We start from the raw sequence: 72,089 nt of genomic DNA, 5'->3' as shown, positions 1-72,089 counted from the left end.
GTACATAAAACATATACATGGTACATTGTTGCACGAGAGCAAAAATCGCAATTACTTATTTCGATTACCTCAACTACGTGTACCCTTTACTGTTTCGGAATAATAAAACGACAACATACAGACGATCAGGACTTAATTTTTTTTTACATTTTCTTTATGCAGTGATTGTTTGAGACGTATAGATATCGAAGCAAGTGTGACTGGTATGCCATCAGATCTGATAGTTATAGGAGAAAAAGTTAACCACTAAGTTGTGTCATAGTGTACAGCGTATGTGTTTCGAATTCAATTACTAGGTTTTCATACTTTAATTACTGTTTACGCCCAGCTAAATGATAGTGACACTTTGCACACTAAAGTGTTTTCACGCCGTTATGGAAGGTGTGAAAATTTAGAGGTATAGGTACGATACAGGTATTCGTAAAATTGCAACTAAAACAAGTTGAAAACAGGCTTTAAGGGCATAACAATACATTCGCAGGAGCGCATTTTTCGTAAAATTGCATTTTCGTAAAACCGCGACGTTGTTTCATTGAAATAAGAAGGAAAGCAGCCAGGGCCACAACACCTTTTCGTAGTATACAGGTGTTTCGTTAAATTGCGACTCGTAGCATCGCGAATTCACTGTATCGTATGTTTGTACCGCGCCCCAGACATACCAGTTACTAAATCGCCCTTGTGGGGTTTCGGCATGCGTTCTCGACATTTTAACTTGCTAATTCTCGTGTTTTCGCTCGACGGGCCCGCGGGCTGAAAATACAATTGGCAGAATTTAGCATCCTTAAAAAATGGATGTGCATAAATGTGTCTACGTCCCTGCAACGGGATAGACAGGAATGGAAGATAGATAGACGGACAGAAAGACAAATAAATAGGTAGATAGGTAGGTACCATCCAATCCATCGGTCCATCGGTCCGTCCCTCCGTCGATCCATCCATCTATCTACTTTTTATTCCTGTTTAACATTTGCTTGTACGTAGACACTTTTGTGCGCTCCTATTTTGCACTCCTATACAGCAGCGAAGAAAAAACATATTCGTTTCGATTGGCTAATTCTGTCATTCCGCGTTTTAGCCCTATTAAATTATATTTTCGTCTCGCGGCCACGTCGAGAGAAAACACGAGAATTAACAAGTTCAAATGTCGAGAAAGTAGGTCGAAACCCCGCCAAAGAGATTTAGTAACTGGTATGTCTGGGGCGCGGGGCGAAAACACGATAATTAGCGCAGATAACGCAAAATGGAAGAAATCAGCAACCATACGAAATGGACGCACACAAATGTCTACATCACTGCAAAGTGTGATACAGGAAAGGAAGATAGACGGACGGAAGTACAGACAAATAAATTAGTAGCTAAGTACGTAGGTACCATCCAATCTATTCATCTGTCCTTCCGTCTATCCATCTATTTATCGTTTCGATTGGCTAATAAGTCGTGGTCACTAAATTGTGACCACCAGTTACTAAATTGTGGCCACGATTTACTAAGTTGAGGCCACGATTTACTAAGTTGTGGCCAAAATTTACTAACTTGTGGCCACAATTTACTAAGTTGTGGCCGCAATATAAATAAAGTGTTGCGGATGTCACCTCTGTGCTACCGTACTTTTCTGTAGCTTTTGCCGTTCAAGTTATTGATATATATGATTATAGAATGTGAATAGAATAATTGAAATATATCATCAACTATTATCAGTAATTGATTTTATGCAGTTAGACACACATGTTTGCGACAAATTATCTTCAAATGAATTCCTTAAGCTTATTGTTGTATAAAATGTGTTTATTTATTAAATAATATATAGGTGAAGAATACATGGAGGGGTGATTTATGTGCATGTTTATAATTATACGTAATAAATTACGTTAATCAATCTAACTTCTTTCGTGTGTTAGGTATCTCTTAAACTTCACTTTAATGCATAAATACTTCAAAATTACAACTGCAGTTTAATATGGCGTACGCCGAGAGTTGGTTTAATAATTATAGGTTATTAGCTTTGTATCGGGAAATATGCACGAGTTCTCAGCGGAAATATTGCGCAATATTCTTCCGCTGAAGAACGAGTGCATATTTCCCGATGCAAAGATAATAACCTTTTTATTACATACACATCTACACGTATAAATATAATGTAAATATCATAAATTTGTTCAATAGCCTGAATAGGATTGACAATACTGCACTAAATAGAAAAAAATAGTGCAAGAACAAAAACTGAATTACGTCACGCACCCGATATGAAATTCAGGCGTCAGTGTATAGAAAAATATTGACATTTCCGGTACCAGTGCAACTTAACGGGAAATAGAAAGGTGTATGTACTAATACTCCACATGAACCGCGTCAGTTTTACTGGTACTATTTTAGCTCCCACTTATTATGTCATCATGTGACTAGAAATATGGTAAAAATATGATTGAATACTCAATTTGATGATAAAGAAATACGGTAAGTTAATGTTAAATCATATTTTAGATTTAAAATATGTACTTTTTACGCCGAGCGCTGTTCTGCCCACTATTGAATGACCCTAATTGCTCAAGAGTTACATGTAAATATATCACTTGCCGTGGTTAGACCGGATAAAAGTTGTTTCCTCCATTCCTCCATTTGAGATTACTGGTAGGTACTTCCGTCGCCTTACCATGCTAAACAAGTATCTTTTATTAGTGCAGTTGTATAACTGATACGTCCCTGTTCTGCTTTATCTTACCCTTAGTAGCGTTCTCTTGTTACTCTGACTTCTGCAATGTCATTGCATACATCTCATTACAGTTCCATTCGTTGTGACTTATAAAGCTTTACATGAGCCTAGATATGTTTAAAGATAAAAAGAATATCCCGTTCTCCTATTGACCAGTTTCAAAACATTCTTTAATGAAATTACTTATAACAGACCAGAGATTCCAGTATCTCGGTTTGGTTACTGTCTATAATATCTTCAGAACTTTCATTACATTATCCATGTATATGTTCATGCATGGTGCTGAATATTTATACATTTTATTTACAACTGCGTTTATGTCTTAGGTCCCCGTACTTGCATTACATGTTGCAATGTTAACTGGTCCGTTAAGATCATGAAGTCATGCATCTATTATCTGGTTGCAAGTCCTTCTTATCCTGTGCAAGCGAGCATGATTGAAACTTAAATTTTGCGAAAGAACTCTTTACTTTTCAGGATTGTGCATATATGTAGTTTAAAACATCTTGTTTTACAATATACACACATACGTTTCTTTTTCGATTCTACCAACGATAACAGTATTAAAGTACCGTAAAAGCAGCATTATTTATGGTGTTTTTAAACCACGTGACGCCTTTAATAGCGGCAAATTGCAAATTTTGGTTCATTTCTTTGCTCTACGGGTGGGAAAGCTTAGACGGCTACATATAGAGTTATTTACATGCTGTGGAAAACCTTTTTATCTGGCTTAATTTGGAAAAGATGTATAAAAGTCCGGGACCGGTAAAATCCACCTTTGTTTAAAATTTAAAAAAAAGTTCAAACATGAATATTACACTCATTAATATTCAAGTAGTTATCTATCATAACAATAGAAGAAAAGAGAGCTAAAAAGAATAAGAAAATGTACGACAATGAATCCAACGAGTGGGCGTGCGTCAAAGAAGAAACGTGGGTGCCACGAGGCGGCCGTTGTAGACAGGATGGACGCCCACCACGCCTAGGTGGTGGCCGTCCTGGGAAGAGTCTGGTTTCCGAGCAAGGGTTGACTGGTGTGTTTGGTTAAGAAAGTTTGAAAACGCTTTTTGCCTCCAGCAGTAGATTGCCTGGTCGTCCTTGGAATAGTCTGGTTTCCTCTAAAGCTGGTTTCAAATTTGTGGATGCAAAATGTTTGCAGATGAGATTTGAAATCGAAAAGTTTATACTAGAATGATTTCCATGTACTAGTAAAATTGGTTTTAATAAGAGTTTTTTTTTCGAGACGGTTATTTACTGATAAATTGTAATTATGTCCCGACATGAATTACTGAAAATGCAATGAAACAAGAGCTATTAACTAAAAGATTACTTTTTCATGCATACGGGTAATTTGAAAATTCAAAATGAAATTGAGACTGAAAAAGGAATCTTTGAAAAATTAAAATCTACTCAGACGAGGTAAAGGTTGATTTGGTAGAAAATAACGGTTGCAACTGCACTGAAAACATGCAATGAAACTCAAAAATAGCATCTTTTCACTCTTCAAGAGTACCTGTATTTTATCTATTGTTTTTTTCTTCTTCATAAAGTGTATATTTACAGCATCTAGCCTTCAAATGTGATATTATATGCATTCACACGTAGCAGTGAAAGTAATGTAATTTGAATACAGGTCAAAATGAACAATAAAAACCTGCAGCAAAATATCAAACTCCATTTAAGAAAACTGGCCGGAAAATATGTCGCTGCAGCTGTTGTGTTGTTTTTTTTTACGAAATTATATTCTTTGAAACGTATTACTGATAACCTTGTTTTAGTATATCCCAACAACACGAGTCGGTTACACGCTGCGTGTACAATTCACTCGGACTACACTCGGGTAGTTCTTCTGGCGGTGTATATACTCTGCATATTGTTTGGATATGTTAAAATATGGTTATCGTGTATAATATTTCTAACATGAGCAATCCAGATATATATGGACCTATGCATCTTCGAACTCTCCTTAACGTTGCCAATTACAGTAGTAACATGGATTCTTCTGTAAATACGATTGTTAGTGTTTGTTGTTGCGAAAGTAATAAAAGTAATAATGTTGATACTGATATTATAACCAAACAGAAATAGCAGCCAGACAGCTGTTACTACTCCAATGCACACTTCACACTGGCCCGTAGCTATTACTTGAACTGTGTGTAGATGTCACAGTTCTACAAACGGCTTTAATATTTTTATGATTTGATATTCCTAGTGACATTTCATACATTCGCAATGTTTAACTGCTGTAAATGCTGACAGTTAATTGCTGCAAAAACTGGCAGCTGTGACAGTTAACTTCTGTAACTGCTGCAACTGCTGCATCTACTAACTGCCGACTTTCTACCGTTTTATTTATGGTGTTTGTAGAACTAAAGATTCATACGGACGAATAATCGTTGTGTAAAATGCTTGAATCCATTTTCCTGATGAAGTGCTAATAATATGCAATACATTCGCTGTACTCATCCCCAACCTTTCTCAAAATTGTATTTTTAACATTATTTTGTTTTTGCATTGGTATCAACAAAAATGTATGGAATTTTTAAATTCTCTGCCTTCTGTTCCCATAAAGTTAGAATGAATTTTTATGCAGATCAAAGAACCATTTTATAATTACTTTCGCAAATTAAATCAGAAAAGTAGCATAAGCATTCAAGTAGTCATAAGTATATAGCAAGATTCGTATAGACTGGAGGTAGTCCTTTTCCTCTGTTTGACATCATTGCCTATAATTAACTATAATGTAGATATAAAATGAAGATGACTGACAATATTAGAGCGGAGATTAGTATGCTGTCACAAGTATTAAAACTTAGACAATGACCGCCACAGTTAAATTTTGGTTCATACTATGTATTAAAGGTTTTGTTTGTTTCTTACTGTTTGGACACGACTAACGGCATATATGCATGCACACGTTTATGAAAATGAATAATGAAACACGCTGTTTTAAATAGTGTAATCTTTGATCAGTCTCTTTGTCAATATTAAAATTTTACTTCAGTTGAACTTGAGAATAAATTCTGATAGCCATTAAAAACACTTCAAATTAAAAGGGATAATTATATTAAACACATGCAGTATTAACCTGTAAGTAAAAACCAATAGGCTTAAATAACAGGACTAAATATAAAGGGTGTGTAGTAAATTCGTTCCTATTTAATTTGTTACCCTAATTAACTAAACAGTGTCAAATGGATTTTGTTGCACGTATTGCATTGTTACTGTAAAACCTGTTTATTATACAAGAATGTCATCAAATGCAATTTGGCATGTAGACCGTCAAGTTTGGATAATGCCATTTCGGATAAAATCAAGTTGTTGAATATTTTACAGACTAGCTTTTCCATTTCGTAACTAATATTAATTGAACGTTTTCATTTTCTGTTGAACATACCTATAAGCTACTTTAGTCAGAACCATGGATTTATAAAAGTGACCAGTACAGTCATGTAAACTGTATAATCAAGTGGATGGGAGCAGTGAAAATATTTGTCTTTTCGAAATTGAGTGATTTCAAAATATATATGTTTTATAGACAAAGAATCTAGTTTGTCGGGAAATTGTACTATTTTTATTCAATTTTCTAAAACTGATATGCGTTCTTGTTTGAATGTTTAAATTACAGCGGCACTTGCCTGCTCATTTGAAAATGAAGCCTGTGGTGAAAATAGGAACGAACATTTTACACACCCTTTAAGTATACATACTGTGACAAAATTCGCGGAACTGCAGTTTGAATTGTAAGAACAATTAAATTGAATTGAAAAAAGTGGAGCCATTGCAGTGACATAGATTTAAGCAAAATTTATTTATATGTATCTGATTTTATATAAACAATGGGAGCCGACCCATTTCTCCAAAAACGAAATTGTTCTGACTGCAAACTTTGACCCCTAACAATCATTTATAAAACGTTAAATGTATTCTTTTATATGGTAGGTGATTAATGCCATTGTTTCGTTCTGTCGCAGCGACAGAACGACAAACGTCGTTATGGCACCCCGTTATGGCACCCCGACGAATGTCTTTATGGCGCCCCGCTAAACGTCGTTATGGCGCTAAAGGAATAATAGTTATATTTGTTAGTCCCTTATGAACAGTAGAAATTGCTCACGCTCACGTTTACCCTCATGTGATACTTTTAAATTGCAGGATTTTTTTTAACACATAGAAAGAAAAAGGGCAATATGCGTGTGTGCGCCCGTCCGCCCATCTAATATTTGTTGTCGTACATTTGCATATTGTCGTACTATATGCTTACCTAAGTTAGATGTATTCTCGGAGCATGACCCTTGCTCAAACCCCTCAGCCAAGTATGACATTGGCCTTTCACATAGGGATCTTATGCTTGCTCGTTTTGATCAATCTCACAGGCAAGCATAAATTGTTTTCCAATGTATCTGACGAACAGACGGACTGAAGGACCTACGGACGCACGCATATTGCCCTGTATCCATATGTCATGAAATAGCTTCTTATTTTAAAGTTACACCTCGTGACACATCCTTTCACTGATAGACTCACTGATGGATTGAAGGTTGGGAGTGTGTAGGGGTCAGGGTTTGGATGTGCGGGTAAGCGTGAGCAATCACCTCTAGACTAATAATATTTGGTTGGGACTGACAAATATATAATAACTATTCATAACTATTACCATCTTTTATCACCAACCTTATTAATACAATCATGTCTTTCCGGAAGGCGAAACGACAACGTTTGTCGGGGCAACATTAGGCGGGGCGACGTTCGGCGTGGTGACGTTCGGTGGGGCAACGTTCGGCTTGGCAGCATTCGGCGGGGCGACATTAGACGGTGTGACGTTCTCAGACGAGTAGTTTAATATAGGCAGAATTTACTTGTCAAAGAGCTCAAGCATATGTCTTGGAGGGATAGTCGTGAATTTATACAGATACTTATATATTTGAGAAATTCCCTTTAGGAAATGTCCATATAAAGTTTTGCAGTTTCATTGAACGCCCGACCAGACGTAAAACATACACCAAGGTATTTAAATTTGTTTACTATTTCAAAGTGGGACCATTATATTAGACACTTTGACAAGTGGGATTTTTCCCGTTTCTATTTACAGTAAGTTTCCATCTATTACACTATTCTGCTAAAACATCTATAGCTAAAGGTTACAAGGAAAAATGTCCCCTTTTGTGAGAAAGCACGAAACTTTGTATAAAAATGTTTTGAAGAGTGCTGAATCCAAATAAAGACGGAAACACGCGGTTCGATAATCTAAATTAGCCTAAAATAAGGCATCAAAAGGATACTTATATTTCATTTATTTTAATAAAATATTTCTGAAAATGGTTTCCAAATAGTTAATTTATGAATTTATGACCGTAATCAATAATTCTTCTTGTCTTCTTGTCTCATTTTATCCACAATTGATATATAAGACACAGATAAATGAAGTAGGTAAGATTCTAAAAGGAGGAAAATTGTGAAAGAAATCTCATTTATAGGATGAATTTATTTTCAAGTATGAATATCGTATCACTTAAGTAAACAAAATTTAACATAATGCATTCTAGTATTCAAAAATATAAAGAAAAACAAATTACATATTGAGAGTATTTCATAAAACAAGTTAAAATATACATACATATTTGAGTTTCAAATGGTAGTCTGCATTTCTGTTCCGTACTACTCTCATTCTCACATAAATTTTACAGTGCTATTACTGTACTTTGGGTGCAGATAGTTAGATTATAGTTATGGATATATTTAGGCAGATTTATTCACATTTAAAAAGAGAGGGTCCCTAGGGTTTTTTAAAGGTTGATTCAGACGGAAGTTTTCAGATTTCAATTTTTAGAATATATCTTTTGCCACTTTCTTGAAAAGAGCACTGAGGTCGTATGATAGGTTGACCTATTGTACGGCTTGAACCGATGACCTTCGTATTGAACTGGCAACACCGGTACCTTCATACAAATAATTACATATAAAAAATGCTAAAGATGAATAAACTACAGACAAAATAGAACATTTGGAAAACGTGGCAAATGGATTTAGATAAAAAATAATCAAAGCCAATATTAATCGATTAGTTTACAAATTAAGTCTTCTTAAAAGACACCGGACATTTCGTTTTGCTGTCTTCATGAAAACATTTATCACATTCATTTAAGTATTAAATTTACAGTAATTATCAGATTACGTCCGTTTTATGTACGTATTTTGCGAATTTTGAGAATTGTTGGTCAAAATTATTTATATTTGTCAGTACCAAATGGTTGTGGGTCCATGTTAGTAATATGTTATCCATCTTTAGGTCATATAAAACATTACCATATAAATGCATTTCTATTTAAAGAAAAAACCTTTTTGGTGCATTTTACCTCCATTTCTAAATCAATTTAAAAGGAAGTTCCAGGTCAGACAGGACTATTTTAGGATTTGGAATACCTTAAAGTAATCTTATATAAATTTTGATGCTTTTTTCACAAACAACACCTTTGCCATATTGTGTTTAATATCATAAACACTGCTAAAGACCTTTAGAGAACTTTGGTTAGTTTTGTGACAAAATAATGTCGTCGGCAAACAACAAAAGGCAAAGTTTATACCAATTTCAAAAATACCAAAAGAAAAAAAAGAAAAGAAAAGGAAAACCACAGGTCGCCTAACACGACATAAACGAATATGTTGCAGGCTGGGTTTGGTTGAGCTTGTTTATGGATGGTAGTAGCCTTCAGCCCTTTTTTAGGAAGAAAGTTTCTTTAATATCATTTAATTAAGTACATACCAAATAGAAGCGAGATAAGATAAAATTGTTCCTCTTACTCCATATTTAATTAACTCTTACCAAAAAATATGTCTAACGACAAGATCAAAAGCTTTCTTAAAATCTACAATGGTGCAAAAAAGTTTTCTCCATTACTCTGGAAAAAACCAAGTTCTAGCCATTTTTGTAGGAATCATCTGAGAAGAATTTCTGAAGCAGCTTCTTTTAAAATGAACATATGTAGATCTTCAAGCTTCATATTATCCAAGACAGTTTAACTAGGATAAATCAGTAGCAAAAAATATATAAAAGTATATAGTTACCATAACAGTTAATCTTGGACAAATATATAAAACACAATTAAACAATTCAAACTGTAAAAGCATGAGGCCATACATGTTATAAAGTACTTATTGAAAGGAAGAAAGGAATCGTCCTAAATTCATTGCCAACATGTTTCTGTTTTGAGCGATCATCTCAGTTGGGATATTAATACCTGAAGGAATATCTATATTATATATTTTTGGTAAAATTCTATTTTAAACACCATGTTTTTCATCAAACATATATGATAAATAATGGATGGTCTCATTATGTTTGTATCCTGGTTTTACAAATTTATCAGTAGTCCTTGTTTCCTTATGTTGTATAAAATATCATAATTTTAGTTATCTTTTATTATTGTCTTTTACAACAGATGGTCTCTGGATGTCCTTCATTTCTGGGGATATTGAAACGGATTTATTGGCCAAAGAAATATTGCCGAGCAACCATCTATTGCAGTCGGCTTGTACAAAATTAGGACGACATTCAAACATTGTCTCCAAAATATGTAGTAAAATCTCAGCTTTTATCAAAATGTCAACAAAAGATATTGTCGATACATGGGCAGCATATGAATACTCGGAATATGAAAAAAATGGTGAAGCGAAGGTGATTTTTGTTGTATGTACAACACAGATACGGGCACGGATAGATGTCAGAGACTATATAATACATCAACGGAAAATCAACACGTATAGTTCGGAAAGTCAGGAGGTACTGGCTGAATCTATAAAGACTCTGGACAAAGACTACCAGCCTAATGAAATAAGTGAGCTAAGAAAATGCATAGCGACCCATTCAGACTCTTTGATAGATTCACACAGTAATCTTAATATAATATCACCCAGTTTGAAGAGGTCAAGAGGTTACGGTACTGCCTCTCGCGTTATTTCCGACGAGTTATGTATCGTGCTCTACGTCGATGTGAAAGGTTTTATACCAATACAAGAAGAAGCCTTTCCAAAGCAACTCGATGGAATTCCAACAGATGTATGGGAAGGTGGTTTTGAAACTTTTACTGGTGGACCAAATGATACTCACGAGCATATGAAAATGGGTTTAGCAATTCATGCGTATAATACTAACAGTCTTGGGAAGCTTGTTGGAGGAACACTTGGTGGTTTCGTTGAGCATCCGTTGCATGGCTTGTGTGGCATCAGTTGCTCGCATGTGCTATTGTCTGGTGAGGAAATGCGCAAAGTTCAAAACGGAGGACAGTTAGAAATACAAAAAAGCGTTTATCACCCTGTTTGTTATACTTCATCGACACAGTTTGGAAAAGTGGTATCCGCTGTGTTTAAAGAAGAGAGTTCAACTACAGGCGTTGACGTTGCAATGTTCAAAATAGAGGCAAAATTTCCACTAAAAGGGGACTTTCCGGATGCTTTCAACTATTTGGAGTCAGGTTTGTAAATAGATATATTTTGTTTGCAATAAAATGTATTTTGTAAAAGACGAATTTTACACGTTTGTACACCTTTCAAAAATTTCCATTCTCATTATATCAAAATGAAATAATTTCAAGATGCGTATCTATTGCTATGCTCCAGAAATATTTATGCACGACCCAGTTCTGTTCGTCCGCAAAATTTACAAGTGCGAGTGATTAAATCAAAAGTCAGATAATACTATCTCCCTTACAAGTATGCTTAATGGCTTAGCCACAGCAAAATAAGCCAGATCAGACCCGTTGTTTTATAATTCATTATCATCCATTTATTCATCATTGTCATCATTATCATCGTCATTATCATTGTTCATTAATTTGTCCAACATAGTCGTTTAGTTGTCGTCCTCGATTATTCATCATCATCGTCACCATCATCATTATTATCATTAACATCATCATTTTCGTTAATTAATTAATTAATCAATTAATTAATTTAACGTCATCATTATTCATCATCGTTTTTTTGTTCAATATCATCATTATTAATCGTCATTGATTCTTCATTGTAATCAATTCATCTTGATCTTTCAACTCGTAATTCACACTCTTATTATTCAATATTCATCATTACAATTAGTATTCCTCAATCGAGTTTGAAAGCATTAATTCAATAAACGATCGATATTCTGGACATGGGGGTAGAGCAGGGCGTGTAGGTAATGTGACCTATATGTCATTAAATGGCTTGAAATCCAAAACGTTGGCTGCGTTGTACCCAGCAGTTGTTCCCAGTGACCCAAAAACATCAATTTCCAACAACGATGATGAATACATCTATTACTTATCCACGGAATTTCTGTCTGAAATACAACATGTATTTCACTAACAAAAACTAAATCAACTCTCATTGAATACGGAAAATATTCAGTGATGGGACTACTTGTTTTTAGTTATGACGTCAGATATGACGTCAGATATGACAAAACGAGGGCGTCTTGACGTTCCATGTGGCAAAACGTTTACCATTTCAAACCGGTTTCAGTATTTTAAATTTATAGCTTATATTGGCAGATATAGAAACAGGAATGTGTATATATAATTATAACAAAAGGGTCATTTAAGAAGTATCTTGATCTGCAATAGCGCGTTCTGCACTCGTGTATTTTTCAGGCTGGATTACATCGGCACAAGTGCCTTGTGGGGTTCAGGTCTGGCTGAATCCACTGAGCCGAATGCAACATTACAGATTAAGGAACTGTTATAATTAACCCTGCTTCGTTACATTATTATTTTTTTGATACGAGCATGTTTATATTTAACAGATCGTGTTGTTTGGTTATCATTGACTTTATTTGAGACTCATCTGGTTGGGATAACTTTGTGGCGTTCTTGAAACGTGGATATTCTTTTTTAATTTGCTATTCTTGTTTTGTTTGAAAATAGAAAAATGTCTGATATTATTATATTATATTATATTATATTATATTATATTATATTATATTATATTATATTTATGGGACACCCTTTTCATGATAAACACGTTCAGAGACGTTAACATTTAGCGTGAAAAGTTTATTTATGCATATACGTTAAATAATATAAGTTGTCACTCTTATGCCACGGACACACAATGTGTGATACCTAATATCATAACCCACATGTATTGCAGGATTCGATGAGAGAAATCCATTACTATTCAATTCAGGAGATGTACTTGATGTATCTGCCAAGCTGGAGGGTAGACCAGAGGTATATAAATTTGGAATTGCTACTGGAATTACGAGAGGCAGTTTCGGCTTACAAGGATCTGTCATAAGGCGAAAACAAGTGCTTGAAGGTCAGTGGGAAGGATTTGGATACCGGCTGAAAAATTTAATTGAAATTCTGGCTATAGGAGGAAAACCTTTCGCTCAGATTGGCGATTCTGGTGCTTTAGTAATGAAAGAAGGGACAGGAGGTGATTCTGTAGCTATTGGAATGGTCCAGGCCGGATTGCATGATGGTAGTAGAGTGTTTGTCTCGCCAATCTGTGATATTCTAAAGAGCTTAGGATGCCCTTTATCTATGAAAAAGTTCAACTCAGATTCGACGAACTCGCCCAATATGTCTCAGCGCAGCACTAGTCCTATGCAAACAGATGTTTAGAATTAACCATTTCTGTGCACATGAATGTTAAAAGTTCCCGATAAACAATACTGTAACATGATATATCTACAAATTGCAAGACAATTTACTGAGAGATTAAATGACATCGACATGAATTACCCATATTCAGGTAGTTCTGCATTTTTTTCTACAATGTAGAATTCGATTAAACTCTGATTTTTCGAAACTTCAGAATATACCTAGAAAATTCAGCAAATAATAATGATAGTGTCGTGTGCTTCATTTTTTGCTAGACTTATTTGAAAAAATGGACCTCACGCAATATTTTATAATGGGAGTCTATGGGAAAATCATAACTTTCATAACATTTTTGCAAACATAATTTTTTTTTACAATGTAGATTTTGATGAAACTTTTCACAGTTGTAAATAAACACATGGCCTATAATTGGCTAAAATAAAATGTACAGGTCCGTGTGCTTATTATGGAGATATTTAGCCATGATTATAATAAAATGTATAGGTCCGTGTGATTATTATGGAGATATTTAGCCATGATTAAAGTGAACCGGACATTTCACGCCGATTTTAAGACTGTCACATTTTTTTGAATTGTTAAACGTGATCATATTTTGACTGTAGAAATATAGCAACAGTGCAATTGTAATAAATTTACTCACAGGTTTTGATTAATTCATAAAATAATTTTTATTTCCGTACGTCTGGACAAATACATTTTACTTAAGGTAGTTCTGCACGTTCGGATCATTTTTTTTCTACAATGTAGAAAATGATTAAATCCCGATTTTTTCAAAACTTCAGAATGCACTTCGACAAAAAAAAAAAAAAAAAAAAAATAGGGTCGTGTGTTCGATGTTTTGCTAGACTGATTTGAAAAACAATTACCTCACACAGTTTTATAAGGGAGTCTATGGGAAAATCACATTTTTCATAATATTTTCGCGAATAGATTTTTTCTTTTTTCTACGATGTAGATTTTAATGAAACTTCTCACAATCTTAAATGAAGCGCTATAATATGGTGAAAAAAAATGTAACGGTCCGTGTGCTTCTGTTTTACATACTTGCCAACGATTAGAGATCCGCGAATTTCAAGCTAATTTTGAGACATTTTTCCGAATTATTTAACGTTTCAGATGATTTAATATATCATTTTAATTTTAAAAAAGATAGTAACGTTGCCGATGTAATAAATTCATCCACCCGTTGCTATAAATTCATATTTGCCACGCCATGAGAAAACCAGCATAGTGCGTCTGCGACCAGAATGAATCAAGACAAGCCTGCGCATCTGCGCAGTCTGATCAGGATTCATACTGTTCGCTTTAAAAGCCTATTGCAATCAGATAAACCGTTAGCTAACAGCATGGATCCTGACCAGACCTCGCGGATGCGCAAGCTTGTCTGGGTCCGTACTGGTCGCAAACGCACTATGTTGGTTTTCCCATGGCGCGGCTCATATAATGATTCATGTTCACTTCCGTACGCCGAATCCAAGCTTTTTCTACGTCTGGATAACTGACGTTACGCTATTACTTTCTGTTTATCAAACGTGCAGAACTACCTTAAGAAATCATACATCCAAAAAGTTAAATCATTGTAAGGGGAACAGATCAGATAACAAAAATTTAAATCAGGAGGGTACTTCTGAATGACAAACAATTGTTTTATTCAGGGTGAAACAATCGCTGTTAGAGATATATCGTTTTACTTCTAAAACAATTTCATGGATCATTATCTACATCCTTATCATTCACCAAGTATTCACCTATTTTGTTTTGTTTGCTTTTGCAGCGCGCCGCTATAATGTTTGACGCTATGACGTTATAACAGTGACGTACAAACATTAATTTTGTTATATAACCTCCACGAAGGAGGAGGGATATAGCTTTGGCGTTGTCCTCCGTTCTTCCGTCCCAAACCATATCTATGACTTTGTGCGGATTATCTAAATAAAACATTTCAGGAAAGTTAACTGCTATTGGGAAATGCCACCCTTCAAGTTTCGGTCAGATTGCATGAGTAAGACAAGATATACGGAGTTATATCTCAGACATGGTTGGAATTGATTAAATAAAACATGGTAGAAATGTTTACTGCTATAGGGCAATAGGGCCTTGCAAGGTCGGTTGAGGAATACAAGATTTGTCACCCTTTGCAATAATATATTTTATATAGTACATATTATAGTGTTTTTATTCGATTTTTGTCCGTCCGGTGTCATATTTCAGAATTGGTTTGAAGGATTTCAATTAAACATTGTAGAAATATTAACTGCTATATAAAAATGCGACCCTGCAAGTCAAAGTTTGATTGCTTGAGAAAGACAAGATTTAAGGTTCTTTGTACTTACATCAAATGTATGTGACACCCTTTTAATGATAGACAGGTTCAAAGGCGCTTACATTTTGCTTGAAAAAAAATCGTAAACTCCATTTTCTGTCCGTCTAGAGTCATACCTCAGACATGTTTTAATATATTTCAATAACACATGGTAGAAATGTTTAATGCTCCAGGGAAGGTCGATATTGCAAGTTTCAGACAGATTGCTTGAAAAAAAAAAGAACAGCGAGATTTATTGTCGTTTATATTTATCTAATGCTTACTATAAAGGTCATTTGTCTGCAAATTTAATGTAATTTTAAGCTTCATTTTAGCTATGGGATATTGTGACAATAGCTTTCTTAGAACCTGATGCGTATTTTTTTTTTGTCACTGGGGTCAAGGTCATAGTCACTGTTACTGAAAAGAGCTGATTATATTTCAATATCTTTAGTAAGGAAGGGGGTATGGCATCCAGACTTGGAATTTAGGAAACTTGCACAGAGGCCGTGGTTTTAGATATATATTGGCTTACTTAGGGCAAGGTCAAATTCGTCGTTACTAAAAACAGAAAAGTGGTTTTCTCATGTGTTGCAAAATTATTTTTTCACTGATTGTGAAGACAATTGTTCGCTTGATATGTGTATTAAAGAAAGTATGATTTAAGTCATAGTAAATGAGACACAATGCAGTGGCATAAGATTTTGAAGTCCTATCATTTAATGTTCTCGTCTTAAAAACATAAAAGTGATGATAGCTTAGTTGCAATATTAATATTTATGGGAACTTTATATCACAAACGTACACATGTTTTTACACACTATGTATTCCGTTCATAAAATTTATTTGTTCGAAAGATATTTTATATCATTACATTTTACATATTGTATTCATGGAAATGCTTTCCTATACTATCCAAATCATCATTGGTGTGAATGTATCGTTTGTACTTTGTTCCGTATAAAGGTAACTGTTCTAGATAGGAGAATAAGAGCCGCATTACCGCCGTAACCGGATATCCTCGTCTGCATTACAACTAGTGACAGACCATTTTATGGTTACATGCAATACCGTATTTTATGAATTGCTGTTTATATAAGGCAAAACTAAAAGATTTTAGGATAATATGATAAAAATACTATTAAAAACAACGGTTACTAAATTTGGTTATAAAATAACTTATGATAATTGAAAATTTGAATTTGTAGATTTATTACCTCGTCTGGTATTGTCATAGATTGCATTTTATTGTATCTGTAAATTTCTGCATGTCAGGCCTCATTTTGCCATTTATTAAGCATTTATGTCTTAGCGTTATGTAATTTTTTTTACAATCAACAAATAAAATAGGTGTCATTGTCGACCTATTTTTGTTGTCAGTGAAGTATGAATGCGCATATAGCTGTTTATTCATGTACAAACGGGGGTTTTCTAGGAAAACGTACATGTTTAGGGTAAGGGGTAAATCCTGCAATGATTCTTTATTCCCGAAAGCTGACTTCTTCCGAGAATTTTTAAAAGTCGAAAAACTGCACAAGGCAATATGCCATTAATTTTATACACAAGTTGATGATAATCATGTTCATCCTGTAATGTTCTCGTCTCCTAAACGCGAGGCGTCAGTTTTGTCATGATTTTTTTGTAAAACTGTTGTACTAAGATCTTTGTGTTGTGATGGACGTTTCTGAACACTACAATACTGGAATAAAAACATTATTTCACAAACATAGGTGCTTTCTTGTATTCGTATATGCAGACATATTGGAACGTATCTGCTAGTTTGACTGTGTCATAAAACATTAGTCTGTGAAAGCATAACATATCAGTCTTACATGTGCAAATACTGTTTATTCCATGTATAAGAAATATACTTACTATTCCAATATTAGTCATCGATTATAAATTTGAAAGACAGTGGTGTTGAAACTTAATAAAGAAAATTCCAATTTAGACTACAGGTTTCCTGCCATCCAGATAAATATATATATGTTTTATAAATTGACAACCGTTTTGTTTATGTAAGTAAGTAAGTAAGTAAGTAAGTAAATTGTTTATTAACGTGACATGTGTTATATACAGTACATACATATTACAATAAATGATCAACATCCGGCCCAATGGACCTATATGTCACCTGGTAACTTGTTACACATTTATAACATGATCTTAAAATGGGAAGAATATGAAATAAAATATCATATTAACTCGCAGCAAATATGTGGATATTTTGATGATTAAACAGTTTTGAATTTATTATATGTTAAACTTTATGTTTACGATCATAGTATGTCACCCACTTGTAAAATATCTAAATAATTTAAAATGAATAGCATATTGACATACTTCCTAAAATTACCTATTCAACCGTACTCTATATTTGTTTGTCATCATGGAAGTATACAAAATACAAAATATTTAAAATTTGTGTTTGTTCTGTTTGTTCTCAAAACTATACTTCTTGATTTTTATTTCGGCGTGATGTAAATATTTTACTTTGCATATTTGCAGTATTCCTCCTTCTCTCAGATTTTGGAATATTTGTATCTGAAAGTTAATGTCTTTTATACTCTCGAATGATAGGTTGTGTTTGATATATGCAAGTTAGTCGTGCCATCATTTTACTTACGTATGCTTAATTAAAAGCTAATAATATCAAGTATTAAAGAGTAATCATATACTAGTAACAATAATGATAATGATAATGGTAACAATAATAATAATAACAACAACAATAATAATAATAATAATAATAATAATAATGTCTGTTTTAATATGATTTACTTTTGCATATCTATATTTTTTTCTGAAATTGTTTAAAAAATACAAGATCACAATGATTTGTTCCAGCTACGATAAACTACTTCAGTCTATTCATATAAAATTAAAAGTGCTTACTATATATACTAGTGAACACGGTGTTTCTCTTTATTTCCATTTTTATGTGACAATACTATTTTAAAGCCAAAATCTAGGAGCTACATTATGAAAAAGCTCCCCTCCCCCACCCCCACACACATACACTCACACACACATATAAATCCCCACCACTTCATATACATGCCTGGCTTCATTCACAAATAAAACATGAATATTCGAAAATCTCTTTAAACTTTTTTTATTTACGATACTCCAAATTAATAGTAAAATATGTGTGCAGATACATTGGAAGTATAAATGCAACCAAGCAAAACAATAACCTACTAGGTTGATTAGAGGTTTGATTGAGTCTGTTTATAAGAAATAAACTGTAATGTGCGACATCATTCACGCTAGCACCTGTTAGCGGAATTCTTTTATAATATTAAATTTCTCAATGATCGCAAAGGAACAGAAAATAAACAAGACTTAGCACAAATTCGCTAGCATGATTTGTTTATAACCTTATAAACGCACAAAAAATATTTTTAAATTTACATAATGGTTAAGGAATAAATTTAAAGTTAATAATTAAGATATTTGACTGATGCTAATTTCTTATTCCTGGACAATGATGAACAGAGTACATATGATAATGTAGTGTTTCTAATTGTTTTTTTCGCATATTTTGTTTTAACTTTAATATTCCTTCTTTAAATCCTAGTAAATGTTACATATTATTAAGATTATTTGATTCACAGGTGCATGGTGAATATTTCGAGGTTATGAGTGTTGAGGTCAGAGAAAACAAGTTTTGCATATAGTTTCATCACAAGAAGTTTTATTTGCAACTTATTCTTTTTAGATCAAGCTTTTCTTAATCTGTAAATTATAAGAACAGCTGACATTTTAGCTTTCATAGGCATACATTTTTTACTAGAGACTACCTGCGAGCATACCAATTCTGAATGTACAGACCTCTTTTTACAGTTCATGTTGTTTTGTAACCTGTGAATGAAGACCACGGGCATGTGATTGTAACACATACTGACAATCATTGTCTTAACATTCAAACCTGTGCTACATACAATAATGAACAGAGTCAACCAAGCTGTAAAAACCACTTGTTTCAGTTGAAAATCAAACATACCATTTTATTATTACCTTTGAATAAATACCAGATGCACGAAAATCACGACATGTATTTGGATTTTTCTGTTTTACTTACTAATAGGCTTTACCGGACAGTGCCTTTTGAAATCCAGTTTTTCTGTGATGGCCCAATATTCACAAAATATTTTCAGTCTCAGCTGAGTTTGATAATAAAACTACATTTTAAAAATCAAATGTTAAGTAAATGACTACTTTCAAATGACTATTCAATATTGGTGGTCAGTGACAACTGGAATTTAATCTAAAGACTTGAATTTCAAGTAAAATTTGCTATCAAAATTCCAATCTCAAACTCAGCTTTTGTGAATATGGGGCCAGGTGTTTACATATACTAGTATGGGCTTTATAATGATAAAAGTCTATAGTGTTGTCAATTACTCAGCGTTATATCTTTATAATAAAATATTGTTATTTCTTTCATAAACAAATAAAAATAATAACAAAACGTAACATCAAAATAATATGGTTGTTGTCAAGCACCCTAAACAAAAAAAAAAACAAAACAAAAAAACACACAAAAAATGTTAAAAAGCCTTAATACAAAAGAAAGTGGAATTTTGTTATTTACCAGCACAGTTTTTGTCTAATAATGCATGTTGTCATGTTCATCTTCGACTTCTTGTAATGAGCAAAGGGAAATTTAACGTGTGTTATTGCCGATCTTGTACTGTTTGTGATTCATAGAAGCGTTATGTATGAAGTTAAACTTTCGCATATTCGTTTATTTATATTTTGTTGAAAATCTTGAAAATGTGATAATATTGCACTTTATATATCTAAGTACATTTCGTTTCTGAATATTGCATCATGCTTTATGATGCTTTTTATACCGTTTTATTGTGTATATTTGTAAAACTTATTATGTTTAATATATGCATGCCATATATCGTCCATGTCATCCTGGTTTTAACCTATATTTCAATCTCAGTAAATGGGACTGTAAAGAGTATAATTAGTACAATACAGTATTAAATGAGCCGCACCATGAGAAAACCAACATGATAGTGGTTTTGCGACCAGCATGGATCCAGACCAGCCTGCGCATCCGCGCAGTCTGGTGTGGATCCACGCTTTTCGCTTTCAAAACCTATTGGATTTAGAGAAACTGTTAGCGAACAGTATGGGTCCTGACCAGACTGCGCGGATGCGCAGGCTTGTATGGATCCATGCTGGTCGCAAATGCACTATGCTGGTTTTCTCATGGCGCGACTCAATTAAGTATGGCAAATGTAATGACAATACCGTCAGGGACGTCTAAACAGACACAACTATAGTATACAAGTTTGTGGTGTACTGTATAGTATATTACTAAGTACATTTTAAAACCTTTTTTCTGTTGTGTTTTATACAATGCCCTAATCAGCAAGAAGTTTGAACCATTACTAAATTAAATAGCAAACCGTGCCATTGAATATGTAAATATTATGTAATATTGTCTGTCAATTGCCAGTCTTAATGAAATATATCAGTTCCCTCTCTTTTTACTCAAATTGATACATGTTGTTTTGAAGGATTTTGGCCTAAAAATTGTTTGTTTCCGGTAACATGCTAACAAAATTAGGGTGGGTAGGTCGGTATTTTTTTTAAATTTTCTTTATTAAGTGGGTTTTTTTCGGAAATTATTTCTGTGTCAAAAATGAATACAAATACGGAGATTAAGTCTTTAGAGCAACGTTAAGTTGATTACTAACATCATTGACCATGTTTAAAGCATAAAGTGCAGTTTTGCAACATTTAGGGTCGGTCCAAAAATTTAGGGTAGGTCGGGATACCGGAAACAAACAAGTTTTTACGCCTAGTTTTGAAAAAAATCAATTAAATTTTACAGCTAGCTTTTGATATAAAGTAATTGATTTTTATACGTTTTTTATATAAAAGGGGAATAATTTGAAAAAAAAATTAGAACAATGTCTTAGTAATGTTACTGTAAACTCTTGCATTTTTCAAATAAGATAATTGATTTCTAATTATTTTAAAACTATACATTGATTTATTTATGTTTTATAGGATATATGGATATAGTTTGTAATTAATTGTTAATAGGAATGAAACTTCAAATACAAGTACTTGTGTGCAAGATAGTCAGAAAATGTGAAGTAGTGAATAAAAGAACAATACAATGTGCCCGAGTTGTTTTATTGTATAATTATTGTGTTTATGTTGGGTTTAACATCACACAGACTCAATAATAGCTCATATGCTACTTTAGCATTTAATAGGTGGAAGAAAACCCCATTGCGTCCAACAAATAGGTGTATGTAGTAATACGTATATTAACTTCTATGATATTTGGAAAGGTTGTTGATTTAAGAACAGTATTGAGTATGTCCTTCAGATACCTTACCATGCTTTTGTTGTTAAGCAGGCACCGTTAGACATAATATGTCGACTCGCTGGCTTTAAACGGTAAAGGTAGGCCAAGGGGCACCTCCTGGCATCTATTCAGATAGGGACGGACACCTGGGTATAACTAGTGTTAAAGTTTCAAAGCCACAGTTCAAATAGTTTTGACAAAACGCGAATTTGTAAGAAAACCTGAACAAATCTGAAAGTTCAAAAAGGGCCATAATTCAGCAAAAATAGTTGTAAGAGTTATGTACTCTTGCCTACAGATGGAAATCATGATGATAAACAAGTGGTTAAAGTTTAAAAGCCATATGTCAAATAATTTTGACAAAACACGGACATATACGAAAACAGAACCAATTTCCAAATCCAAAAAGGGCCATAATTCAGCCAAAATTGATGACAGAGTTATGTACTCTTGTCTACTGATAGAGACTATTATAATGAATAAGTTATAAAAGTTTCAAAGCCATATGTCAAACACTTTACACAAAATATGAACTGGTACAAAAAATTTAACCAAGATTTCTAAGTCAAAAGGGGCCATAATTCAGCCAAAATCCTAGATGTTATGTACTCTTGCCTATAACTGAACATGGTAATGGTTAACAAGTGTTGAAAGTTTCAAAGCTTTATCTCAAAAGACTTTGTCAAAATGTGGACTGGTACAAAAAACTTAACCAAGATTTCTAAGTCAAAAAGGGGCCATAATTCAGCCAAAATCCTAGATGGAGTTACGTACTCTTGCCTATAACTGGACATGGTGATGGTAAACAAGTGTTGAAAGTTTCAAAGCTTTATCTCAAAAGACTTTGTCAAAATATGAACTGGTACGAAAAACTTAACCAAGATTTCTAAGTCAAAAGGGGCCATAATTCAGTCAAAATGCTTGAAAGAGTTATGTACTCTTGCCTACAACTGAACATGGTGATGGTAAACAAGTGTTGAAAGTTTCAAAGCTTTATCTCAAAAGACTTTGTCAAAATGTGGACTGGTACGAAAAACTTAACCAAGATTTCTAAGTCAAAAAGGGGCCATAATTCAGCCAAAATCCTAGATGGAGTTACGTACTCATGCCTTTAACTGGACATGGTGATGGTAAACAAGTGTTGAAAGTTTCAAAGCTTTATCTCAAAAGACTTTGTCAAAATATGAACTGGTACGAAAAACTTAACCAAGATTTCTAAGTCAAAAGGGGCCATAATTCAGTCAAAATGCTTGACAGAGTTATGTACTCTTGCCTACAACTGGACATGGTGATGGTAAACAAGTGTTGAAAGTTTCGAAGCTTTATCTCAAAAGACTTTGTCAAAAAGTGGACTGGTACGAAAAACTTAACCAGGGTGTGACGCCGACGCCGTGGTGAGTAGGATAGCTCTACTTATTCTTCGAATAGTTGAGCTAAAAAGTGTGTAAAAATGTTGAATACATGTACATTGAAAATAATTGCTTAACAAATTAACAGAAATACATTAACTACTGATGTTATACACTATGTCATTTGGGAGTACTCCAACTGAGCATAATATGGCCTATATGAAGGCAAACTTACCACTCATTTACAGTAAATACTAGAATAAATTAAAATAAGACATGTATGATGACTAAGATAGTCTTTACTGAAATAAGCTAAACATACTTAAGTTAGACATTCTATCTGCTTACATTATTCACTGTACAATATTATTTAGTGGATCAGCAAATTATTATTATTATACCAGATTAGCAAATTATTATTATTATTATTATACCAGATTTATATAACACCCTTTTCATGATAAACACATTCAAAGACACTTTACAGAGAGAAACGGGGGTTCAAACCCTTTCAGATACAGGCCTGTCTGGCTAACTCAGCCTAGCTCTAGGCGAAAAGACCTTTCGGTTTTTAAAGGTACCCGGTGTATAGCACCGATACACATGAAGCCGTCTTTCCTGGGAAGAACCAGTACTGGCCTCTTAGTTGAGCATCTCAGAAATTTTCAATGCCTGGACCGGGATTCAAATCCCAGACCTCTGGATTATTGACAGTCAAGTGTGTTAAAGCTAGACCACCGGGTCACCCATGGCAACAGTAAATGTTTGGAATATATGCGTCGCTCTGACCATGAAGATATGGAAAACAAAACCCTCTCTGAATACTACCCAACCTACTGTTTTAGAGCTTCTTTTTAACTTTGTCCAATATAAAATGTACAGAAAATAACATAAATTTGAGCTTACTGACCTGTTCTATTTCCTCTGAATCATCACCAAATATGTTAGCTGCCTTGATTTCTGTCTTTTTCTTTACATTCCTTGGAATAAATAATCCATACCTGTAAATAAGAAATAAACGAGTCTGTAAATTAATACAGAAAAAAGATGACAGAGCTCTCTGAACACTATATATTACTTTAAGATGTTTGATCATATAAAAGGCTACTCTTTAGTGCCACTAATATAGAGCCTAGTTATACAGGGTTTATATCTGGATTTGTGTTGTTGAAATAATGCACGGAGGGGCATCTGGGGTCTTCCTCCAACAACAAAGCTGGAAAGTCGTCATATGACCTATAATTGTGTCGGTGTGACGTTTAACCCAAGAAAAATAAAATTTAAATAAAAATAAAATGTTCCGTTGTCCCATACGCACATTCATCCCCAAAACTTTCGTAACACGACAACTGACATTTCTAGACCAATTTTAGAGCAACATTCACAAATTTTACGCAAGATTCCCATGATATCGCGGCCTCTGCAGAACCCTGGTGCCCATTTGATTTCGCATGATTTATTTGGATTTCCTCGGTCATTTACCTTTTGGAAAAAAGTGACAGTGTAAACACAGAATGAATGCTGTTATCTGTGAACCACTTAGATTCAAGTCTTACTAAGGTGAATATTGATATTAACAAGAGCTGTCTGATGACAGCGCGCTCAACTTCTCTCAGTGCTTGCCTCTGAATTAGAGCTTTGCCAGTAAAAACTTTATCCAAAATTTTAACATAAAAATTCTAAGTTAAAAAGGGGCATAAATCTGTCAAAATTCAAATCAGAGTTATGTGGAATGTTTCTCCTGGTGTAGACTGTGATAGTAAATAACTATTTTAAGTTTCAAGTCAATATCTCTGATAGTAAATAAATATTTTCACCTGAATATGTTTATTTTCTTTATTAACCAAGTTTCAAGTCAATAGCTTTGATAGTAACAGAGATATTTAACTTCATGAAAGTTATCAAAAACTTTAACAAACAGCGATGCCGGGCAATAGCTAAAAATCTTACTTGATATCTAATTTACAACAAACTTAACCCACAATATCTGGTAAAAAGATCTGTTTGTTTGTTTTGGGTTTAACGCCGTTTTTCAACAGTATTTCAGTCATGTATCGGCGGGCAGTTAACCTAACCAGTGTTCCTGGATTCTGAACCAGTACAAACCTGTTCTCCGCAAGTAACTGCCAACTTCCCAACATCAATCAGAGGTGGAGGACTAATGATTTCAGACACAATGTCGTTTACCAAATAGTCACGGAGAACATTATGCCCCCCCCCCCTCCCCCCCCCCCCCCCCGAGGATCGAACTCGCAACCCCGCGATCCGTAGATCAACGCTCTTACCTACTGAGCTAAGCGGGTGGGCTTCTGGTAAAAACAGGTCCCTACTCCTAGCCAATCCCTTACAGGCTTGTCTAGCAGTACTGATCCATACCAGCTGATTCTTAGAGGTACGGATCTGTCCGAGAGATACTTCCTTGCACAAAATCTAGTGGACTGACGACAAGACAATTGTAGAAATGGCAGATCAACGTATTCTGAGCTTAAAGACTAGGGGTTGGCAAGCATGTTTTATCATCACATTATTTTACAAATTCATCATGTGATTTGCTCTATGAGACTATGTGTTGAGAGACTATGTGTTGAATTGCTAATTTGCTCCGCAAAATTATAGACAATTTCAAGAGTGTGCTACCCACATAAAATAAAAATCCTTGTAACCTTATTCTATCAATACTTCACATTTCACAGATGCTACACACATTTTCTGTAAATGACAAATTTTCTGTCATGCAGATGCCAGTGTTGTTTCTTCTTTTTTACCATTACCCCACCCACATACACTAAAGTTTTCGTTTGTTGACATTACTGAAACGTTATATTCATTCATTTAAAGCATATTCATGTGATTGAATTATGTAACATTATTTTGCATGAATAACTTTTTAAAAATATAACGCCAGAAAATTTGTAAAGTCGAGGAAAATAGAAATTAAATCAAAACACAAACTTTTTATCGGGCGCAGCCATTTTGAAGGTACGGTGTAAACTTTATGCTGAATATTGATTGGCTTAAATAAAAACCAAAACAAACACGCCTACTTCACAGAAAAAAAAAGATGACAGAAGATAGCCCAACAACAGTAGTGAAACAACAGGATCTTGGTAAAATATTGTTATTGTACATGTTCTCTTTAAGGACTTTTTGGTGGATTTGATTTCAATCTTATGTATTGACTGTAAATAACAGTGATAGTATCTACTCGGTGCTTTTCGGGACAGCGTGATAACTTTTGACTGTCGCTGTCTCCGTCAGAGGGATGCCAACTATAAAATAACAGATCGTAAAATAAGTCATCCCGATAAGCCAAATGAGTAAGGCTAACTCGGTGCATGATGAGCTCAAACTAGCCTTATCTGGCTTATCGGGATGACTTATTTTATGATCTGTTATTTTATATTTTCAGTAGGCTATTTGCATATCATTTTAATATCATAATATTCAATTCCCTAAGAAGATATCTAAAATTGAAATTACCTTTGGTAACAAATCAGCTAAGATCGAAGTATAAAAAATATATTACATATTAAAAAATCCTAGTTGAAATTAATAACTTCGTATATACTTGATTTCAGTTAGTACTACCCCAGATAGCAGACATGCGTTGGCCCAACGTTGGGCCAACGGCAGACTCTTCGTTGGCCCAACGAAGATTTCCGACGTTGGCCCAACGCCATTTTGCTAATTGGCGCAACGTTGGCCCAACGGTTGGTACACCGTTGGCCCAACGACTGGTATCCTACACTCATCGTTGGCCCTCCATTGGGCCAACAACTGATATCCTACACTCATCGTTGGCCCTCCATTGGGCCAACAACTGATATCCTACACTCATCGTTGGCCCTCCATTGGGACAACAGCATTTTTTCGTCTATCACGGTTGGTCCAACTCTGTTTCTTTGTTGGCCAAAGATGGATGCCAACGCTATCCCAACGATTACGAAATTGAAAAAAGACTAAAACTAGCATTGTTTAATACATGTTTTATTTTCAAATAGTTGTGATTTTGTTAACATTTAACAAAAAGAAATCTAACATTTATTTAAAGTTTGTTTGCAATTTTCCTGAAGAAATATAACAGAATATTTCAACACTACAACATGTAAAATATTGTTTCCAGTTTTTTTATAAATCTAAATATTTTTCTTATTTCAGTCACTAATTAAATCCTACTAAAGTGAATTACTGTCTGTATATTAACTCATTTTATATCCAAGTTCTGTTTGTTTGTTTTCTTTTCTCACTGAAGTTGCAGCTTTTTATATTTTTATTTTTTCCTGTGCACCACAGTGCTAGGCACTCCATTATTACTCACTTGAACAGCACCCTGTAAAAAACAAAAATCATAATGTTGATTAAACCATCTACGTCAAATTGATAACAATAACTAATGTATGAAATTAATTTTTGTCTGTATTTAACCGAGAAAAATATGTTAGAATTAACAAGAAAATGAGTTATTTTATTTACAGAATTTAATACTCAACACAAATACCATCCGCCAGCTTTAGATATTAGTATCTAACATATGTTCAAGTCATATATAACATGCATACAGGACATAAAAAGAAATTCTGTATAAGATTCCATAACTTTATCAAAAAATTTTTTTTTAAAAAACTTCTACTTACAGTTTATAGCTGGAAGACCGGGTTTTTGTTAAACCTAGACCTATCACATGTATAATAGTTTCCTTTACTTCACATGTCTAAAAAGCTAGAAATATGGCCTAGAGAGTAAAATAAACCACATTTTCTGGGATTTCTTACATAACTCGGGTTAACGAGAGTTCATGCTCTGGAATATTCAACAGATTTATTGTAAACATTTTATGATTGTATAAAATTAGATATTTGTTAAAGAGTTAGTAAGGGTTTTTTTCAATATTTTTTTCACAATTTTTTCAAGGTAGTAGATTTGAAATAGTTCAAAATATCATTACGGCTGCAGATAAGTTTTTAGTTTAATTAGCCCAAATTTAACTGATTACGAATTGGTGCAGAAAAGTGTTTAATAATTAATTAAATATTACATGTTACAGCTACACAACCTGTGTATACCTGTGGGGGCTTGTGATAAAACAGTGACCTGTAAAATATACAATTATTATATTATTACTTCTAATGGACCAACGTTGGCCCAACGTTGGGCCAACGATGTTTTCTCTGTATAAGTCTTTCCCTGAAAATCAATATCGGGCCAATGCAGAGATATCTGTGACTGAAATTTAAAGTTGGTTCAACGTTGGCCCAACAGCTGTATTTACAATACTTATTAATCATTGTTGGGCCAACAGTGGCCCAACAACGATTATCCTTTGACGGTTTTTCGTCGTTGGCCCAATGACTTCATGTTTACAGGGACAGAAGTTTCCATTTTGAATTATTTCACCTGTAGATACCTGTGAACTGTATCCCAGTTTTATTTCGGAATCCAGTAAACGATGCTTTGAGGTACTGTAAATTGGGAAAATAATCGCGGGGGTTTATTTTCGTCATCAAATCGACGAGTTGATTCAAAACTCGTGTCGTTATTTCCAATAAAATAATTAACTATGAAACGCGAAAGTAAGTTGGATATCTATCATATCGTGAAATGAAAATGGCACGAAAATTACAGTCTACGTTATATACCATGACGCACGCAAAACGAAACTGCTAAGGTCCCTATCAATATTTTTTGCAAAATGTTTTATACATTACCAACTTTTAGTAACATCGATCTATTGGAAAATCGATAAATTTGCCTATATAAACAAAGAAGAAAAAAAATACTTAAACTTAAATAGAAGAAGTTCTATTTGAAAATCAAAAATTCGATACCCCACAAATTAAAGTTTAATTTATTCCGGATATTATGAATATTTTTAAAAAAAAATATTTTAATATTTGGTTGGTCCTTTTTGACTTTAAATAGACCCACCTCAGTTCATATAGACTCTGTAGGAAACGGGTAAAAAAAACTGACTTTTTCAAATATAACAGATAAAATGAGATATTTTCCGCAAAAAATCAAAAATTCGATACCCCTAAAAATGTAGAAAAATTATTCAATTTTCGTTATTTGTAATTTGTTTTAAATTTTATAATGATTTGTTTGGTCCTTTTTGCATTTTAGTGTGTACAGTGAACATTTCTTTAAAAATTCCGGCTTTTTCCGCCGTTATCCGTAAGTACTCGGAAGCTGTTACGGAAAATATTGTCGTCTGCTAGTCTGACTTTGCCGGTACAAATTGTTATAGCTCAAAGCCTATGAATTGTAGGCAACTTCACATTGACAAAAAAAAAAAACAAGAAAAAAAAATGAAAAAAAAAACAACAGACTGTAATAAGACAAATTAAAACAAATTAATTGTTGAACTCAGAAACGCCGAAACCTAGATCCGCTGTCGTTTAAAATAACGCTATGGAGGATTTAGTGTTCAATTCGCATTCAATATACTAATGCTTTTAATTTTCATCGCAAAATATACTTAAAGCAACTAATTCTCATGTGTTTCCTAAATTATAGTCTGTCAGTAATTGAGTTTCAAAGCATTCTTAAGAAATATAGCGATGATTAATTTATTAATTTCCAGATACCTATATTATTTTTTGCCGAACGATCTGGAGACTTTTTTTATTGCCGCGGCGGTCCGGGTCCGATCTCCGACGCGGTCATCTTTTTTTCTTCATATGGGATTTTTAATAATTTTTAGACAAAAAAAATAATTTTCTATTATTCATAATATGACCAAACTTTAATTTGAAAGAGAGCCTTGATGAACTGATAATTCTGCTTCTTTCCGAACCTCCTTTGTATATATTATTCAGTATTCTTAAATTAATGCATGTTTTTTTGGTACATTCTTTAATCATTCGTTTTAAAAACGCGATATCTGTTATTTGTTTTAGTCTCAAGATTGCACACACATTAAGCATAAAATGATTTAATTGTAACAAATATCTTAAAATTACCCTTTGACTTTTATTGTGTATTACAATATTGCCTAGGGGTAAACAATATCCGGTCAGTGTTGTTTCAAGGCGGGTCATAAAAGAGATGTTACCCCACTTACAATAAGTGATAGGTATTTTTATGGTTTTATGGTTTTTGCGTTGTAATTTATGTCTTTCACTTTCTTCTGTCTTTATATAGTCTTTTCCCTTTCTTTCAGGAAACTTGTTTTTACGATTTTTACCCTTATTTCATGAATCGTATGACAGTAGGAAGAATCAGTACAAATTTAGAATTCACATCGTTAACAGAGTTGTTCCGTAAATATTTACTGAGTAAAGATCCTGGCCCAAATTTCACGAAAAATCTTAAGTTATTACTTAGTTAAGTCCGCTATTCTAAAATTGAGATATTGATGAAGTTATTGTTATTTAATGTTGTTTTTTTTCCTGTAACAATATATTTATAGTTAAAGTATACTATGGTAGTAGTATTTGTCAGCAGTACTTATTCAACTCACGCAAATATGATATTTCTATTTAGGCACGATATAAGAAACTTGATCCTTACCATGCTAAATTACAATAATGAACTTGTCTATCTTTCAATTTGGACAGTACTATTAATTATGAAAAGGGGTGCATACCAAAAAGTTACTGGCTGAATGGCAGACAGTGCAGATCATGATCAGTCTGCACGGATGTGCAGGCTGATCATGACCTACACTGATTGCAAAGGAAGAACCAATCGTGTCCAGCATGGTAAGGGTTAAGTATTTCCTTTTAAAAGTATAAGTCTTATTTCATACTTCTTTTTCTTTAAAGCGACCGGCCTCCAGATCGTTCGACAACAAAAATACCTTTTAGATATCTTGAAAAAAAAAGCTATATTTCTTATGAAGGCTTCAAAACTTAAATACTGACAAATTTCATGTTATGGAAATACATGAGAATTTGCTGTTTTTACTACCTTTTACGGTGAAAATCGAAAAACGTTAGTGATTTAGAATTTTGAAAATATTTCAGAATCACTAAAGAAAAAGCTCATATTCTAATGTTCATAATATGTGAAAGAAAGCGCGTATAAATATTTTGGATAACATATTCATATTCTTGAATATTTATTTTATTTACAGACAGTTTCTTGTGCGTAAATATCTCTTTTCTATACATAGATATACGTTAGCATGATGTTTCATGTATTAAAAAGGAAGTAAATCTATGTGTTCGATGTATAAAATGTAACGCTTTCTAAATATTTTAGATAACATATTCATATTCTTAAATATTACTTTGATATTTGACAATTAATAAAGTATTATGTAGATTTTCGACTTGTTCCGATTTTCACTTTTATAATTATCAAAACTTCATTCAATTCAAGTATATCGTTTAGCAAACCGCCCGCCTGTAAATGCATCAGATAATGACCAAAGATGTTAATTATCGATTTTTCCCCCGTGTTACTACAACAACAACAATTAGTACGGAAATCAACGAATCCGTCCGGTAGCGATGATATTGGATTATTGGTTTATTGATTTTTATGATAGGTAAATCTGTCCCGCTTTATCGGTTTCGAGATGTTACTAAAAGTTGGTAATGTTACAAAAAGTGTATTTTTGAAATTTTGCACATGTTGAGAAAATACATTAAAAATAGGCAGTGGCTAGGATTACGGTACCGTAATCCTAGCCTCCGGTTCTAGGATTACGGAAGTTCCGTATTCCTAGACAACCCTACGAGGATAGGCTAGGATTACGGAAATAAGTAAGGGCATGCATAAATGATGTTTTAAACTTACATATTTCACTGAAAATAGCGATTTTTTTCATGCCTACCATGTTACGTGTATTTCGTGTTTTGTTTTTTTTAACTTGACTGACAGACAAACGTGGAATATATTCTTAACGATAGCTGAAAAGGATTTTTAAAAAAATGTTTCATACTTTAAATTTTATGATTTGATTTTGCCCGTCACTTTAGATATCCGTGCAAATAGAATCGGGCGAAATCAACACCCGTATGTACGACAGACATGAAAAATCGCTGTTTTAAGTGAAATACGTAAGTTTACAACATCATCTATGTATGTTCTAACATATACTTGATGTCTGTTACATACTTCCGTAATCCAAGCCTATCCTCATAGGATTGTCTAGGAATACGGGACTTCCGTAATCCTAGAATCGGAGGCTAGGATTACGGTACCGTAATCGTAGCCACTGCCTTAAAAATAATATATTCGTAAACGATTGCTCGGGAGTAACATGTAGATGTATTCAACTTTCAATGAAATTGCCAAAGGCTATGTAATATTTTCATTCATTTTTCAACATTTTACAATTTTTCTAAATTAAAAAACGAATAAATTTCGTTGTAATTCAGGAAAATCGTGTCAATGAGCAAAATTACTTCTTTATAAACCCATGTTTAAATGTGCAAAATATTTTTTTCATGCAGTCCACTGGCACGACTTTTTAACCACGTATTAGCCCTTCCTGATGTCCCTTTAAGAAAAATTCAATAAAAACCTTAAAAAAGTATATTTTGACAAAAGGGTGTGAAATTTTTTTTTTTTTCAAAAAAGGGATAGGGTTCGAAAAATGAATAAAATGATATCATCGCTTCTTTCCCCCTTTTGTAGAATTTTAAATAGGGTTATTAAAAACATTTCTTTCTAAATGTCAATATAAAGGATTTTAAGAATCCCCTCTTTTTGGTAGATAAAAGGGGAAAATTCCCAAAACCCTATCGAAGGGGTGGGGATGGCTGTAGGGGTTTAAATTTTAAATATGCGTGGTATCCGTCCCAAGCGGTTAAGGTCGCTGCCCTCGAATCATTGCCCCTTCACCAATGTTATTTAGGGCCCTCGCTTGGGGGTTAAAGGTTTTCCCTTTGGAACCCATCCGTCCGGCTTATCAAAGGTCGGTAAATTCAAAGGATCCTTTCATCGCGAAAAAAATCAGGGGGGGGCACCCCCCACTACCTAAAGTTTGGGAAAATTTTAAAACTGTGCCCGGGGTGACTTTTAAAACCCCCACGAAAAGCCCTGCTTACCCGACCTTTTAAAACCGGACGGGTTTTTTTTAAAAAACACGGAGTTTCTTGTCTTGCGAAGGCACATTTCACGGGAAACTGCTGGAAAATTAAAAAAAAAAGGGCAGTAAAAATTTCATTTTAAAGGTTTTAAACAATCGGCATCTCATGCCCCTCCTTGGGGTATACTTGGCTTTGCTGTGATTGTGTACCGCCCACGGACGGAAGGGACAGAAGATCGGCGCCTTTACATCGCATATATAAAAACCCCTCCCAACTAGGGACCACCTTAAATAGGTATAAAGGGTCTGTCAAACCCAAAAAGGGAAACCCTACCCCCCCATTTTTCTGTGTGGCTATTGTGTGTTCAAAAGGGGATTTTGGGACCCGTTTGATATCCCATAATTTTTAATCAAATTATGTTTTCTTTTGTTTTAAAGAAAAAGTGGGGTTTTATAAAAAAGGACTTTTAATAACTTAGAAAGGGCACGTGTTTTCTAATACTATGCTTTCCATGGAATGAAAGACTATTTTGGGGATCGTTCCATATCATTATTTGCTTTAAAAAAACAGGGGGTAGTATCAAACTGTGTATCTTTAAATTTTTTGTCTACAAAAAACAGCCCAAAAAAAATTCGTTCACTGCCATTTTTAAAAAAATTTAATTTTAAATGTGCACGCTTATGTTTTGAAACGAATGGAAAAAATCCGCACATTTTGGTTTACTGAAATTTTTTGCTTTTGGAAAATGACTTTAAACCCTTTTTCGCTTGAGGTAAAAATTTAAAAGCTTTTGATTTTTTAAAAAAGGAGTTTTAAAAAAAATAAAAACTTCTGCATTTATCTCCTGGGGCATTGACTTACTGGGGTCCCGGGAGAGAATACTTAGATTTAATTTGTAGAGACATTATACAGTTGCAAATTGTACAAAAAGTAGACAGTAAAAAAAATAATCATGTTTTAATATAAAATTGGGAAAAACAGACATTAATGTATATGTAACTTTAAATATAGATTAAATCTTTTAAAAAGTTTTTTTTGATTTTATTTCAGTAAATACTTTTTAAGAAATAAACAAAAATTTTAACAATACAAAAACTTTTGGGAAACAAAAAAACGACCAAAACCCAAAAAAATTCGGCCCTGTAAATTTCCCTTACAGCCCCTAGGAGCCCCTTCCCCAAAGGGAACCCCCCCTGCCCCCCCCCCCCCCCCCCCCCACACACACATTTGGAAAAAAAAATGTTTTGCCCCAAAAATCTCAGAAAAAAAGGGGGAAAGCCTTTTTTCAGGGGGATTCGGGATTTAATGGAAAAGAGTTGTATAGGGTTTCAAATTTTAAAGGGGCGTTTTTTTTTTTGGCTGCCCAAAATATTTTTGGGAAAATGGGGTTTAAGGTTTGGGAAGGGTGCCCATCCTCCTAATCCATCCACTTAAATTTTTGAAATCCCCCTACGCCATGTCCCCCTTCAACATTAGGTGACTGAATTACAAACCCAAATTTCCCTATATTTACCCCATGAATCTTCCAAAAATTACTTTTGTATTTTCATTTCAATAACATAAAAAAACAAAAAAAATGAAAATCTATATATTTTCAACAGGAAAAAAAACCCGGGTTTTTGGGAAAAATCCCATTTTTTTGGTGATTGAAGATAGAGAAAATCCGCTATGTTACATGAATACATTGATCACCTTTTCTGTTTTTTTCAATTAATTTTTAAAGGGTTTACTTGAAAATGTTAATAACAAAAAAAAAAAAGGACAAAAAAAATTAACTTTTTGGGGCTTTTCCCAAATTACCCTTTTGGATAAAAAATTTCGGGTGAAGCCCACATCATTTAAAAAAATTTGATTTTAGGGCAAAATCCCGGGCCCAATATGGTAATTTGTTTAAAAAGAAAATCCCATGCAATTTGTTGATAAAACTTCCCTTTTGGTAATCAAACCCCGAGCGAAGTCCTTGCATTTTGGTTTTTTTCGTTTTGGGGGGGGGGCCTTTTTATTTTTAAAAATCCCTCTAGCAAAATCCTATAAATAGGTTTTCAAATTGCTATTCCCGAAATTAAATTTCAGAGTGAAAATTCTTGCAATACGTTTTAAAGAAAATTTTTATTTTGAAAATTGAAAAAATCTAGCAAGTCCTCGCAATTTGGGGTATAGAAATGCCAGTTTTTGATTTGATTTCAGAGCGAATTTCTTGCAAAAATGGTTTTCAAATTTATATTTTGTAAATTTTAAAAAAAAAAAAAGGAAGTTTTTGTGCTTGATGTCTAATACTCAGCAAGCCTTTTTCCAAATTAAAATTTTTAGTGCAAAGTCCTGTAGTCTTCCCCACGTCTATTTACTGTCCTCTTTTAAAAGTGCCCCTTTGGGTTTTTTTGTTAGGGCCTATTCTCTTTTCCCCTTCTTTATCTTCACTTTCATGTTTACCTTTTTCCTTTCGTCAACGTCCTCGTACCTAATTTCCCCTTGGTGGTCTTGACTTTTCATCGCCAGCTCGTCACATTTTTCATTTCACTATTTAGTTATACTTGTGTTTACTTTCCCCATTCAAAAACAGACCCCGGGAACAATTTTTCTCCTCTCACTGTTGGGGTTTTTTCGCCCTGTTCTAAAACATTCGTCGTAAACACTTCTGTTATGTTTTTTCCCGCATTTCACCTCTTTAGAAATTAGTTTTATTCTCATTTTAAAATTAATCTCTGGGTGCCATCTCTTCCCCTTTTTTTTTTCTTTTTGTGTATTTGCATCAAGTTTGTAAGTTCTCTGTTTGGATAATTTTTTTAAACCGAACTTTTTTGGCCCCTGGTACTAACCTATCATGGGGGGCGCCAAAAAAGGAAGGGTTTTTCCATCAATGTTTTTTCCTTTTAAACTAATATGGGGGATATTTTACGTCCCTTAACCGGGGGCTGGGGTTTTTTGTTTGTTTTTTCTTAAGATTCAAGTTTCCCCCAAAACATTTAAAAACGTCCCCCCCCTTCATCCCCCCCCCCCCCCCCCCCCCCCCCCCGACGTCCTGGGCGGGTTTGTTTTCTCCTTTTTCAAAAAAAAAAATAGTTTTTCAAGATCTTTTGGTTTTGTTTTGTGTGATTATACGAGTTATGACGTCATGTCCCCCCCGGAATCAGATTCCTTCCTCGTTTCTTCTTTTCTTTAAGTTTAATAACCCTCTTTAAAAAAAATTTTTTATTTAAAAATTTTTTTGGGGGGGGCCCGGTTTTCCGGGGTTTGGGGTTAATTTTCGGTTTTTCTTTTGGGGTAGAGTTTATACAACTCTTCCGTTTTTGTGGTTTTTCCCCCTTTTTAAATGTTCAACCCTCGTTTTTTGGTTTTTTTTCCTTTTTATCATTTCCTTTGGGCTGGAAAACTGTATTTATTCTTTTTGTCAAAGGGGGTCAGGGTTTTTTCCCCGCGCATGCAGGCACTATTTTTACCATATGATTGTTTCCTTTTTTCCGGGGGGCTTTATTTTCCTGTTTTAAAAGTTTTTACTGGGCTGTCCCCTGCTAGTTTTGTTTTTTGGGGTACGGCCCCTCTTTTTACATATTTGGGCTTTTTGCTCCGATTTTTCAAGGGGGTATAGTTTCCTTGGGTTTTCCCGAAAATTTAAGGTTTTTTATTATTTCTTTCTGGGTTTTTCAAATTCAAGTATTTGTAAACCCTTTTGGGTTTTTATTATTTGGAAAAAAAGGGGGGGGAAAAATTATTAATTTGGGGGTTAATTTAAAAAAAGTTTTAAAACGGTAATTTTAACCAAAAACCGGTTTAACAAATGACATATACACACACCAAAACTCCCGTGATAATGACATAAAGAGGGAAAATGCCCGAAGTACGCTCCAATTAAAGCTACGGGACATGGATCTGAAGATGTTATTTTTATAGCCCCGTTCGGGGACCCTTACGGTAGCCCAAACAAGCCTTTTTTACAACATTTTGTAAACGAAACGCAGGGAAATTTAAAAAAAAACTATATTTTTGCCTGGGTTTTTTTTTTTTTTTACTTTTTTTTTGGCGCCCCATCGCGAAAACGCCCCGGGGTTTTGAGGGAAAACATTTTTTCATGGTTGGAAAGTGGGTTTACGTAAGGTTTCGAAAAAGCCGGTTTTAAACCGTTTTGGTGGGGAAATCGCCCCGTAAGCGAGATTTCCCAGGTTCGGCCCCCGGGCTGACTGCAAATTTTTCTCACCCCTTTTACTTCCAAAAGCTATTTTTTTATGGTTCAGCCCAAAGTTGCTGAAAAAAATTGGGCTATTGGTTCAAAAAAAAACAGGTTTGCGAAAATAAAAAACCCAAATTTCGGAATCCAAAAAAATACAGAATCGAAAATTTAATGGGTCATTCTCCAAACTTCGTTTTGAAGTCAAATACTTTATTTCAGATTGGGGCATAGGGGGGGTGGGTTTAACAAGTTTTAAAGCATTTGCAAAAATTTCCTTTTAGGGATATCTATTAAATATAAAAAGAATTTATCTTTTTTAAATTTTGGTTTCAATGTCGGGTTTTTTATGGGCCAAAAAAATTTAAGTAAGTTTTACGCTAGGGTTTTTTAAAATTAAAATTTTTAAATCCCCAAAAGAATTTAAAAATTTTTACCAATTTTATAGAGTAAAAACGGCAATAAACATTGAAAAAAAAAAAACCCCGGTTTAAACTTTTTCGTTCGAAACGTGAATTTTTTGCGCTAATTAAGGGTAGCAAGGGGTTTGTTTTCCCTATATTAATATGCCTTTTAAAGGGAAAGTTTAAAATTTTTTTGTTTTAAATTTTAAAATTTTCTGATACTTGTATTTGTTATTGGTCCCACGAATGTAATTAAAGTTCCTCAAAAATGGGGGGAAATAACCATCCTCGGTTCATAAAATAAAAATTTCCCCAACGCGTTCAGGGCAAGAGCGCCCCAATTAAAAAGAATAGTCTAACCCTCAGAGGTTTTTTTAAGGTTTCCCGGGGTTTTTTTTGGCCATTTTTTATTTTCCCAAAGCTTTCGGTTTTCAGTTTTCTCAGTCAAGTGTGACTTATTTGGGCTTGATATTCCTTTACAAAATCCGTAAAGTGGTTTTAAACCATTAAGAGCAATTTTATTAGGAAAAAAAAATTAAATGAATGAAAAAATTTGGTGATTCAAAGTAAATATATAACATTTTGAGGGAGGTGTCCAGGGAACTGGGCCATAAAAAAAAAAAAATTATAACTTAGGTTGTCCTGGGGGTCCAGGGGCTCAGAAATAGCATAATTGTAAAATAAAAAATTTCTATCATTTTTTTTAAGAGGTACAGCAATTTTTTGATTTATTTGAGTTTTTTTTTTAACTATTATTGCGTTTTTTTTTTTTACAAACCCCCCAAAAATTCTAAAATTTGAGTTGATTCCATCTGGGGGAAAGACTTTGAGGTGATTTTAAGTTGTTAAAAGAAATTTTTTTCGCCAAACGGGAATTAAGAAATTAAATATAACTTAAAAAACAAGGGTTATTTTTAAAAAGGGTGAACATACATCTGACAAAAATTTCAGAGTTTTTTGTGCTCAAAATTTTCATTTTTTTGAGTAAAATATTTCACACTCCATTTTAAAACAGTTATCAATTTTATCCTTTTTTTAAATTTTTAGTTTTCAAAAGTTTATGTGAAGATGAGGGTTTTTTAAACGGGAAACTTGAACCACAGTTTTACTGTTGAAAAGTAGACTCAAGGGGAAAATTTTAAAATTTCAAATCACGGGCAACCCCCGCCATTAAAAAAACCTTTCTTTCCGCAGCGTTTTTTTGTGGTGTGTGTGGGGTGTGGGGTGTGGGTTTTTTTTGGGTTTTTGAGGCAACACGATAGGGGAATGAAATAGGGTTTTTTCAAAGACAAGAACTAGAAGTTTTTGAAGATGGTTTTGGGAAAATTTCTACAGGCTGTTGCTTTGGGTTTTTTTTGAAAACTGGTGTCCCCAGGAAAATTTTCTGTTTTTTTTGGGCTCTAAAAAATAAATGAACGGACATTTTTTTTTTTTGACAAAGTATTTTATTGTTTTTTTTGTGTTAAATAATTTAAAAAAACAAACTTTCTTCCTTTTCTTGTTTATTATTTCCCTATAATATATTGACCCCCAAACCCATATTTTTTCCTTTTTTATCTTTTATTCATTTTTTTTTTGCATATTTAAAGAATATGTTTAAAAAAAAGCCACCAAAAGAAAGGGGAAATTTATTAAATTACCTCGGGTTTTTTTTTAAAAAATAAGCCCGGTTTCGTAAAGGCCCAAAAAAATTGGAAAAACCAAAAAAGATTTGTATTAGTTAAAGAACGATGTGCCAATTTTGATAAATTAAATCAGCTGTAACGTGTATCAAAAATTTCCCATAAATAGTATATAAAAGAAAAAAACCCCGCCGGGCCTTTTAAAACCCTTTTGTTAGGGAAAGACGTTTAGAAAACTTATGGTTTCAAGAAATGGTTGTTTCAATCTCTAATAGCTCATTATTCAAAAACAAGAAAATTTGTCAGATTCCCGTTTTACGGTAATTAAAATTTTTTTGAGAAGTTTGTCATTTTTTAATTTTTCCTTTTTTGCGAAGGTAATTTTTCCCGGGAGCAAAAAAGGGTATAAAAAAAGGGGGGAAAAACCAGCAGCCCAAAACAGGAAACACTGCTAAAAACTATATCCAAAAAATTTTTTCTATGAAACTTTTTTGGGTTTCCTTTTTCTGTTGACCGTCGCTTTTCCTTTTTTTCTTTAAATTTTTAACCACACCGTTTAATTTTTTTAAAAAAGTAATGAAATGTAAAAAACAGAGCTTCTATGTATATTTTTAACGGCCTTTTTTTCAAAAAGGAAAAAAATTTATATGAACGGTTACTTAAAATCCTTGCTTATAGCCCGTTGGTTTAAGAACGACGTTTTCGTTTTTGTTAGAGTTTTAAATTTAAAAAAATTTTAATTTATTACCAAAATAATTTTTGTAACCCAAAATAAAAAAAGTCCCATTTAAACACAGAAAAACATTCTTTTCAATTAGTTTTTTATTTTGAGATCTTTAAATTGGGTTTTATAAAGAAAATAAGTATTGTAAAAACGGGGATTAAACCACGTTTTCTCCTCCGAAATTTGAATAAAGGGAAATACTTGATAAAAATTAAAACTAGACTTTTCTTTGATCTATGGTTGAAAAAATAAAAATTTTTTTAACAAACCCCCTTTTTTGCACGTTTTTCCTTTTCCCCAAATTTTTTGCACAGACAATTACCAGAGCTACGCATTAACCAAATTTTGTTGGGAAAGTTACCACAAATGACTATTTGACTTGCATTTGTAAACCCCTAATTAAACCCCTTCGTCACAATCTAAACAAAAAAACAATCGGAGAAATTAACAAAAAAACAAGTCTATATTAAGTCTTTCCGAGGCGGAAAATATATCGCAATGTATCTGTATCTGGCATTTTCGCAATTGCCAGAGATTGGTTTTAAACGTTTAGGCTATGCGTAAGTGACCTTAATAATATATAAGGAGTCATGTTATATTTTGTCATACAAACCGTGGCTGTGGATGCAATGTATTGCTTGTATATTGTAAGACCGTCGGGACACCACGGGGAAAACTCGTGCTGACTATGCAACTTCATTTGACATACGTCACGTGACATATTTACACGATAAAAACTGCATTTTTTTTTCAAAATGGACACAATAGAGCAAAATACCCTCAGCACTTGACCAAAAAATAAGACAGTCTACTCACCATATGCATTTACCTTTTTACCATGCACGAAATCTGCAGTTTTTTTACATACCTTCGGTACAGTTAACGCCTTTGCTGTGGACACAGATGCACGTGCCATTAAAACGATCACAGTGTGTGGTTCCCGTGCATTCCTCGGAACAATTTCCTTCACAGTTTGGACCAAACAATCCAGGCGGGCATTCTGTAAAATATCAACATTTTATATCTTTCACAGTTGTTATCTCTTAGCACACAGTCGTTTATTGCTAAATAGTTCAAAATAACATTTATACTAAAGTTCTTTAAAGGTATACTACATATTAGCGTTAAAATAAAATTAACAAGTTTATGTGTAAAAGTAAAATATTAACAATTCTATGCATTAGGTTTAAAATAATAAACACTTTATACACGATGTGTAGGAGAATACATCTCAGAAGAAACTATAGGATAGTTTCTTTCGTATTTATGATAGCATGCTCACACTTATTGTGCCATACAAGTCCGCGTATTACTCAAAGCGTATCGTGTATTGGAAATTTGAATTTTTGGTTTTTATTTCATCGGTGACAATCATCTATAATTTTTTTAGCACACAGGTACTATGGTGTTATATTGGTATCTGAAAACAAAACTGAATATCTTTAAATGGGTAAATATCAAGTTGAACAATAAAAATGAATAAATATCACGTACAAATATTCATAGATATACCAGAATTGACCTGAATGATTAGAACAAACCTTGTTCACATGTACGATTTGTCCAACCAGCCAGACACACGCACTGGCCACTGGTACTACAAGACCCATTACTGTGACTAGTGTTACAGGGGCAGTCCATTTCACAGTTCAGTCCATAATAGCCATCGTCACATTCTGAAAAATAAAATCATTTATACCAAATGTTATGTAGCAGTGACATTTTTTTTACTTTCACAACATAGTCTATGTATAGGTATATATATTTTCAATAAAAATATTGCACTAATCGTTCTGTAGATAATTTAAGTTCACAATCTGACTAAACTACTCGATCTTCCTTTATGCATAGGAGATGATTTTAATCAGATTCATTAAGCTCAGTAGTTTTATGTTGCAACATGTTTAATATCACAACCACAGTCTCTTTGAGTTATGGTAGTATAAGTTACTTCCCTTCGTTTCTGATAAACCATCTACCTTTCATTTTAAGCATTCATTACCTTTACATATATCATATTATAACCCGACCTTAATTCAGATAAATTAGAATACGATAGGCAATGCCTAACAGGAAATAATGCTTTGATGGTACATGTTATTTGATATGTTTTGAGTACTGTCCTACAATGATTTAAAATGCTATAACAAGAAATGATTTTACGAAAAAAATAAAGTTGATCAAGATGTTTCATAGAGTCCAGAGCCGCTAAGCTGGCCTGTCCAAACCCTCCAAACCTAAAGCGTCTGTGACCACAACAGATGTGTACTTGTAATAAATTTCGTTACCTTCTGAACAGTTTGCTCCCTTCCGGCTGATACAAATGCACGTGTGGTTAAAAGGATCACAATACGTGGTACCCGTGCATATTTCAGAACATTTGTCATTGCAGTTTTTGCCATACCATCCATATGAACATTCTGTTAAAATGGGGGAAAATAAGGTTTTATACGACCATTTTATATAAAGCGATGTACAGTGGCGTGGGTACAATTTCTAACTATCTTCAGCTAAATAAATATATTACAGTCGGTACTGTCAATATTTAAAAGCTAAAGGTTGCAATATGGCTTGAAACAGTCTGAGAGCTTTGTTAAACAAAATAAACATTTTTCATTTTCAGTTTTCTCCACTCCAAAGTACTTTATTTTCAGTTTTTTACACATATGCGCTTTGTATTTTGGGACGTTGAAATGTCTTCAGTGATACTATGGAGCAAATAAAACTTTTAACCGCTGGTCCCGTTCCGTTTGATATTTTGCCTCAAAATCCTTCAATAGTATCATTAAGGATAGCTCAATGCACTGAATATAGATAAATATCAGTTTAACAGAGCAGATACATTTTCTTGTCATTCTAATGTTAGTTATTTTTGGTACATGAACTTTGCTGTCCATTGCAATGGAAAGAAGTTTGTACTAGACTTTCAGGTTGGTTACCAATAACTCTATTCTGGTCTGATAAGATTCCCCTCTCGCGATCTGATAATTAAGTCGTACATATCACGTGTGCAAACTCTTTTACCTTAAATGACATACATTCCTATATCTCGCATTGAAACTTAATGACAGTTTTGAAAAATATGGGTAATCAGGATGGTCTACAATGTCAGTGACTGTTTGCTATAGACTTCTGAACATTAAACAAACAAGAGCTGTCAGTTGACAGCGCGCTCGACTATTCTCAGTGCTTGATAGTATAATATAAACTATGAGTAAAACTTTAACATTACAGTAAGCATATTCTAAGTCGAAAAGGGGCCATAATTCAGTCAAAATGCTTGATAGAGTTGCATCCTCCTTTTTACAGACTGGGGTCATGATGGTAAACAAGTACGCAAAATATGAAAGCAATATCTCAATGGACTTTGAAAATATTTGGGGTGGTACGCAAACTTTAACATTACAATAAGCATATTCTAAGTCGAAAAGGGGCCATAATTCAGTCAAAATGCTTAATAGAGTTACCTCCTCCTTTTTACAGACTGGGGTCATGATGGTAAATAAGTATGCAAAATATAAAAGCAATATCTCAATGGACTTTGAAAATATTTGGGGTGGTACGCAAACTTTAACATTTGTAAATGATGTAATGAAAACAGGAAGACACATGATGAGTGAGTCATCTAGGAGTTTCCATTGAAGAAATAAAACATATCGTTGATAATTGTTAGCTCGTGGCCGTGAGATAATTAACTTGCGGCCATTAGTTAGTATCTGATTTCCACGAGTTACTGCCGTGACCACGAGATAAAAGAAAAAACGCACACTTTTCCACTCGAAGCTCCCGTACTCAAAGTAGCAAAGAATATTCAATACCGTCACTACAGTTTCCCATGTAACCATCCAGACAGTGACATTCACCGGTGACTTTATCACATGATTCCGCATGGTCCATTTTACACGTGCAGTTCTCGTTACAGTCAATACCAAAAGTAAAACCGTCGCATTCTGAAAAACGACAAATGCAGCATATGGGCTTTATTACAAAAACACTTTGAATATTAGTTAGCTTACATCAGAATGTAAAAAAAAATATGATTTCACGTCACTCAGCATGCACACTAATTGGGAATAATATAATATAGTCTTTTTATTTGTAAAGTAAAAGAAAAATTTCAAAATATTGTTATACCCTGAGAACAATTGTTTCCTTTCCAGCCAGGTTTGCACGTGCAGTTTCCAGTCACATGATCACATGTTTCGTTTTCATTACACGTGCACGTTTCTTTGCAGTATAGCCCATATGTCTCACTGGTGCATTCTGTGAATGTAGAATAAATATACCTTAACTCAGTGTTTTAATATAGCAGCTGCAATGATGGCTAAATGAAAAAAAAATGCATTCCTTAAAAAACTTTTAACAGTGTTACTTCCCCTTATCAGTAAAGTGACGAGTCGCTTCAAAATATATTGGTTGATAACTCCAATTATTGACCGGACAGCCATTCGTTAAGTGTTTTATTACATGATATCAGATATAATTTCCAGTATTCTTTCTCAATCAAGCATACCTTTATCACACATATCACCTTCCCATCCGGGTGATGTACAATTGCACGTGCCATTTCTTTTATCACATGTGCTGTTGTTCTCACATGCGCACTCGTTTGTACAGTTACTTCCAAAGAAGCCCTCTTCACATTCTGCGTAAGAAATCAGAAAATATCCATGAGATTAACGGCCTTGATATCAAATAAATAAAGTACTCCAAATAATTCGATAACATAGTGTTAAACGTCCTTTTAACAGTGACTTATAGTATCGCAAACACGGGGAAAATTGCTCGATTCTGGTAACATTTTTACTTATGATTTGGCAAATCGTAATGAAACAAAAAGCGTCGATTACAGAGAAATAGATGCTTTCCTCGCCACAAAGCGTCTGCTAGAATGTCTTAACACTTCGCCCAATTCTTTAATTTACATGGATCAATTGTATAACGTACACACTGAAGTGTTTGCAGACAGTATTCACATTATTATTAAGTGTGGCCGAGGACAGCTCTCATTTTTTCTGTCTTCGACGCTTTTTATTCTTTCAAAATCCAACAGGTAAGAAGGTGATTAGAAACCATTTGGCATAAATCGAGCGATTTTCTTCATGTGTAAGAAAACCGAAAAGTCACGTGGGTTGACCATCCTGTTCAAGTCACATATCAGATACAGATTTATACCGTTCTTTTCAGTGTATCAACATATAAAATTAAGTTCGATTATAAACAAAATTATTAAAGGTAGATGTAGAACGTACCGTCCGTACAATTTTTTCCTGTGAAACCTGCAGGACACAGGCACGAGCCAGAGTTAATATCACAAAACAGTTCTTGGTTAGAACACAGGCAATCCTTTGTGCAATCTGCGCCATATTTTCCCTTTTCACAGCCTAAAATTTAGAAATTAGATAACTTAAATATACGTACTCTGTTTGACTTTTGAAGCCATAACACAGTCAATCAGAAAATAATAACCATGTATGTTTATATTATACACTTATTGAACGGCTTTAAAACTGTTGCTAGTGGTCCGAAGGAGTATTGACCAGAAAGCCATTCAATAAGTGTTTTATTACATGACATTAAAATGTAATTGCTCATTTTTCCCTTCAAGTTGTGACTTTAGCCCAACAACTTGAAATTTAATGTTGAATTAACCTTTAGCCTGCTGGCGACAAGTGATTCTGACTTTACGACCAGTGCAGACCATGATCAGCTATTCGGGCCAAGACACAACTTCACTATACTTAACAAGATGGTCATGATAACCCTATAACGCTCACCTGTTAAACTTGGCTTTGGAATCACCAAGATAAACATTCTGACCAAGTTTCACGAAGACAGGGTCATAAATATGGCCTCTACGGTGTTAACAAGCCTTTCCATTGATTTGACTGGGTGACCTAGTTTTTGACCCCACATGACCCAGTTTTAAAAGTTGTATAGGAATCATCGAGATAAACATTTTGACCAAGTTTCATGAAGATATGGTCTTAAATGTGGCATCCAGGGTGTTAACAAGCTTTTTCTTTTGATTTGACCTGGTGACCTAGTTTTTGACCCCACATGACCAAGTTTCGAACTTGGCCTAGAGATCATCAAGATAAACATTCTGTGCAAGTTTGTATCAAATCAAGGCATAAATGAATGAAACCTCTATATGGCTGAAAGGACCAATATAGAAAATTTTGTCCTTTCAGGGGCAGTAACTCTAGAACCCATGACCAAATCTAGCCGGTGACTTAAGTTGTGTGTAAGTGTGGTTAAACTTGAATGTAAAATGTCACTTCTATCGTGTTCACAAGGTAAAATTAACAAATTTTGACTCTTTCAGGGGCCGTAACTCCAAAACTTATATTTGGATCTACCGGATTCATCATAGAATAAAAGATCTATTGTTGTTAAAGATTTATTGCAAGTTTGCATCAAATCAAGCCATAAATGAAGTCTCTATATGGCTGCATAAGCAAAAACAGCAAATTTTGGCCCTTTAATGGGCCATAACCCTTGAACACATAATGGGATCTGGCCAGTGTTCGAAATGAAACGAGATATCATGACAGTACAATTTGTGTGCAAGTTTGATTAAAATCAAATGCAAAATGTGGTCTCTATCGTGTTCACAAGCCAAAAATAGCAAATTTTGGCCCTTTAAGGGGCCATCACTCTTGAACCTATAGTAAAATCTGGCCAGTTTTTTAAATGAATCGAGATATTATGGCAATACAAGTTGTGTGCAAGTTTGATTAAAATCAATTGCAAAATGTGGTCTCTATCGTGTTCACAAGCTAAAAACAGCAAGTTTTGGCCCTTTAAGGGGCCATAACTCTTGAACCCATGATGAAAATCTGGCCAGTTTTCAAAACAAACCGAGTTATTATGCCAATACAAGTTGTGTGCAAGTTTGATTAAAATCAATTGCAAAATATGGTCTCTGTCGTGTTTCCAAGCCAAAAATAGCAAATTTTGGCCCTTTAAGGGGCCATAACTCTAGAACTAGAACCCATAATGGGATCTGGTCTGTTTTCAAAAGGTACCGCCTCGATAGCCTAGTGGTAGAGCGTCCGCTTCGAGTGCGGGAGGTCGTGGGTTCGATCCCCGGCCGCGTCATACCAAAGACGTAAAAAATGGTACCAGTAGCTCCCTTGCTTGGCGCTCAGCATTAAAAAAAGGGAAACTGGCCTCTTCTCTTATACCCTCATGGCGATGGATTCCATCAGGAATGAGGTGTCGAGAGTGATTAATATAAGTTGTAGAACTTCCTTCACAATCGACCTAAAATAAATTATGTATAAACTAAAAGGAACCGAGATATTATGCCAATAGAAGTTTTGTGCAAGTTTGATTGAAATTGATTGTAAAATATGGTCTCTATTGTGTTCACAAGCCAAATTAGCAAATTTTGGCCCTTTAAGGGACCATAACTCTAGAACCCATGATGGGATCTGGCCAGTTTTCAAAAGGAGCCGAGATATTATGCCAATACAGGTTGTGTGCAAGTTTAATTATAACTGATTGCAAAATGTGGTCTCTATCATGTTCACAAGAAATTGTGGACAGACGACGACGGACGGACAGACGGACGGACGAAGGGTGATCACAAAAGCTCACCTTATCACTATATGACAGGGTGAGCTAAAAACGGATGCCTTCGGAGATTAGTCAGTGTTACCAATGGAACTAATGTCGGCACAATGGTCTAAACTTACACCATTGATTAACGGTTTATTGGCAGTACATAGCTTGCCGCTTGACAGATTCGAAATACAATGTACCGATTCATTAGCCTGTTTCCCTGAAATTTTTCTGTTGTTGTTGGATTTAACATTGCACCGACACATGATATGTCATATGGCGACTTTCCAGCTTTAATGGTGGAAGAAGACCCCAGGTGCCCCTTCGTGCATTATTTCATCACCAGCGGACACCTGAGTAGAACCACCGACCTTCCGTAAGCCAGCTGGATGGCTTCCTCACATGAAGAATTCAAAGCCCCGAGTGAGGCTCGAACCCACATCGATGAGGGGCAAGTGATTTGAAGACAGCAACCTTTTGAGCCTCTAAAATAGCACAAGCGTACCTTAACTGATGGCTAAACAATACCTATGTTCGGAGCATGTCGATATAGAAACAACCTGCTGGAGTTACTTCCACCGTTGACATCAATCTAGCTAATCTACATAATCATACAAGTTAAAGCATAGCAAAAGTTCCTTCTAGGGCACATCTGTATAAATATATAATGATCATCTTGTAAAATTTTGGTTGCAATGTCTGTCAATGTCTGTTTCAAATATTGGTCATCAGTGTGTGGAACCCCAGGATTGGACACAAGGACAAGATGATTCTACCTTATTGACATTCCGTAACCTTCCCCCCCCCCCCTCACCACCACCGTTTAAGCGCCCCCAGGGGCGTTACATTTTGCACCAAGAGTGCGTTTATATGTGTACCAAAATTAAAAAAAAAATCTAAAATGTTAAAATAGAACTACTATAGTTTGTTGTTTTCTACTGCCTAAAATGTCAAGTCCGCTATTTCCAAAGTATTTACGCTAACATAAATTGTTAAATCCAACAACAAAGTAAATCCGTTACCACTTTCAGTTGACTAAATACGGCAGTTAAGAAACACTGGCTATACACATTGACCCGGTCAGTCATATAGTATACCATTTGATGCGTGAATTTATTGCACACAATTAGAGGGTCGCAGTGGGGTTTGTTTTCACATATTGACCATGCATTCGAAGGTAACGACGTTTTTTTTTTAGTATGTTAACCTTTGTGACAAATAAGATGTTTGGCATGTTTCAACAAAGCCACTTTTCCATCCCCGGGGTTTATTTGTTTGTAATCCGCGGAGCGCGTTCAGTCAGAGAGTTGCCTCAATTAGGAAAGAATAATTTTAACATCAGAGGTTATTTCTAAGGTCATGGAGTTTGACTGGCCAGCTTGTAATGACAACAACTTTCGAGGTCAGTTGCTCATTCAAGTGTGACTTACCAATTCTAAGTGTTTCTTCTCAAGAGAATGAACGATAAGATTATGATTTCTGTCATTAAAAAGTGAAATCATTATGTTTTACTCATTGCAAGTTTTGAAAGGTGACCTCTGGGGCAGCCATTTTAAATAACATCATATGTCGCGTTGGTAAAATTATTCATATCATACTTTGGTACAATTGATAAATTATACAACTGGCGAAAATATGTTTCCAATAGTATGGTGGCATATTTCTGCCACGAGATAGCTAGGTAGCTATCGCGATAATTTGTAAACTTTCCAGGAAATGTATGCTTTTTATCTGAAAACATTTCAGCAATATTTTCTAGATATTTTTATTTATTTCCTGATGTTTTAGCGCAAAATTTCGCGTTAATGCTTGCAACTGCCAAGAGATGCTCGGTAACTATCACGATAATATTTTAAACTTTCAAGCAAAGTTGTGCATTTTTCTGAAAACATTATCACAATAATAAATTATTATTTTCTCGATATGCTTTTTTTCCAGGAAACGTTAGCTATTGCGATAAACTTTTCAGAAAAGTTCGAAAGAAAAGTTCGAAATTTCAAGATAATTTCTGAAAGTATCGAGAAAACTTATTTAGCTAATAAATGGCAGTTGTGGGCACTAACACAAAAGGTATCGAGAAAATAATGTAAATAATCGCAATAATATTTCCAGGAAACCTTCCACTATTGAGAAAATCTTTTCAGAAAACTTCGCTTTATCAAGATAACTTTTTTTGAAGTATCGCGATAGCTATACCTAGCTATCTCGTGGCAGAAATATGTCATCATACGATAGTAAAAAATAGATCTTTAAGAACATAGACTGAAATCTCCAAAAATCTCATGAGTATGGAAGCCCTGGAGGGACAACTGCTTTCCGTACTTCCCACTTCTGACTTCTAACTTTTGCACTTCTCACTTCCAACTTCTTTACTTCCTACTTCTAACTTCCAGACTTCTGACTTCTAACTTCCGCACTTCTGACTTCCAACTTCCTGACTTTCGACTTCTGATTTCCAACTTCCACACTTCTTACTTCTTGACTTCTTACTTCCTTCTAACTTTTGCACCTTTGACTTCTTACTTCCGCACTTCTGACTTCGGGACTTCCACACTTCTTACTTCCGACTTCCAAAGAGGGAAAGTTGGAAGTCAGAAGTGCGGAAGTTGGAAGTCAGGAAGTTAGAAGTCAGAAGTGCGGAAGTTAGAAGAGGGAAGTAAGAAGTCAGAAGTAAGAAGTGTGGAAGTTGGAAATCAGAAGTCGAACATCAGGAAGTTAGAAGTCAGAAGTGCGGAAGTTAGAAGTCAGAAGTGCGGAAGTTAAAAGAGGGAAGCAAGAAGTCAAAAAGTCGGAAGTAAGAAGTGTGGAAGTTGGAAATCAGAAGTCGAAAGTAAGGAAGTTGGAAGTTAGAAGTCGGAAGTAAGAACTCAAGAAGTCGGAAGTAAGAAGTGTGGAAGTTGGAAATAAGAAGTCGAAAGTCAGGAAGTCAGAAGTGTGGGAGTTAGAAGTCAGAAGTGCGGAAGTTAGAAGTAGGAAGTCAAGAAGTTGGAAGTGAGAAGTGCAAACGTTAGAAGTCAGAAGTGGAAAGTACGGAAATCAATTGTCCCTCTAGGGCTTCCATACATGAGAGCTAAATGAAGTCTCGTTTATTGATAAAACCATTTTCTTTGCCCGTTACTTAAAAAACGCCATGGATTTTAATGTTGTGATAGCAGTGATACGAGATACAGCCAGTTTCGATAGCTACCAGACGTATCTAATCATTACCTTACTTGGGCGACGATCGAACTAGTCCATAGCTGCTCCGATGATTTCGAGGAGCTGCGAAATGCCGAATTCGAGAATTTTTAAAAAGGTTAGAAAATATAATTGAGAATAAAAACAGCGGTCTTCCAATTGTCAATTTATCTAAAAGTACATCGGCGACTGATATGTACACAGAATCTTGTCATTGCACCATTTACTCTAGCTATATGCAAAATTTTCCCAGGCCCACCCCGGACCCCGTTGATGGAATGGGGATACCCCCTCCCAAACCCACCCCCTCTGCCGCCTCAATGCTCAGATCGTCCCTACGCCCCTGTGATACTGTGAAGCCAGCTTTAAAAAATTCCTAAATGAAAAAGCTGAAAATTCTTCATACATGTTATATTGAAAATCTACTGTAACAATGAATAATTGAGATCTTTAGTATTGTGTTACCTTTGGAGCAATTTTGACCATCTTTAATGTATCCATGGCAACATTCGAGAGTATAACCCTTCTTATAGACTAGACAATAAACTGTCCTCGTAACATCTTTTTGTCTGAAATAAAATGATTATATTAATAAAGAAAAAAACTACGGTGTATATATGAAGCATTTGGTATAAAGTTTTAATGCAATTTTGGTAATCAAAATAATCTAGGATAGAACCTAGATCCCACAAAGGACAATTTACGTCCTTCATCCAGAAGACAAAAACGTCAAACACGCGCCAAAAAAAACAACAACAAAAAAAACAAAAATGGTTAATGATAAATCTCGTGGGATTATAATACCTTTCTTTCTAAAGACTTTATATAGTAACAGATAAGTTAGTGCGTGAAATCATTCCCAATAGTGTCATAAGATCAGCTTTTTTATTCACGAGTAAACATTTAAACAAAAACTGAAACAAAGACCTATACAATCTATTAAATCAAACAATTTGTGGCTGCTTATCCTACAGGGAACCCCGATCATGTTCTTCGGCAGAACGTGTTCCTTAAGAACAAGTGTTCTTAAGGTACTTTCCACGAATTCCAGTCTTTCAGAATGATAAGGATCAACTGCTTAACCGGAAGTTAAAATGTTTTGAAGACTGGCATACGGTTGGCATACGCACATATACAGTAACTATAACCGAAAAACGAACGGAGCATCATGTAGACGATCATATCATAGAAAATATAATGTTTTTCACTTGTGTAGCTTTTCATAAAAATCTACGACCTACGGCGTTTTCACTACGAAAACAAATGTCTTTCTAATAAACTACCATTGTTAAAACGTGATTATTGTCCTTTCAGATCAGCATTACACTTCCCTTTTTTGTTGTTGTCAAAAAGGGTTAATTAAAATTAAATGGTCAATTTCAACAAATCAGTCATTCATATTTTTCTTCATAAATGTGCATCGGTTGCGCATATATACATAGAATACAGTTGAAACTCGGTATCTCTATTCAATCGGGCGTATTTCTTCGACATAAACCGAAATTCGACTTAAAATAATAATTTATAATCGTGTTATCGGGCCAAGACTTTAAAATGTCTTCGAGATAGCTGGAATTGTGAGATAGGCGATAACGAGATATCGAACTGTCGCAAAACTGGTGCAAATAGATAACAATTATACCGAACCTGTATTTTGTCTTGCATTTGTCGCTATCAAAGATTCCCCAGAAAAATCTTTCAAACCCATTGCAGTTGCCTGGAATGGCTGTAAATGTTGTTGTATTCTTTATACATGATTCGTTCACACGTATGCTAGAAAACGGAAACATTAAATCTGTGTTACACGTGTACGTATTTTGATATAGTAAATATGTGATACATACAACAGCTGTTTTCAAATTGATGTTTTATTCTGTTTACTCTGTTTATGTTGGCCAACCCATGTGACTTGTGGATACCGTACACACGGACAAAACTCTTGATTCAGGTAACATTTTGCCTATATTTTCCTTATTACTTGACGAAATTTCATGAAACAGTGTGGAAGACAGCAAAATGGGTGCTTTCCTCCACACAAATCATCTACCATCAGTTCTCAGTACTTTTCTCAAACACATCAAGCAGTTGAGATGTTTGAGAATAGTACTGAAAACTGATTGCAGACGTTTTGTGCGGAGGAAAGCAGTCATTTTTCTGTTTGAGAATAGTACTGAAAACCGATTGCAGACGTTTTGTGCGGAGGAAAGCTGTCATTTTTTTGTCTTCGACTCTCTTTATCTTATGAGAATCCGTCAAGTAACAATAAACACATAGGCAAAGTCCAACCTGAATCGGGACATTTTCTCCGTGTGTACGACATCCGAAAGTCACGTGAGCTGGCCAGCCTGTAAGTCGCCACTGGTAACTCATATGGAACGGCGACTTCTCCAGAAGAATGTTAGCGTGAGTGGGAGAATAGTGCAAAATACAAAAGACGCTTCAATTCCAGAAGCTTCCCTGGTTCTTAATCGTGTCAGATGTAATGTACAAGGGACTCTACTCTTATGCTAATGTTAGTAAATTTAAGTTGGAGGAGCGGGGCTCGAACGCAGTTTTATTCTTTTTTCCACAGAGAAGTATAAGGCGAAAAGCGGCACAAGAATGAAGCCGCTAGCGGCTATGACAATAATCTACGTCGGGCATAAAACCCATGACTTATAGAATGCTACCACTTCAGTTTTGTTTCTAATTATATACATATTACAGCTGTTTTTGGTTAAAAAGTGGTGTGACTATAAATATGCAAACGGAACATTCTGATTTATATCATACATTTGTTGTTTATTGGACGAATTGTATTTTTAAAGAAAAATTTCCCTGTGTACCTACTCGCCCTTGAATGCTATGGGTCACGGGAGGGGAAAAATAAATGTTTATGGCTGATTTTACTTATATGGTCGAAACAGTAAAAAGGTTAAAGGCGACCAGTCCCATTTAAGCAACATTTTATAACATTTTTCCTGTTTGGGATTAATTTAAAGAACAAACCTGAAAAATTTAGTTTTTAAACTGTATATCTATCTTCCGAATTCGATTATTTCAAATCTATCCTGGCTGCGCAACCAAGATAGACTGACGGAATGTAATAAAAAATTTCAAACTTACATTGCTAATGAATTTCAGCTAAACATATAGTTGTTAATGTCAATCTTTAACAAATATAGTAATAATATATCTATTAGGTCTTATTTTTATATCGTTCTACAGGCAAAGTATGTTTAACAAATTATATTTATGCTAAGATAACCCTATCTTGGTAGGGCAACCAGGATAGGGAAATATAATTTTAAAAACACCACCAGTGAAAATCTAACTTGTATTTAGCACTTAAGTGAACATATAAGTGTTAATGATTATATGTTAAATTTTCGAACAAATCTTATTAACAACCTTTAATCATTACAGATCATTTTTATGATATGAGCAAAATGTAACAGGCAATACAATAATAATAACAATAATGATAATAATAATAATAATAATAATGATGATGATGATGGTGATGATGATGGTGATAGTAATGACATAATTTAAAGTGGATCATTAGGCTTTAAGCAAGCTGCTCAAACACTAAACCTATAATACAGATTATGAAATGAAAAATGTTAAAGAAAACAATATACGTATATTTAGGGTTTTCAGAAGTCCGTGTACGTCAAACTTTGTACGGTCTAAATAAATACCGACCATTCAGATCGTATACATTTTTGATTCTTTTCTTTCAGTATGATAATTATATAGTCATTTAATGAAAAGACTGATATGCATACAACTTACTAATTACGTCTCATATAGTGTGTCTGATTGCCGTCGCAACTTTCTTGACCAGCGGACAGTTTAGAGCAGAGCAACGTCACCAACGTCAAAAACATATACAAGATATGCCTGCAATAAAATAAAATAATGCAGACATTGTAAGTATTTCAATGAATAACTCCGTTTCGTGACAATACTTTAGAGTCCGTTTTCATCCATTTTGGAAGTTAAAGGAATGGCAAGATTCAAGTTGCCATTAACTGTTTAAAGCAGCTGTACCAGTGAAATTTTGCAGTGCTATCAATGACTTTGGAATGAGTATTCGTGTTATTAATAAGTTTCATTACTATCTGTGCTAATTCTAGAATGACAGAGAAAAAAGAAAATTAAGCATTTTAACGTGCTGATGAATTCGGGCCCTGGTTATCTCAAAAGCAGTACTGGTCAACAACAGTGTGTGATTATGTCAACAGTTTGTACCCCGAAATGGCAGTTGCAAATATATTAGTGAAGGTATTCAAACAAACAATTTAATTGGAAATAACCAAAATCATCGTGTATAAAGAACCATGGTTAGGCATTTTCACTTTTGCTTAAACTGAGTCATAAAACACCAATATAAAAAGATTGTTGTGTGAATACTCAGTTTTAATCTTAGAACCAGTTAGCTGGATGCACTTCTTAGGTTTTGCCTAACCTAATATAAGGTTTGGTAGTCAGTGCCGTTATCAGCAGTCATGTAGTTATAAAGGTGCGTTCCATCAGAATCTTGTTTTTGTTAGTCTTCTGTAAGATGTATAGAAAATACCCATGTTATAGTTACGCAACAGAAATCAACAAAAGCAGATAAGGAATTAAGCCGGTGTGAGGGGCGTCGCACATTTCACAGAATCTGCTTTTTGTTTGCTTCAAAACTGTACTTCCAAAAGATCTCCTGAAAGATGATCGCTCAAAAAAATAATCACTTTAAATTTTATTTGATTTTTTGTTGTTGTTGGATTTAACGTCACACTAACACACTTACAAAAGTATGACGACTTTCGAGCTTTTGACGGTGCAGAGAGACTCAGTGTGACCCTCCGTGCGCCAGTGGGTAGCGGCCTTCTGTAAGATAGGTGGATAGCTTCCCCAGATGATTTTTTCTTAAATCAAATGCACGTTACTATATCTTTCATTATAGTGTTTTTTCATGTTTGATGTTCATTTAGACATGCTCCTTTATGTATTAAAACGTACGTGTATCTATATCAGGTGACCATTTCTTTGACTGCGGTTTTCCGGTTTCCACTCCCACAGTAGCTTGTAAAATGCAGCATCTGTTGCTTTAAATTAATACTTCCGTGATGATAGATAAAATCATGATGTTAAGGTTACTTATTTGTATGCGTACTTCCTAGTAATTCATAAGGTTTCTAGTTAAATTATTGTATTTGACACAGATAAACCTGAAAAGAACAAACAAAAGTATCATACACTTACCGAATGGTTGTCGGTCAGTAGTCAAAACTATTGCCCGAGGCTCGTAGGACCGAGGACTAATACTAGTTTCCATTTTCACCGGCAAGCCAATCGGTAAGTATGACGTCAGAAATAAATTATCATATTATTTAGCCCAGCGAAATTTGGTGTTGAACTGTTGACCGGTCAATAGCACAAACTATGGATCGGCGATTTATTTAAGGAGTCATGTCTAAAGATAGAATAGGAATCTTCAAACATCAACATTCCTTTGGCTCCTTTTAACACAGATAATACTCGGACTGGGCTCCTCAATCATCAAAACAGGAAGTCCACCAACTGAAAACCAAGAAAACACTTACCCAGAGCACTTCATGTCTTTAAATCCCCTTAATCCAGCTTAGGTGCAGTTATGTTGTGTCCAACACTAATATAAGGATATACCCTCTATAAATTAGAATAACGTCAGATGTGTTCTTTTATGGATATTTGACACAGTGAAAATGTATACATTGTAAGATATCGGATGTTTATTTCTTCCGGGATCTTTAAATATTATGAGATCACGGTGTTAAACGAATGTGTTTAGCAACTTGTTTGAAGTAGTATTAGGCATGCGATTGCATTTACAGGTTTAAATAGTCTCGTATTTCTTTCGATAATTCACAAAGGTCCAGCAATATATCAACGTTTAATCTGCACGAGTTTGAAGCAGTAAATTCCCCCTTTTACATGATTGCGATCTTCGAAGTTTACATAACATGTGCTGCTTTTCTACTAAAAGTCTCCTACGCATGGCATTGTAACTCCAACGTAACGCTAAAAATCTCAGGACTACGCATGGCATTGTAACTCCAAGGTAACACTAAAAATATCCTACGCATGGTATTGTAACTCCTACGTGACACTAAAAGTGTCCTACGCATGGCATTGTAACTTCTACGATACACTAAAAAATCTACTACGCATGGCATTGTAACTCCTACGTTACACTAAGTCTCCTACGCATTGCATTGTAACTCCTACGTAACACTAAAAAATCTCCTAGGCATGACATTGTAACTCCAACGTAACACTAAAAACTCTCTTACGCATGGCATTGCAACTCCTACGTAACACTTAAAGTGCCCTACGCATGGCATTGTAACTTCTACGTAAAACTAAAATATCTCCTAGGCACGGCATTGGAACTAAAAAATCTCCTACGCATGGCATTGTAACTTCTACGAAGTACATATGAACTTCAACGCATGATTAAAAACTTCTACGTATGACATAGTAACGTCTATGTAGCAAGTACTTTCAAACTCCCACGCATACAATAATAACTCTTGCACAGCAACTCATTATTTAGTAAGTATCATGTAGGAGTGTGTAAATCGCACTTCGGTGTTACAATGTCATACGTAGGTGTTACTATGTCATACTTTGAATTTACTAGGTTGTACTTCGCACGTTAGAGTTAGTAAGATATAAGTAGTAGTCATTGTGACATGCGTTGTAATTAGTCAAAGAAGCGCCACGGAATAACTGTATTCTGTTGTATTTCCGTGATGGTTTGTAGAAATCTAAATAACTAGTCAAAATATTATGCGGAAGAAAATGCATTTAACCATGTTAACGTTTAAATATTTATCTTAACAAAGTATATGAAGTACCACACTAGCTTCTACCGGGTAAGATAGTTATTTAACTATATTGAAAAAAGATTGACTGAATAAGTTTGCAGGTGATGTTGTTAAACACATTTATTCAGATGGGTGCCTGGTTGTCAAAATGATTTTCACGAAGTTCGTGTGGAAGGAAAAAGTAGGTCACTAGGTCGCGGTGGGTCTTTAAAGATATCCAATGTCCTAGCTTCTTCCGCTAAAATATTGTATCATTAGATATTTTCTTCAAATGTACAAAACCCTCATCAAACGTATTTTACTTTACTAAATATTTCAATTAATTGTGTATGAAGAGCTTAATTTTAGAACTAAATTTCGCGCAGTAACACTCGTTTAATAGAAGAACTTCCATTTTTTAACCAGTAGTAAAGAAGTATTCTGTTTTCTATACATATATTAGTTTTGTATTATTTTATACCTCATCTGCAGTGCTGTTACTACACATAAACATGTTAATTGTATGCTTACTTAAACTTTTTGTAGAAACTGTTCAAATTTTCAAATATGAAATTTGGGTCTGGTACACCCTTGAGGGATACGTAGTGGATACTAAGTCCTGCGTAGGAATGAGTATTTTTTGTTTGTTATAAAGTCACCCCGACACGATGTAGGTCATATTTTGTCGACTTGTTGACTTTACTACTCGGCCACAGAGGACACCTTTGAGCTAGTAAGTCGTGTGTATGAGTTAGTAAGTCGTATGTATGAGTTAGTAAGCCGTATGTATGAGTTAGTAAGTCGTATGTATGAATTACTAAGTCGTATGTGGGAGTAAGTAAGTCGTACTACTCCATTTGCTACCTCTGCTGGTACACGGACGCTTCCAAACATACGACATAGAAGAAAAGATCCGCAAAAAAAACAACAGAATACGAAAAAGCAAGTTGGTATCTTTTACGAGATAACTGCATTCAAATATCATATCATCGCAACCGAATGGTAACCGAATCGTCCGGCGTCTTTCGTTATAATGCCCTAATTAAGACTCCGGTCAAATTTATGTCATACATTACCACCATCATTATCATCATTTTCAGACATTGCCTCAATGTAGAAGAGTATACTCGCGATTTGTTCAAAATACTGTGCAGGCGCCAGTCGTAAAGGACAACTATTTACATCTAAAAGACTAAAAGCCTCTCTTTGTACACTGTTTAAAAAACTGATAAAACAAAAACTGGCGTTTAGACTGTGTTGATGTTTCCAGAACAGCCATAAAAGCCCTCCAGCGTCGGTTTCAAAAGACGACAGTGGCAGGGAAAAAGTTGTGTTTAGGCAGATTGGCTACAGCTGGGAGATTTGGTTGTACTGTTGGTTGTGGATTCTGGCAGATCTTGATTGCCTTAGAGGAGGATCATGAATAATATCAACAAGATTATGCCTAATTTTGTAAAGCATGGTTATTCTGGACATGTTGCGTCTGTGCTGAAGTCTGTTCCATTGGAGATCTTGCAACATATTTGAGACTGCACTTGTTCAGTGATAGTCGTTTTTGACGAACCTTGCAGCTCGTCGCGGAATCATTTCCAGCTGGCTGATGAGGCTGTCAGCATGTGTGATGGTGACTCCGAGATATTTAGCGCCTACTGTAGGATTCAGCCGGGTACATTTATAAGTGTGTTGCATTTCCTTCTGGTAGAATTCTTTTTTGTGAAATGTATGTTGTTTGTTTGTTGTTTTGTTGTTGTTGTTTTTTAAAGGCCCATTCCGTCACAGCTAGCTGACATTACACATCAATCAGAAGGGAAAAAGTCTTATTTTGATTGACATTGCGGAAAGAAAGGACACTTGCAATATCAGTGGAATTGTGATACTATTGGAATAGTTTGTGACATCTTAAAAACTGTGTATAATATGTGCCATTTTTTATCCTGTTTGATGATCATTTTATTTATTTATTTATTTATTTATTAGTCTAAGACATTTCATTGTCTCGAAAAAGGTTCCGGAATGGCTGATCTGTATTTAGAATTAATAGTCCATATTTGGAGAAGTCTTTCTTCGTGTACGATAAATTGTACCTCACAGTGTCATTAATTAGCAGCTATCTCGTGAAGTTAATTTTTCTTTATCTTTTGTTTCGATATAATTAAGTTTTCCCACGGGAGTCTATTTACTTTAATTAACCTACTTTTTCTTCTTTTCATACTTGTATGTATATTATATCTTTTAGAACACTTATTGTGGTCTCAAACCCTCATGCGTTAACGTTAATTCTAACACGATCCGATTCATTTTCCTATTAAACAAAGAAGGCTGGAGACAGTGATTTATTTAAGAAATAATATATCTCATCCAGTGATTTGTCGTTGAATAAATCATTGCTTGTCGTTCAGATGCGAATGAATTATATCACGAGGGCGTAGCCCGAGTGATATAATAATACGCATCTGAACGACAAGCAATGATTTATTCAAGAGCAAATCACTAAATGAGATACATTATTTCGATTCTAACACGTTATAAAGGATTTTAAAGTACATCCTTGATGACATGCATTAAATATTTGCCCGTTTTCAATCGGTTTCTTTTCCAGCGCGCCGCTATGCCGCTTGACGCCATGACGTAATAATTGTGACGTCAGAACAGTGATTTGTTGTATGATAATTCACTGCTTTCTTCCTTCTTTGTTTAATAGGAAAATGAATCGGATCGTGTTAGAATAAACAACAATTCACTGTTCTGACGTCACAACTATTACGTCATAGCGTCAAGCGGCGTAACGGCGCGCTGGAAAAGAACCCGATTGAAAACGGGCAAATATTTAATGCATGCCGACAAGGTGTACTTTAAAGTCCTTGATAACGTGTTAGAATCGAAATAATATATCTCATTTAGTGATTTGCTCTTGAATAAATCACTGTTTGTCGTTCAGATGCGTAGCATTATATCACTCGGGCTACGCCCTCGTGATATAATTCCTTCGCATCTGAACTCCAAGCAGTGATTTATTCAGCGACAAATCACCGATGAGATATATTATTTCTTAATTCTAACACGATCCGATTCATTTTCCTATTAAACAAAGAAGGCAGAAAACAGTGAATTATTATACAACAAATCACTGTTCTGACGTCACAGTTATTACGTCATGGCGTCAAACGGCATAGCGGCGCGCTGGAAAAGAAACCGATTGAAAACGGGCAAATATTTAATGAATGTCGTCAAGAATGTACTTAAAAATCCTCGGTAACGTGTTAGAATCGAAATAATATATCTCATTTAGTGATTTGCTCTTGAATAAATCATTGTTTGTCGTTCAGATGCGTATTATTATATCACTCGGGCTGCGCCTTCGTGATATAATTCCTTCGCATCTGAACTCCAAACAATGATTTATTCAACGACAAATCACTGGATGAGATATATTATTTCTTAAACGTACGAGGTAGCCCTAACGACCACGTGTTAGCCATGATGTTATAGCCATACTATATGGAATTACTACATTTACCAATTAGTCTTGGTGAATAGTCACCGCTTATCAAGTGAATAGTAATACAAACTGTTATAGATCTAATATGCTAATATGCTTGTCTCTGTTAAAATACGCTTACACTAGAACGACGTCACGTTAACGTGCAATGACGTCAATGTTACTATATTCTATCTACTGTTTTAGATTAAGGGCATATTAGAATCGAAATAATTTATAGCAAAACCGTGTTTTAACACTATTTAGAGAAGTCTTTCTACAGTGTCATTAATTAGCAGCTATCTCGTGAAGTTAATTTTTCTTCTGCGCTCTCGTGAAATTATTACGCTCGACGTATTACCGCCCGTCGTGCATAAATAGTGATAAAACACTCCTTTGCTATAAATTATTTCTTAAATTCAAGATCTTTTGTTTGCTTAGCTGAGTTCTTAGTCTCTAATGATATTTGGAATCCAAAACAAAAGTATTCGCTGCGAGCAGGGTTCGAACCTGCGCGGGCAATGCCCATTGGATTTCAAGTCCAACGCCTTAACCACTCGGCCATCACAGCTCGATGCTAAAGTTGTGTTGTTTATAAATTATATACTTTACAGTCGCAACTACATATTCATAATTCAGTTAAAAGTATTTTCTTTCGTTATATTTTTATGCTTTAATAAATTCATCTCAATGTCTATAGTTTTATTCTTTCATTTTCACATCCTATTATCTATACAAATATTTTCTAGACGATGTCCTAAGCGGAAATATCATTTTGTTTTACCTGCACGCATGCGCAGTAAATGTTTTCAAAATACACAGGTGAAAATAAAAAGAAAATAACGCTGATTTTCATTGCTGCAGTGAAATGAAATCAAATTGAACAAATGTAAGCTTTACATATGCAACAATTTCGTTAAACTGAAGCCTTGTCGTATACTTCATTATCAGGGAAGCGTAATTTCTGAAGATATTGCAGTAATTTGACAAAAAAATTGGCACAGGTGAGTCATGTTGGAGTAGGAAATGATCCCGAAAAAGATGTTACGTTATAAATAACAATTAGGAAACAAGGCCAGGTGCTCTATTTTCTAAATAAGGCCCAGTAGTGTCATCAATGTTGATGTCCGTCAATATATGTATATCCTGGCTGAGGGGGTATACTGGTTTCAGGTTGTCTGTTTGTCCGTAGACGCAATCTTGTGCGCACCATCTCTCCTTATCCCCTTGACAGAATTTAATGAAACTTCACCAGGTCGGAGACATCCCCTGGATTGAGAGACATTCTCTCGATCTAAACATTGTCTCTCGTTCGAAAGACAAAATGTCTTTCGATCAAAAGACTCAAATTAGCTTAAGCAATGAAAATCATTGAAAGAGTAATTAAAACTCTCTTTTTAGAATGCGCAAATCTATTTCAAATGGAGAAAATTACCTTTCTTTTTATATATCAAATTTTCAAAATTAAAATTATTTTGGGAATTTTGTTTAAGCATTATATTGATTAAGCAAACTTCTATTACAATGATTTCTTGTAAAGTTTACTTGAAATAACAAGTTGTTTCAATGAATAAATAATGCGACTGCAATGAAATGATTGTTTTAATAATGATTTCATGTTTTTTCAACACTAAAGCTAAATGCTGTCTTTCGATCGAAAGACATTTTGTCTTTCAAACGAGAGACAGTGTTTAGATCTAGAGACTGTCTCTCAATCCAGGGGAAGTCTCCGACCTGTTCACACAAGTGATCAGTACCAACAGTAGTTGTGCATGGGGCATGTTAGGTTCTTTTAGAAAAAAAATTTGCAGAGTTATGGGACTTTGTTTTTTTGTTACTATACTATATACATTAGACACATTCTTGTGCGCACCATCTCTCCTCATCCCCTTGACACAATTTAATGAAACTTCATACAAGTGATCAGTACCAATATTAGTTGTGCATGGGGCATGTTAGGTTCTTTTAGAAAAAAAATTTGCAGAGTTATGGGACTTTGTTTTTTTGTTACTATATTATAATATACATAGACACAATCTTGTGCGCACCATCTCTCCTCATCCCCTTGACACAATTTAATGAAACTTCACAAGTGATCAGTAACAACAGTAGTTGTGCATGGGGCATGTTAGGTTCTTTCAGAGAAAAAATTTGCAGAGTTATGGGACTTTGTTTTTTTGTTACTATACTATATACATAGACACAATCTTGTGCGCACCATCTCTCCTCATCCCCTTCACACAATTTAATGAAACTTCACACAAGTGATCAGTAACAACAGTAGTTGTGCATGGGCATGTTAGGTTCTTTCAGCAACAAAAATTGCACAGTTATGGGACTTTGTTAACATACTATGTACATACAGTCTGCATATGCAATCTTGTGCGTGCCTTATCTACCAAACCCTTGCACACAATTTAATGAAACTTCACACAAGTGATCAGTACCAACCCTAGTTGTGCATGGTACATGTTACATTCTTTTAGATAAATATTCTGCATAGTTATGGGACTTTGTTTTTTGTTACTATACTGTATACATACAGTCTATATACATACAGTCCACATAATTATGCAATCTTGTGTGCGTCAGATTGCAATGTACTGTGTCAGTGCATGCGGGGGGTACATTCATCACCTTTAGTGATAGCTCTAGTTTGCACAAGGAACATGCCTGCATGGAGAGTCATACCGATACAATATTGTATGAAAAATATAAATAGGCTATTTATCAGGTCAATTCAAATGTTCTGAATTTTAAGATTTTTTTCTTTAAATTAGTTTATTTATTTTAATTACTGTGGCAACTTAAATGCCCCATATTTCTGGTCACCTCGTAACTCTATTCTTATATTAATAAGCAGTTTTAAAAAAACACAGTTGGTAGGATTAGTATGTTTCGCATAAGATTTTATATTCATATATAACAGCCTTTCTTATTATGATATAATGGTAGCCGTTTTACATTTTGTTAACATACCCTTGTTACATAATGATAGTTGGTTAATTAAAGCTCTTTTAAGGGCTTATGTTATTTGTAAATACTGTTTGAAGAAGTTTGTGTTATGACTTATATATATTATTTTTTATAGAAAAGTTCAAAACGGAAATGGCAGCACATCCACCATCTTACACACCAACACATTCCCCCGATGTGTACACTCTTGCAACTTCAAAACAAGTCCTCGTAAGCAAAGACCCGGTGTATGTACGCAAGGATGTTGTCAATGGCAACTACATTGGAAGACAGCCAGAAAACTACATGTTAATATCAATATTGTTATGTGTGTTGAACCCTCTTTGTGGACCAATTGCTCTTATATTTGCAAGTAAGTTCTTCAGCATGTTTACTATATTGCATAGATCACTTAATGTTTATGATATAACTAAACATCACGGCCATTGCTTAAAACTGAGGGAGGCTCTTTTAGATGACTATTTGGTATATACAATCAATGCCTTTCTTAGCAACTGTAAAATATACACAAAAGCAGACGGGACTTCCATCCCCAAGGTGTTTTTTTCAAATGTTTTGACAAAATTTTGTCAGGATTCATCATAGTGGGGACATTGCCTTTTGATGGTGGAGAATAATTATATTGATTTGTGTTCGATGACTGAAATATCGTTGGAAATGGCATTAAAGCCATACAAGATGTTAATATGATATGACTATTAAAGAGAAAATCTCCTGTTTGTCATGATAATTAACTGTATCATTTGTACCGAATTTTTATCTTCTCAGGATCGAAACATGTCTGCCTGACCGAAGAATGAAATATGATTATCTTTTACTACTGTTTAGTCTGTAATAAACCGTTTAACGGTATTTTCCACCAAGTTTTGAGAGATGAAAAATTAATTATTCTTTTACTGTCCCAAGATTTAATTTAAAAAAAAAAAGAGATTTATAGTAAAAATGTCCAAAATTTTAGGGAAATAGCTATATGCATAATTCTACAATAATTGTAGCATGAATTTACACAGTTTGGTCAGTACATTATTAACATATAATCATTTATTTACCCTGCTTTGTTTCAGTCATGTCAGATCGAGCATACAGACGGGCGGACATTAGATATGCACAGAAGTGGGGAAGCTACGCAATTACGTCATGCATGTGTATATTCATCTTTACCGTGATCCTTTACATTGCCATCGCGTTTGCCGTAAGTCCTATAGGAATAAACGGAGGACACAGTTTGGGGGCATAGAACTAATTTGTCCAACACAGTTTTGGGGCATAGAACACTAATTTGTCCAACACAGATTTGAACCAATATTGTAAACTAGATTTGTACTAGCTCATCTTCACCTAGGACTAATGCCTGCTATATTCATTTTTTACTCAATACATAAAAAAAAGCAAGCATGGGTTATGGATACAAAAACAGGTACATATTTGTTGAAACGTTTAGAAGATAAACTAGTAACATCTCAAGTCATTTAAATTGTGTATATAGAAACATTTTTCACATATCAGAAATTTTACCAGGGATTTTAAATATTTGATGCATAAAGGTTGTGTTCTTATTGTTATGTCATAAAATAAGGTCTTTTAGTTTTTACATTTTTTTGTTCGTGTTCAAAATGTAATTTACAAAAGCAACATAATGATTTCTTAAAGTTAATTCTGTTTTTGAACACTCCTGAAAAACTGTTAGAGATAACCTTACGTTTAGATGCAGTTGTTTAAGAGATCTGATATTAGAAATCACTTATAATCCAGTATCATCTGTCTGCATGCTTATACTTGTTTCACCATTCAGCAAACTGTAAACAGGCATGTTAATATTCAAAAGTCTTAAAAGAAATTAAATGTGCTAATCACAGTCAATTATAATTATAAACACTTTTTATGCCACTTTTATTCTTCTCAGTAGTGTTGTGTTAAGTCTTCAATTAGGGTACTAAGGCAACGGATACTTCTTAAAAAAAATTGTTTGAGAACATGCATGTCGGGTCACAGAGTCATGGCCAGAATTAATTACTTCAAAATAACTATAAAAAAATCAGTGCTCTTCATCTATCATTTGTGCAATTTGAAAACAGAGCTGTTCATGGTTACTTGAGAACTATAATACGTGTAACATAAAACACAAAAGTAATGGGCAATGCAGCATTGTACCACACTTGTTATTTGTGGCATAATTTTGTAATATAATTGAAATTTGATTGATAGATCTATCAATGTACTGTAAATGAAATCCATAGTGGACACATAATGAGGGTTGATATTGGCACATACTGTATGGCTTGAAACCAGTTTCAGTTTTCTCAGGGCATATATTACACTGGCGTAATTATCTATAGGAAAGATAAAACAAACTGCTTTTTATTACATGACTCCTTATTTAAATGGCTGGTCCACAGTTTGTGCTACTGACCAGTCCATAGTTCAACACGGGTTTGCTAGGCTGATGTCGTATTTTGAGAAAAAATCAACTTTGAAATTCATTTCAAATGTCATATAATATTGACTATATTGACCAGCAAGCCATTCAATAAGACTATACTCTTTATTATAACATTGCTTTTCTCAGATTGACCGAAACAAATTGTTGTAAAACTCTACAATATATGAAGATTTATACATGTTTGAGCTAAAAATATTGTTAATAAGTACATACTTGACAACAACGTGTTTCCTCTTTTATTTTCAAGTACTTGAATGCAAACAAAGCAGTAAATATGAGAATTCTCAGAATGTATTAGTAATCATGGAAAATTGTTGCTACTGAAATTGGAGTAAATTGTTTAAAATTGAATTTTAGAGTGACAAATAATTCTGTCTAAAACAAGATATAGAATTCTAGAGCTTTGAAATGCTTATATGCTTTCTTTCAGTCCAATTTTTAGAGTGTTAAGTAATTATGACTTTTTTAACTCTAGCAATATTTAAAAATTAAAATGCACTTTATCTTAAACCATTTAAAATGACAGTTAATCTTCAACCATATTTAATTTTGTCAAGGATGGAGTCATGTCATGCCATATTTAATTTTATCAAGGGTGGAGTCATGTAATACAAGTAGGTAGTATGCATATGACACATAATATGTGTTAACTTTCCCTGAGTCATTTGAAAAAGGATGTTGAAGTGGGAAATATTATCTTAATGAAAAAATTTCAAGGAAGTATATATAACACATGAAATTATTTCTAAACATTTTTTTTTCAATGAGGTAATAAGTTGGTATTAAATGTGGTTACATCAGAAGAAAATTATCAGTTTGTATCATTTTTGGTGGTTAATAAATGCCTAGTACCAGGAAACAATATATTATATACTGGAAGAAACAAGAAATGCAAGATGCAGTATTGTGTTATTTACGTCATATGAGTTTAATATGACAAGTCACGTATCCTACTGCATCATATTTTTGTCTAAAATCTTGGCCTTGTACATTTATACTTTTCTAAACTTGTTCTTCTTTTTTAGCGCCTCAGTTGTTTATTTTTTTTTACACACAACAGAGAACAAGTCATAACTTTAAAAACTCTAGTTATGTTTTAAATTTTACTGTTTTTGTAAGGTTTGTATATCTTTGACTGTTCTAGAAGTTACCATACATGTTCACATTTCAATTAATATGAAAGACATAGCTAACACCTTAGAGAAAAATATGGTCTCCTAGCTATCTCTTGTTAAATATGATACATATCTGAAATACACACATGGTTGCATAATACATTTCAAGTTCAATCTTTCAATAACTATATTCTAATTACTATAAATAGTAACACAACATTCTTTTTCTTCGTGCTTTGTTAAACACCAAATTTTAGTCCACTTTTAAACATGCCATAGGGTAGTTTTAATTTTATATTGCAGACAAACTTCATACCTCATGCATTTCTGCCCTGTGGCTCTATATATACAAATGTAATTTTTTACTATTTTACATTTTAAGTGTATATAATTATATCATGTAAATTAATCGAGGGTTGAATGCAATACTGTCGTAAGTCCTTCTTTATTTAATAAATTGTAAAATTAATAATGGCAACATTTCTAGGCCCTTATTGTAAGCCACTCGACTTCTGTAACGATAAATGTTTAATGTATTAAGGGGAATATACTCATTTAGTTTTGAAATGTGGCATTCCTTGACCACCATATCTTTTCTTATGCACTACTTTGTAAAGTTACTACAGTATTGCATTCAACCCTCGGTATGTTGTAAATAGTTTTGTTAAGAATGTCTGTACCATTGTATAAAGGAAATAAGATTTTATCGTAAATTTTATCTTTCAATATTGTGTCATATTTTTTGACTTACATAAACATATATGTGCAACTTGTGGTATTCAAAACCTAGTGATACTCTTTTTAATGCTAATCCTTTCAAGAGAAAAATGGCAAGATAAGCCACGCCATGAGAAAACCAACATAGTGGGTTTGCGACCAGCATTGATCCAGACCAGACTGCACGGATACTGTTCGCTAACAGCTTCTCTTATTGCTATAGGTTTTGAAAATGAACAGCATGGATCCTGACCAGACTGCGCGGATGTGCAGGCTGGTCTGGAACAATGCTGGTCGCAAAGCCACTATGTTTGTTTTCTCATGGCACAGCTCATTTGGTTTAAATATGACTAACCAACACATTATGGTTTGTGAACTGTTTATAATGGTCCAAAGACAAAACAGTACTACAGTTTCATACATTAATATTATGATTAAAGTTGATGGTTGATAATTATGTTTCTTGTTTCCAAAAGTGCAGGACTGATACATTAATATCTCAAATTTTGAGGTTTCTCTTGTGCTTTTAGTAAAATGGTTTACTCTGTTAACACCGATTTAAATTTACAACAACAGAAATTCTAAATCAGTACAAACAGTGTTTGTTAAAGGTATACCCTTTAAAAAGACTTCCTTCTATTTCATCTCTTATAAAGACTTTATTTTCCTTTGTTTTATTTTGTATAGTCAGATGATTAAATTTTTATATTGTTTATAGATGTACATTCCAAACCCTATACAACAGGTTGTAATAAACATATCAGTTTACCCAGGTGTTGTTTTAATTTCTTGAAACTATGATAGTAAATTGATGAAACAAAACTCGTAACTGTAAAAAGGCAACCTTTCAGATGAAATAAACATATTCACTGTTACAGCAAAAAAGGGCGAGTTGTATGCCCAAGGTCTTTAGACATTACTTTAAATTGTGTTTTATGTCCAGGAGAGTTGCACATTCTTTACTTTGGTGATGTTTTAAATGCACTTATGCCGCAAGTTATGGAAGATCTTCATTATAGCATTTTGACACTCCTGTGATTAAAGTGCAAGTACAGGATTAACCATCTGAACACCTAAATGCAAAGTTAATCAACTGAAAAACAGTTACTCATCCTAACTATGCCCACACAAAAAACTTTCTTAGCTCTGGCCTGATCTTAATAAACACACCATAACAGTATAAATATGTTTTACTTAATGATTTCAAAGAGACAAATTTTCATTAAGGTCTGACAAAAAACATGGCTTCTTGCGTGTAAACAAGCTTTCATTTTGATTTGACATGGTGACCTAGTTTATGACCCAGTTTCAAACTTGATCTAGAGATTCTCAAGACAAACATTCAAAGTTTCATAAAGATTGAGTCACAACTATGGCCTTTAGAGTGGTCATACGCTTTTCCTTTGATTTGACCTAGTTTTTGACCCCACATGATCCAGATTCAAACTTGATTGAGAGGTCATCAAGACAAACATCCTGGCCAAGTGTCAAAAAGATTGGATCACAACTGTGGCGTCTGGAGTGTTCACAAGCTTTTCTTATATGGCCTATTGACCTAGTTTTTGACCCCACATGACGCAGTTTAAAACTGACCAAGTTTCATGAAGATTAAGTCACAACTGTGGCCTCTAGTGTGTTCACAAGCATTTCCTTTAATTTGACCTAGTTTTTGAACCCAAATGACCCAGTTTAAAACTTGTTTTAGAGATCGTCAAGACAAAGATCTGACAAAGTTTCACAAAGAGTGAGTTACAACTGTGGCTTCTAGAGTGTTCACAAGCTTTTCCTTTGATTTGACCTTGTGACCTAGTTTTTGACTCAATATGACCCAGTTCGAACTTGACCTAGAATTCATCAAGACAAACACTCTGACCAAGTTTCATAAAGACTGGGTCACAACTGTGGCCTCTAGAGTGTTCACAAGCTTTTCCTATGATCTGGCCTACTGACCTAGTTTTTGTCTCCACATGACCCAGTTTATACTTCACCTAGCGGTCATCAAGGCAAACACTCTGACCAAATGGCATAAAGATTGGGTCACAACTGTGGCCTATATAGAGTATTCACAAGCTTTTCCTGTAATACGGCCTACGGACCTAGTTTTTGACCCACATGATACAGTTTCGAACTTAACCTAGAAATCATCAAGACAAACATTTTGATCAAGTTCATAAAGATTGAGTGACAACTGTGGCCTCTAGACTGTTCACAAGCATTTGATTTGACCTGGTGACCTAGTTTTTGACTCCACATGACCCAGTTCCAAATTTTTTCTAGAGATCAAGACAAAGATTCTGACTAGGTTTTATAAAGATTGAGTCACAACTGTTGCCTCTAGAGTGTTCACAAGCTTTTCCTTTGATCTGACTTGGTGACCTAGTTTTTTGAACCCACATGACCCAGTTTCAAATTTAATCTAGAGAACATCAAGACAAACATTCGGACCAAATTTCTTAAAGATTGAGTCACAACTGTGGCCTCTTAGAGTGGTCACAAGCTTTTCCTTTGATTTGACCGGGTGACCTAGTTTTTGATCCCATCTGACCCAGTTTCGAACTTGATCTAGAGATCATCAAAACAAACATTGTGACCAAGTTTCATAAAGATTGGGTCTTAACTGTGGCCTCTATAGTGTTCACAAGCTTTTCCTATGATCTGGCCTACTGACCTAGTTTTTGACCCCACATGACCCAGTTAAAAACTTGACCTAGAAATCATCAAGACAAACATTCTGACCAAGTTTCATAAAGATTGGGTCACAACTGTGGCCTGTGGAATGTTCACAAGCTTTTCCTTTGATTTGACCTGGTGACCTAGTTTTTGACCACACATGACCCATTTTCAAAAATGACCTAGAAATCATCAAGACAAACATTCTGACCAAGTTTCATAAAGACTGGGTCACAACTGTGGCCTCTAGTGTTCACAATCTTTTCCTTTGATTTGACCTGGTGACCTAGTTTTTGAACCTACATGACCCAGTTTTGAACTTTTTTTGTAATTTATATTTTATTTCCAGAGAAACTCCTTTTACATAATCACATAATATAGCATGAATAGTTCAGTAAATCAATAGCATGATATGTAGAATTACAAACAGATGACTGCCCATAATACATAGTGACAAAGTCGGTGAATAACAACAACAACAGTCGTGAATATTCTATTGCCAGCAAAGATATCATCTAATGCTATAGCTATTCCTACTTATAGACAGAACAAGATAACTGAAAGGAGATAAAAGCTGTTATTAATGATACATATTTTCTGACTAAGTTGTTTCCCTTTGTAGGGCTGTGTTAAAAAGCTAAAAAATTAATATAAAACAAAATTTGTTATTTTTATTCTTTAAAATTTTAAATTATCTTTATAATAATATTTCTTATTCTTAATAACAATTTACTCATGCCTTTTCTAATTTACCTAATCCATTCTAAGACTATGTATTACGAAAAAATATTTTGCCAGTGGTCAGGTTATAAAGTACAGTGAATATCAGTATCTTCAGTTTGTTTAAGACAATAGAAATATTCACCAAGTTTAAGAGAGAGAGAAAAAAAAGACCGCAAAAGGTAACAGAATCTGGTTTGTAAGACAAG

General features: G+C 34.3%; 3 protein-coding genes and 1 non-coding gene across 5 annotated transcripts in view; 2 read left to right on the top strand and 2 right to left on the bottom strand.

The window, feature by feature from the left end:
- The window catches only part of LOC123537265 (uncharacterized), a 26,284-nt gene extending 7,304 nt beyond the window's left edge, over window positions 1–18,980 (top strand). For both annotated transcript variants that reach the window (XM_053527669.1, XM_053527668.1), the window contains exons 5-6: window positions 10,150–11,181; window positions 12,836–18,980. In XM_053527669.1, coding sequence (XP_053383644.1) covers window positions 10,150–11,181; window positions 12,836–13,311 — 1,508 coding nt within the window. In that variant the 3' untranslated portion in view covers window positions 13,312–18,980. The remainder of the gene's footprint in view (window positions 1–10,149; window positions 11,182–12,835) is intronic.
- Window positions 18,981–40,596: 21,616 nt separating this feature from the next.
- Window positions 40,597–56,731, bottom strand: LOC128549975 (cell death abnormality protein 1-like). Its single transcript, XM_053527780.1, has 12 exons — window positions 56,520–56,731; window positions 54,721–54,828; window positions 52,591–52,716; window positions 51,409–51,512; window positions 45,450–45,581; window positions 44,711–44,842; window positions 44,332–44,460; window positions 44,016–44,147; window positions 42,486–42,617; window positions 41,739–41,873; window positions 41,066–41,197; window positions 40,597–40,616 (listed from the first exon to the last, which is right to left on the bottom strand). Exons 1-12 carry the CDS (start codon window positions 56,531–56,533, stop codon window positions 40,597–40,599), a joined length of 1,296 nt encoding a protein of 431 aa, XP_053383755.1. The 5' UTR covers window positions 56,534–56,731.
- Window positions 56,732–61,731: 5,000 nt separating this feature from the next.
- Trnas-uga (transfer RNA serine (anticodon UGA)) lies at window positions 61,732–61,813 on the bottom strand. The gene has a single exon. It is a non-coding gene; the product is annotated as a tRNA-Ser (tRNA).
- Window positions 61,814–62,027: 214 nt separating this feature from the next.
- On the top strand, window positions 62,028–69,258 carry LOC123536054 (uncharacterized). The gene is made up of 3 exons (XM_045318840.2): window positions 62,028–62,246; window positions 64,334–64,570; window positions 65,283–69,258. The coding sequence occupies exons 2-3, from the start codon at window positions 64,351–64,353 to the stop codon at window positions 65,453–65,455; spliced, it is 393 nt and encodes a 130-aa protein (XP_045174775.1). The 5' UTR covers window positions 62,028–62,246; window positions 64,334–64,350; the 3' UTR covers window positions 65,456–69,258.
- The last annotated feature ends 2,831 nt before the right edge of the window (window positions 69,259–72,089 follow it).

This window comes from Mercenaria mercenaria, chromosome 17, assembly GCF_021730395.1.
Source record: "Mercenaria mercenaria strain notata chromosome 17, MADL_Memer_1, whole genome shotgun sequence".
NCBI lineage: Eukaryota > Metazoa > Mollusca > Bivalvia > Venerida > Veneridae > Mercenaria > Mercenaria mercenaria.
This window is presented reverse-complemented; position numbering and strand designations above follow the sequence as displayed.

What these genes read in the sequence shown, in the direction of transcription:
- LOC128549975 (XM_053527780.1), bottom strand. An exon ending in AGGAAAAAATTGTACGGACG is followed by an intron (nt 44,843 to 45,449) that starts GTACGTTCTACA and finishes TTTCTTACGCAG; the next exon opens with AATGTGAAGAGGGCTTCTTT. An exon ending in AGGAAACAATTGTTCTCAGG is followed by an intron (nt 44,148 to 44,331) that starts GTATAACAATAT and finishes GTCGTTTTTCAG; the next exon opens with AATGCGACGGTTTTACTTTT.
- LOC123536054 (XM_045318840.2), top strand. Translation starts at nt 64,351, where the DNA reads ATGGCAGCACATCCACCATCTTACACACCAACACATTCCCCCGATGTG. An exon ending in AATTGCTCTTATATTTGCAA is followed by an intron (nt 64,571 to 65,282) that starts GTAAGTTCTTCA and finishes GCTTTGTTTCAG; the next exon opens with TCATGTCAGATCGAGCATAC.